This window comes from Ursus maritimus, unplaced genomic scaffold (assembly GCF_017311325.1).
Source record: "Ursus maritimus isolate PB19 unplaced genomic scaffold, ASM1731132v1 scaffold_2, whole genome shotgun sequence".
NCBI lineage: Eukaryota > Metazoa > Chordata > Mammalia > Carnivora > Ursidae > Ursus > Ursus maritimus.
In genome coordinates this window covers 64178917-64251005 of record NW_024424452.1, presented here as the reverse complement: position 1 = coordinate 64251005, position 72089 = coordinate 64178917, and the positions used below count along the sequence as shown (strand labels likewise).

Sequence of the window (72089 nt, the reverse complement as noted above, 5' to 3'; positions counted from 1 at the left end):
TCTGGAGATCAATATAATATACCAAGCAACCTACCCCCCCCCCAACATCTACCCATCCAAAGGATAGTCTTGCAAATATAAGTAAAGAAGTAGAATTAAGAAGAATACTAAGCCCTATTTCTGAAGTCCCTGGTGAATCAGCAGGAGTGAGCTTCGCCGATGACTCCTGCCAGTTCAATCCAATCCAACAGACACACCGCAAACTCTTGCTGGGTAGGGGGCTGTGCAGACACACAGATAAACCATGTAGAAACTCTGCTCTCCAAAACTCAGAGGCTGCGGAATTGCACAGAGGAACTGATTTGAAAAATAGCAGAATTATTCAAGTGTCATGCTCTGTGGAGGATGGACCTGATTAGTGCAAATGCTGACGAGGTGAAAAAACTTACGATCAAGGGCTACCTGGCAGGTGATTGAACTGATTATCCAAGCTGCAAATTTGCAATCCAGGGGCTTTTCCATGAACGGGTGGGTCTGAAACACATTGAAGTCTTCGGGGCATATTTCACAACGTCCTTTTTCAACCTCCTACACCCTCTATCTACTTGTTCTCCTACAAATATCACGAGCCTTCGCCCCCCCTCTGCCCCCTGTGCTCTAGCTTTAGTCTGGGGCTTGGCTGATGCGCCCAGGGATTACCGCAATACTCTGAAGACCACAGCCCTCTTCAGCCTCCAACTGCTGCCTTTCATCTCTCTGTAGTGCGGAGCTAATTGTGCCACTTTGCCTGTCCTTCGAGGGTATCTGCTGTTCCTCTAGTCCCCGAGTTCTTCAGGGAGTGAGCACTCATTCAATCCAGTGCTCAGAAGGCAACAGGAATTTAATGCGGGACGAACAAATGATTTTTATTTAGATCAGTGACAAGATGAGAGAGAAAGACACTGGACGGTGTACCACTACTAGTTTTCAAGGACTTTGTACTGTACGTAGCCTGGCACTAATAACGCGCGAACAACCCATGAAAAGGAATCATAAGCAAATCCCAGTAAGTCATGTGACAAGGTTAGTTAGGCTCATGGACTTTACTGAAATGACAATTGCTGAATAAAGCATTGGACTTACCAGTCAATAGGTCCTTGTTTAGATTTTCTCTGCTTATAGAAAGAATATACTGCAAGAAAAATACAGTAGATACTGTTTGCTTCTGGAGAATGGACCAATACCTCTCACATTATTCACTAAGCAATAGGAAATATCTAGCAGAACGTTGCAAGCTTAGTTTTATAGCCATTTAACTAAGTAGCCTTTTTAAAAAAGATAAACACTTTAACCAAATACATACAATACAATGTTCAAGTTTAAACTTAGGCTTTTTAAGGTTTGATACCACAAAAATCAAATCCTCGTCTTATAGCAAAAAATGTTATTTTCACTAAGATAGTTTTGCTTTAACAACATCTCAGAAATCTCATATTTTCATCTTAGGTCTCCAAATCAAGCTGTTAGAAAAACTTCAGTAATGACAGCATCACTAGAATAAACGTGCTATTCCCTAGAGAGACTACTTTGAAGGCACTCATTTCAATGTGAAAGGAGTGTGGTGGGGGAAGGGTTCGTGGGGGGGGGGTAGTAGAATCAGCCCTCCCTGGGACACATGTTCTTTTCTCCTGACTTTATAGGACAATTCAACAGGGCTGACTGTTCCCTGAGGCACAGTGGGCACAGCGCCTAGGGCCCACATACTTTTAGGGGGCCATGAAAATGTTGTAATTTCAGTTGATACTAAAATCAGAAGAAAAAAAATATAATGAATATATGAGAATGAATCCAGTCTGGATTAATCTTTATACCAATGCACTCATAAAATCTAATTTTTAATATTTATTTTTTCAGAGAGAGAGGGACCCACAAAAACAAAAGTGCCTACTCAGAGTCCACAAAGTCTTAACGCAGACTTGCAATTCAGGGTGAGTCTAGTCTTCAAAAATTTAAAGCATATGTTTCCCAAATTTAGAAATACCACATCATTTAATTCAAATATGCTAATTTATAAATCTTCACCTCATCCAAAAGTAGACATTTAATATTAACAGATAAACCTATAGTTGGTATAAAAATAACTCGGTCAGCTATAAAGACAATGACTGAGGACACAACTTCCTGTGTCTTTGCTATAAATTAAAATTAACGGGACTTGTTCATTCTTTGCCTCTTTGTTTTGTTTTTCAGTCTTCCGTGTCATTAATCACCTCGTTTCGATGGAAACCACACTTGTTATTCATAGTATGTGAGGAGACATTTAAATTAGGAAGTCTCATTTACGTGGGGAAAATATTCTTTCTTTATCAGTTGCGAGGCTCGATTGACTCTGTACGTTAACTACACTGGAATTAAAGAAAATTTTCAAAATATATTTTTCTGCATCGTTAATAAAATTGGGGAGCTCTGACCTGCTCTGTATATCAGGGAATATTTTGATAGTTCCCAGGGCAATTTGGGAGGGAGACTGCAGGAACCAGGAAGACTGGAAGAGTCTGGCCCGGGCAAGGAGAAGGGCAGAGAAAACAGGTGGAGGAGGGAGGCTCAGAGAAGGGGGGAAGCCAATAGAAGGTTTGCAGAAATCCTGGGGTCACAGGGAGGGCTTTGCACTTCCACAGGCTGTGGAACTGAGCGATTCAAAACAATTTCATGTAGGCCCCGTGTTTGACCCTGTTATAAAAGTAACAATGCAAACCAAAGAGAGGTGCCTGCAAATTTAGAGTGACTGAATTCTTAAGAACCTAGAATGGCAGGATCCGTGGGCAAGCGCTCATTTCCTGCCTCTTCTAATATACTGAAGGCCCCAAATGGGAACTCCCACCAACACCTCCACCTTCTCAGGCATCAGTGGAGTTGAAGCTGCCCCCTCCTGTCTCCCTTGGCTCTGGGGGCAAGAAAGCCAGCTTCAGGCTCAAGGCCAGGTCACCCTGCTCATCTAACTTTCCTGATATTCTGAACCATGTCTTCCTCCTTGGTCTACACAGACTCTATTGGCTCAATTTCCGGGGGTGCGGGGGATAATGATGTTGGAATTGGCCTACGTGGCTAATTTGTTGTGAATCCAAGACAAAAGTGGGACGATTACTACGGTCACTGTCAATTTAGCAAAAGTAAAGAGTGCAACTAATCAAGCCTGCCCAGCGCTCCTGGGAGCACCTTCTACGCCGTGCTTTGCTGGCCACTGTGCGTGACCCAGCCGCCCTGTGGCTCCCTTGATGCTGACCTCGTGTACCCATGCAGTCTACCTCTTCATCTGTAAAGCAAGGTGGTTGGATTCAAAGAGCCCAAGGTTGCTGATCGCTGTAAGATTCTGTTATGCAAAAGTGCATTATACGTTTTCTTATCCAATACACATTTGGCACTAAAAAATTTACATTTTTTTAGAATTCTGGTCTCACCCAACTCCCCTCCATAGATAGACCTTCACTGAATTGGGAAAATGCCATTTTGGCTCCAATTTAATATTTAAACAAAATGTCTGTTTCACACCTCACTTTCTCTGTGAGGTCTTTGAAAACCAAAGCTACCTCCTCTCTGAACCACACAGCTGAGCATCACTCAGAAGAGTCCTTTCTTCAAGAACCTGAATACCATCTGTCCTCACGAGGTTGCAGGCTCTTCTCCCGGTCCTCGGGTCCTTGGTACATAGCACAAGCACGGGGTGTGGCACACAGAAGGACAGTTGTTTACGGAAAGGCTACAGTTGTTACTACATCTTACAGGGCCCGGTGTGAGTGAACCTTATGTTTCTTTCCTACAGCACCAAGCCCAGGTTGGGGCTGATGAAACAGGACATATTAATTATCCAAAAATGTTGATCTGACTATGGATGGTCAGTAGACTTCCTTCTGCTTCCTTCTCCTGCCAGGCTCATGCATTAAGACTCTGTACCTATGTTTTTATAACCCCCAACTCAGTGGGTTCTTATTTTAGAAAGTCACTAAATGGAAAATTTTGATCCTTCCCCGCCACCCTCCCATCCCCATAGGCACTTAGTTATTGGACTGTTTTACTTTTCAGCCACTTTTTAAGCAAATTTTAATTGTAGTAGAACACACATGGTATAACATTTACTGTCTTAACTCTTTTTAAGTGTACGTTCCGTGGCATTTGGTCCATTCACATGGCTGTGCGACCATCCGTACCATGCATCGACTGAGCGCTTCATCTTGCACGTCTGAAACTCTCTGCCCATTAAACAATGGCTCCCCATTTCTCCCTCCCCCCGAGGCCCTGGCAACCACCATCGCACCTTCTGTTTCCATGCATTCATCTTCTCTAGATACTCGCATAGGTGTAATAGTGTACCTGCCCTTCTGTGACTGGCTTAGTTCACTTAGTATAAAGTTCTCCAGTTTCAACCATGTTGTAGCAGGTGTCAGGATTTCTTTTCTTTTCTTTTTTTTTTAAAGGCTGAATAGTATTCCAATGTATATTGTATAGAAAACCTCCCCTTCTCCTCTAGGGAGTGTCTTCATTACTTGCACTTACTACCAATCTCACAACACTCTGACACTAGATTGGGGGGGGGGTGTCCTCCACCAGAAGTTCCCATGACCCCCTCTTTGCTAGAGCAGCTCACAGAACTCAGGAAAACAGCTGATTTACTCTTTATCAGTGTATTATGAAAGGATATGATCAAGGGTGCAGATGAACATCCAGATGGAAAGATGTGTAGGGCGAGATACGTGCCTGCCCTCTCTGGGTGTGCTACTCTCCCACCAGCACCTTTGTGTGCTCACGAACCTGGAAGCTCTCTGAACCCCATACTTTTGGGACTTTTGTGGAGACTCCCTCACATGGACATGATGGATTATTAACTCTACTTCCAGCCCCTCTCCCTTCTCTGGGAAAATTCCAAGCTTCTAATTATGTCTCGGTCTTTCTGTTGACCAGCCCCCATCCACGAGCCCACCAGGGCTTTGTTCATTAGAACAAAAGATACTCTTATCACCTAGGAAATTCCAAGGGATTTAGAAGCTATGTGTTAGGAACCACAAAGACCAAATATTAGAACAAAAGATCTCCTAGTGCTTTTATCATTTAGGAAATTACAAGAGTTTTAGAAGTTCTGAGCCAGGAACCAGGGGCAGAAACCAATGTATATTTTCTATTATCTTACATTTCGTTTATCCGTCCATCCATTGATGGACATTTGGGTCACTTCTGCTTTTTGACTCTTGTGAATAATGCCGCTATGATCATGAGTGTGCAAATATTTCTTCAAGTCCCTGTCTTCAGTTCTGTTGGATAGATACCCAGAAGGGGAACTACACATCACACGGAAATTCTATTTTTAATTTTGGGAGGAACCACTGGACTGTTTTCCATAGCGGCTGCGCCATTTTATATTCCTACCAACAATGCTCAGCTGTTCCAATTCCTCCACATCTTCCCCAACACTAATTATCTTCTGTTTCTCTGTTTTCTGATAGCAGCATCCTCACAGGGGGGAGGTGCTTCAAGCACCACACAGACCTTGTTCCCGTGAGCGCCTGTTCTTTCTCTTGCTGCCCAACGTGCGGTCCACACGCCAGCAGCACGGACACCACCTGGGTGTGTTTGGGATGCGTAATCTCAGCCTCCATCCTGGCTCCAAATGGTCAGACCGTGCATTTCAACAAGATCCCAGCAGAATCAGAGAATTGCTGATCCCCCTGCAATGGGAGCTCTGTGGGAGCTCAGAGACTCAAAGAATACAAACCTCACTTGGGTTCTGCACTTAATAACACGAGGCCTTGTTGGATGAAGCAAGTTAGGCTTTTCTCTGGTTGATAGATGTTTGGTACATTCATTCTCAAAGGAACAAACTTAGAAAGTATAAATATTTGATAAAAATACATACTTTCCCCAACTCTTGTGTGTTACCGTGTAAAGATAAGAAAAACACAAAGCAGGATAATGGATTTTCTTTTGTGAACTACATCACCATCTGGCCTCTGTTGTTTTAGGAATTATACGGCACTGAAAACATTTTTGGTTCATTCTATAAATTCCATTATAATTAAATTTGGGGCAACAGAGTCAGTTTGGGGAAAACCCTCTAGAGTCGTTCTTGCATTTTATGCTTGGCAATAAATACATGGTAATCTTCTCTATGTAACTGAAAGCAGATGGGAGAGAAAGGGTGTCCTAGGCCACCACGAGCGATGCATACGGGCAAAAAAGAGCCTAATAGTGATGACAACGTAACTAACTCCTATTGAATGGTTATTAGAAACTGGGCCCTATTTAAGGGTCTCCTATCAATTAACTTGTTAACTAGTATATGTTTCTGAATGGTAGACTGACACAGGCAATGTCAAAGATAGGTCTAGAGAGGAAAGGAAGGACCAATAAGCAAGTATCAAGTTCCAGACATTAGACTCAACTGTAAGCAAACACTGTCTTCAGGGTAAACAGACCTGTGACTTGGTCCCGTAGGGAATTGCAGACTTTTTCCCTGAAAGAGAGTGAATCATTCTTGCTCTCATGGGAATGCCTTGGGATACAATCTGAAATAAAACCAGAAGTATCTATTTCAATTACCATAACACGGCATCATGCAAATAAGATACATACTGGTTTTAAAATGATTTTTCAAATATTTTCAAAAAATTAAAAATTAATGCAAAGGATGATGGAAGCATAGTATGATGGAAACTTAATGAAAAGTATGTTCCTGCAAATTTTTTTTTTTTAACCTTTAGATTTTGGAATTGACTTAAATTGTATCTGGTCTAAATCACATATTACAACTCAGGAAAATGGTTCAGTGTCAAAGAGGTTATTAGTGATATTCTGGTGATCACAAAACAGAGTAATGCATGAGGAGTAAAACCCAGGGCTCCCGAAGCCCCATGCAGAGTGTTTTCCTAGACACACATCTGTGGAAAGCTGTGGAGTTAGGAACTGGGACCTGTACTGACTTATATTATCATCTCAAAGACATGTTGTCAGCAAATGTACTATCAGCAAAATATATTACTTCTGTTCATGTCTCCAAGCGACACGCTAGACAGTGAGAAGTTGGGCAACCTTGAGACCGTATCAGGAAAATCTACAGACCCACAATCTTTATCCAAACCCTTGGGGCCCATTGGTTTCAGGGTTCACAGGTTTCAAATTTTAGATCGGTTAGGTAGTGCATATGCGGATAGCAGAGAACGCCCCGTGGACTCTGGGGCACGACCCCATCACTGAGCACAATGTAGCTGTAGCAAAACATTCACACTACGTGAGACTGTTTACAAAGCCGTAAAAAGCCTCACATCAGGTCAGGTTTGCTGCTGAATGGGTGATGAAAAGCTTTCTGTTTCCAGAGCTTTGTAGAGCTCAGGATAGGAGGTGATGGACCTGTATGGTCGAAAGAATGGGATTCGCAGGCCTCTTCTCATCAGGATGCTACGTCAGGTCACACTTTCTGTGGGTCGAGACCCACCAGCCCATTGCGAACCCAGTGTCAGAAGCGATGATGGGGGGGGGGGTGTTGCAGGATCCCGCTGCTCCCCATCATGCTCCAGTCCCCCCGGCTGCCTCAAATGTCCAATGTTCACCCTCTGGCCCAAATTAGAAGTTTGAAAACCTCTGCAGAATGCATTTGCATCCAAGGCTCTTGGCATTAGGCGGTGCTTTGAGCCGGGCTGAAGTCAAGAGCATGCAGTTGTTGGAAAATGGCAAGTATTAGCTTTCACAAGGTACCTGATCCTCCAGGCCAATCGCCTTCAAGGCTTGTCGTCCTCTATAAGAAAGGGCCAAGTTAATGCTTCTTCCACGGGAAAGTTGAGCCACTCGGATATCTAAGACATTGAAAGTAGACTCCGTATTATATCTTAGGACAGGAGAAGAATACAGGATCTCAACAACTGGGATTTTTAGAACCAAATGAAAAGACCTTGTTAGCTCCTTTAAAGAAAACACTAATACTTGTGATTTTGTATTAAATTAAATTTAGATAGTTGAGGTGGTTAAAAAAAATCTAAGTTCCTCTTTCTAAAGAACTATCTTTTTAAAATCTGAAGAGAAAGATGTCAGAGAATCAGAATTTTCACATCTCACGATTTTCGGTATTGTCTTACCTTCCCTAGCTTCATATACATCAACTTGGAAATTTCTCTTTGCAAGGAAGCATGCATTTAATGATCCAACCTAGGAATCAAAGCAATTTTTTTCATATTTTTATCTGATTCCACAAATATAGGGAAATTTCACTGGCAAAATGCAACATTGTGTGTAACCGTACTTGTATTAGCCTTGGCTGTCCAATCGATTTACTCAATCACCAGGAGAAAGCAAAATTAATGGGATGAACTCAAGATCAAATAGTATGATTTCAGAGGCAGCTTCGGCCTTTTTTTTTTTTTAAAGATTTTATTTATTTATTTGACAGAGATAGAGACAGCCAGCGAAAGAGGGAACACAAGCAGGGGGAGTGGGAGAGGAAGAAGCAGGCTCACAGCGGAGGAGCCTAATGTGGGGCTCGATCCCAGAACGCTAGGATCACGCCCTGAGCCGAAGGCAGACGCTTAACCGCTGTGCCACCCAGGCGCCCCTTTGGCCTTTTTTTTTAACCTTTTTATAGTGAGATAATTTTCATACAGAAAGATCATAAAATGTGTACAGTTTACAGAATACTTAGAAAGCAAACATCCATGTAACTACCACTCTGGTAGAAAACAGAATATTGCTGCCAACCCTCCATAGCTCTCCCCACCTGCTCTCCAGTTATGATCCCCAACCTTTCACTCAGGAGTAAATGTTATTCTGACTTTTGTAATAACCCATCCTTGTTTATGAATCACATAATTAGAATCCCACTTATGTATCTTCTCTTCTTTAACTCAACAAAATGCTTCTGAGATTCATTTATATAATTGTACATAAACTCCAGGCCATCCACTTTCATTACTGTATGATTCTTCACTGCATACAATCTCACAGGTTATTTACCTGTTCCACTGTTGAAGGACATTTGAGTTGTTTCTGGTCTGAGAATATTTTTCCCACTTTTATAATTGACATATAACATTGTATAAAGTTAATGTATACCATACAATGATTTGATAAATGTATATATTATGAAATGATGGCCTGGGAATATTATTCACAAGGCTGCAGGGATGAGATACCACCTCACACCAGTCAGAATGGATAAAATGAACAAGTCAGGAAACAACAGATGTTGGTGAGAATGGGGAGAAAGGAGACCCTCCTATGCTGTTGGTGGGAATGCAAGCTGGTGCAGCCACTCTGGAGAACAGTATGGAGTTCCCTCAAGACGTTAAAAATAGATCTACCCTATGACCCAGCAATTGCACTACTACAAATTTACCCAAAGTATACAAACATAATGATCTGAAGGGGTACTTGCCCCCCAATGTTTATAGCAGCAATGCCCACAATAGCCAAACTATGGAAAGAGCCCAGATATCCCTTGACAGATGAAGGGACAAAGAAGATGTGGTCTATATAGACAATGGAATAGTACTCAGTCAACAGAAAGAATGAAATCTTGCCATTTGCAACGACATGGATGGAACTAGAAGGTATTATGCTGAGTGAAATAAGTCAGAGAAAGACAAATACATGATTTCACTCATATGTGGAATTTAAGAAACAAAACAGATGAATGGAGGGGAAGGGAGGGAAGAATAAAATAAGATGAAATCGGAGAGGGAAACAATCCCTAAGAGAATCTTAACTATAGGAAACAAACTGAGGGTTGTTGGAGGGGAGATGGTTGGGGGCACGGGGTAACTGGGGGATGGGCATTAAGGAGGGCACTTGATGTATCGAGCACTGGGTGTTATATGCAACTGATGAATCACGGACTTCTACCTCTGAAACTAATAATATGCTATATATTAATTAATTGATTTTAAATTATAAAACAAAAAGCTGCAGGATGGTTTAGTCAAACATCTGACTCTTGATTTCAGCTCAGGTCATGATCTCAGGGCCAGGAGAATGATCCTCGAGTCGGGCTCTGTGCTGAGCATGGAGCCTGCTTAAGATTCTCCCTCTCCTTCTGCCCCGTCCCCTGCTCACTCGCTGCCTTTCTCTCTCTCTCTCTCTCTCTCAAAAATAAATAAATAAATAAATAAATAAATAAATAAATAGCAATGCTGCAAAGAATATTTTTGTACCTGTATCCTGGTATACACATGCATAATTTTTCTCTAGGATTTTATACATGGAAGCTTAATCCCTGGTCAAAGGTTTATGTATCTTTACCTTTATTATGTCAAACTGTTTCGAAATTTTATATCAATGTGTTTTCTTACCAGCAGCTTCCAAGAATCTATCTTTGCCAGCACTTGGTGTTCTCAAACTTTTAAATCTTGCGGTAGATGGGTAAAATAGGAGGGAGTGTGGTTTTAATTTGCATATGACTGATTGTTAAAAAGGTTAAACTCTTTTTCATATACTGACTGGCTATTTGGATCTCTTCCCTGAGGAAGCCTTCCTTGACGGTGCTACAGGCTTTTCCTTTGAAAAATGTTAAGGGTTGAATTGTGCACCCCAAGCTCATATGGTGCAGTCCTATCCCTGGTACCATAGGGTATGATTTATTTGAAGAGAGGGTCTTTACAGAGATAATTAAGTTAAAATGAGGTCATCGGGATGGGCCTTAACCCGACTGGTGTCCTTCTAAAAAGGGGAACTTGGACACTGACATGTACAGAGAGGGAAGATGATATTAAGAGACACGGGGAGAAGTTGGCCATCTGCAAGCCCAGGAGAGAGCCTGGAATGCATCCCTCCCTCACAGCCCTTAGGAGGAACCCATAAGCCAACACTTAGATCTTGGACTTCTAGTCTCCAGGACTATAAGATACTAAGACTCTCTTCTTTAGGCTACTTGGTTTGTGGTACTGTGTTATGGTAGCCTGCAGAAACTAATACAAAGAGCTGGTCACAACTGAAAGTTCACATCTTCAGGGTGATTGTGTGGTCAATATCTGTCTACCCCACTGGGCTGCAAACTGGTTTGCTTACCATTTGATCCCTGGCCTCTACACTGTGTTTGCAACATAATAAGGACCTGATTAGTATTTGTCAAATGTATAAATGGATGGTAGAGGTTACATTTTTAAACAAAATTTATAATGAAATCAAGTCAAAATTTATTGAGCATTTATTACGTATGATTTAATCTACTAAACATTAGGGATCCAAAGGTTATCCAGTCAAGTCCTTGAGCTCAGTAACACCTAATTCAGTTAAGAAGAGACAAATAGATAAACCAATCAATGCTTAGCAAACCGCTTTTGAGTATAAAGGCCCACTTTTTACATAAAAATTTTGCAGATCCCCAACATTATATAATTTCCAATATAGGTTGGTTAAAAATACATGTAATGAATTTAATCATAAAATATTTACATATACTGGGGCACTTAGGTGGCTCAGTTGGTTAAGCATCTGACTTTGGCTCAGGTCATGATCTCTGGGTCCTGGGCTCCGTGCTCAGCAGGGAGTCTGCTTGTCCTTTGGCCCCTCCCCCCACCCACACGCGCTCGCTCTCTCTCTCGCTCGCTCTCTCTCTCAAATAAATAAAAATCTTTCAAAAAACATTTACATATACTTTAATAATAATTATAGTTGACTCTTGAAGAACATGGGGGTTAGGGCTGTTGACAGCTGTACAGTCGAAAACCTACCTATAACTTTTGACTCTCTGAAAACTGCTAGTAGCCTAGTGTTGACCAGAAGCCTTACCGGTAACATAGTAACACATATTTTGTTTGTTATGTATTATACACTGTATTCTTACATATAAAGTAAGCTAGAGAAAAGAAAATCATAAAGAAGAGAAAATACATTCATAAGACTGTACTATATTCATTGAAAAAAATCAGCACGTAAGTGGACCTGCACAGTTCAAACCCTGTTGTTCAAGGGTCAACTGTGTATGTTTGAGTCATATAGTTTTACTCCATTTACCCAACATTTTGCATGCCTGTAGATTGAGAGACCTTTCCCAGCAAAATAATTCTGGACCCAGAGGTGGAAATCAATGTTTAAAAAAAACAAAAGTAATATGTACTTTGAGAACACATCAGAAAAGGATAAATTTTGCCCTGAGGTATGTGGCCAACTCTATTTTTCAGAGATGGCCGTAACAATATCTCCCATCCTACATGCTCTTCTGCAGTTATGACCTTGACACTCTTTCATCGGAAGATAGAGTTCATTTCTCCACTTCCTTGAATCCAGGAGGGCCTGTGCTATGATAGCCTTGATCACTAAAATCCAATAGAAGTGACACTTGAGCTTTTTCTAGGCATGGTCCTTAACTGGCCTGGAAGCTTCTGCTTCCTGCCTTTTGGAAGCCAGTGATCACATGGGAAGAGGAAATATCTGGAGGCTGCCATGTAATGAAAAACCCAAACCACAGAAGCCAGTGATCACATGGGAGGAGGAAATATTTGGAGGCTCCTATGTAATGAAAAACCCAAACCACAGGGACAGGCCACTTGCAGTTGTTCTAATCAAGAGCCTCACCTGAGCTCTTTATTCACCAACAGCCCATACCAACTGCCTGCCATTGGAGTGCGCCATCTTGGACATCCAACCTGGTCAAGCTCTCGGATGACTGCAGCCATATGACAGACCATCCTCAGAACTGTGAGGCATAGTGATAGAGTGTTGTTTTCTGCCACTAGGTTTTGGGATGGTTTGTTACATAGCAATAGACAACCAGAACAAAGGGATTGGTAAAACAAACTTCCTGGAAAGCATTACTTTTGAGTTCAGCTTTGAAGAGTTAGACTTTTTTGACATGTAGAGAAGAACCAAGTTGATAAGGAGTAGGAATCCTTTTGGAAATTTAAAAACAACTCTCAAGAGATATAGAAAAATTATTATTTGGAAAATATTTATAGATTTCCAAGTATTACAAGGTTCCTTGCCAGGCATTAAAAGTGATCCAGAGAAAATAGCGGCCCTCAGGGAGTTAATGGTCCTGTCCAGGTCTTCATTTTTTCTATATTATTTGATATATTAATTTTTTCCTATGTGCCAGCCTTGTGCTAGGTGCTAGGGATACAACAGAGAGCAAGATATACCCAGGCTTCTCGAGAGAATTACAGTCAATTATAACACAAGGTAATCAACAATATGGGAGTACAGAGAAAGGACCCTCAAGCCAAGTTAGGGATGTGGAGTGGGATAGGGTATGACTTCCTGGAAAAAAATGAAATCTAAACTGAGACTGAAAGAATGTGCCCACTAAGGGTGGATGAGTCAAGAGGAGGGTTCTAAGTAGAAGGAGCACATGATAAATGTTAAAAGTAACTACTAGAAAGAAGGAAACAAAGAAATCTGTTTAGAAAATAATACTGATTTAGTATCTAAAAATCTGATTTAGAAAATAATACTGCTCATGTACAATACCCATGAAGTGGTTGTTACATACACCACCCTACTCTACTTCATCTTTACAGCCATATGAAGGGAGGTACTGTTGTGTTGTTATCTTACGGGTACTGACATTGAGGCACAGAGAAGTGAAGTGGCTTACCTAAGGTAACGCAACTAGTGAGGCTGGAGTTGGTGTGAAGATTCAAGTGGATCCAGTCTGGTTCCAGAACAGCTCTTTATCAATAAAGAGCTCAGCTCTTTACCAATAAATACCATTGAAGGGGCGCCTGGGTGGCACAGCGGTTAAGCGTCTGCCTTCGGCTCAGGGCGTGATCCCGGCATTCTGGGATCAAGCCCCACATCAGGTTTCTCTGCTAGGAGCCTGCTTTTTCCTCTCCCATTCCCCCTGCTTGTGTTCCCTCTCTCGCTGGCTGTCTTTCTCTGTCAAATAAATAAATAAAATCTTAAAAAAAAAAAAAAAGATGTGAGGCTATATTTTTTCTTACAGCACTGGACAGCCTGGATTTCTATGCAGAGGAAGGAACCCACTGGAACAAACAGGGTGGGTTTCAGCCATGTGGATGGGATGAAAAGCAAGGACTTGAAGATTTTAGTTAGATTGATAGACAGTAACACCAAGTTGGATGAAATGGAAGGAACACAGAGGAGGGCTCCTGAACAAGGGGAAGTAGGAGGTCCCTGTGAAGAACTGAGGGAGGGAGTTATGGGGTTTTTAATCCGAGTCCGAGGTCTTCCTCTATTATCTTAGATGGGGCAGTTCTGTGGGATAAGGAGGTCCAAGTCCAACATGGGTCATGGGACTTGGAGGCTGAAGTATGGTGGAGATGGACGATACTGGAAGCTTGCAGTTCAAGGATGAAGGGGCTCGAGAATCACATGGGTCAACAATGTGAACTTGGATAGTCACTAAGGGTGATGGCAGTGCTGGGATATAGATAAAAGATGATGTGAATGTGCTGAAGTCTTCAGGACTGACTGGGGGGAAGTGGGTCAGAGGTTGACCGATGACAACAGACGGGAGGATGGCTTTGGAAGGGAACGTAGCAGTGAGAAGTGGGAAAGAGGAATCACAGAGCTAAATGGAAGCACACCTGGGAGGTGGGAGGCCTCAGAGGTTCTCAGCAGCTCCCTGGTGGATATGGGGGCTGAGGAGAGGGCCGTGCACCTGGTCAGAGTTTAGGGCCTATTTGTCAGTCCATGGGCAGTCACAGGCAGACCGAATTTCTCTTCTATTTCCTCCAGTTTTTACTCCTCTGCTCCAAGGCACCTTGACGTCTAAGCACTTATGTTGGGGCTTTTTGTCTGGTTTGGTGGTTTTTGTTTGTTTGTTTGTTTGTTTGTTTGTTTTAATAATCCAGTGGTTCAAGCTTGAGCTCCTCTCACCATGCATTGACACCATGACCACGAAACTTTCTTCATATCACTCAATTTCTGTAGACTGATGATAGTTATTTTAAGAACTTAGTCCCTGCTTAAACCATTAAGTGTATGGAAAGGCTTCAAATTTAATTTTTGCAAAGCAATTCACATATCTAATATTCTGTAAGGCCAACCAAGAAATCCATGTTCAATTATTTTGTTAAAATAAATACGCTGGGGTTGGTGTGGGGGATGAACAAATGGATCAGAAAGGATTTTTAGGACGTTGGAAATACTCTGTATGATACCCTAATGATACATACATGTCATTATACATTTGTCCAAACTCACAGAATGAAGCTCAATGTACACTACGGACTTTGAGTGATGATGTGTCCATGAAGGTTCCTCACTTGTACCGAATACCCCACTCTGGTGGAGGATGCTGATAAAGGGGGCGCTATGCTTGTGTGGGAGCTGGAGATACCGGGAAGTCTCTGTACCATCCCCTTAATTTCGCTGTGACCCTAAAACTGTCATAATAAATAAACCAGTTTTCCCTGTGCAGCCGCTACCGAAATTGTGAACACGTTCATTGTTAGCATTCGATGTGTCTGAAGACATCGTGACAAACTGCATTCCTTTTAATCCCTCCATCTGATTGCTTTCCTTTCAATTCCTCAATCTGAAGTGACTTCCTCTCTGATTGCCGGCATCACTTTCCCAACAGCGGTCAACAGCGGTCAGGCTGTCTCAACTAACAGTGTGACTTGGTGCCTGGCAGAGAACACTGTGTGTCTCAACAACTTTTCCGTCACTTTTCACTCCTTTCCAGCACAGCCCTAGACCCTTCTATGTTTCGCTCGTCACAGATCCTTTGGTGTCACTGCAGATGATTTCCTCCTGTTAAAAAAAATCTTAAATACTTTTCTTCCTTCTCTACTTTCTTCCAATTTCTGAAAAATCGCCCGTCTATCTACATTCCTTCCATTTGTGTGTTAAAGAATATCTAGACAGGGCAATAGCAGTAATAAGTTTTTCATTGGGGAGAAGAAAACTGGAAATTACAGTGAAGTTGATACAATAAAATTAATTTCTTCTGAAGGCTAAATTGTTCTGTGGCATTTAGAAAACAATTAAGGAAGCAATTAAAGGCTAAATGGAGTAAGTCTCCTTGAAGGAAAAGACAGAGGCTTGAGAAACTCCTCTTTCCTTCACAGCACATATTCTCAGTGTTCCTTTTACGGTGGAAAGCAGGACGGGGAAGGGTATTGATCAGGAGATCAACAGAGTCAGGAATGTTGGAATAAAACTAGATGAAGTACTTTGGAGGTAAGATTAAATATAATCTTGGTTCATGAAAAATCAATTACTGGAGAGAATGAGGACCAGGAGGAACTCTTACTAGAGATGACCACGGTTCTGACAAATCTGCCATGTCTCCTCAAGGCATACACCCAGGAGACACACACCAGAGTGTTCACAGCAATACTTTTCATAACTAACAGACAAACAAAAATACTGGAACCAGCCCAAATGGCCATCAGGGAGGAATGAACAAATCAATTATGGTATATTCACATGAGAGGCAATAATAGGAATATTTTAGTAATACTATAAATGAAAAGAATAAGTCCCAGATGATTTCATACTGCATGAATATCTGATAAAGATGAGTAAAGCTAAATCACAGATATACAAATATACATAATTTTTAGAAGTATATACATATACAATTAATATGTACATATGAGATACATACATAAAACCTATACAGATATATACATAGATAGATAGATCTCTCTCTATATATGCAAGAGAATGATAAACGCAAGATTCAAGGCAATGCTTATATGCTTATCATGGGGGAGGGAGAAGCATAGAGGTTGACACAAGGCACCAGCAGTGTGTTAATTCTAGTGTTGAGTGTGAGTTCAGTTACTGCTGCTGCTTATTTTTATCATTAATAAACAAAAAAGGAGATAAAAGTCTTCTCTAAGACCACGACATGCTCATAGTATGTTCTGAAACAAAGAGTGTAATTCCAATTCTGTGTAACTAAAGTTCGAGTAAAACTAAAAGAAACAAATACGGGTAGGTAATATATAGGTCCAGCCAGAAGGATTAGTAATGTGGCTCATACAGTGCTTTTTCCACTCTACGTTTATTTCCCCTTCTCACTTTCTATAAAATGTGCTTAATTGGGACTGTCAGTTCCTTCTTTAGCGGTTACGCTGGCAAGAAGGCTAATTAGACATAAAGATATAAATGGAAAGGAAAATGTGTGTACGGCATTGTGAGCCCACCACAAACCCTCATGTAAGGCTCTGCTGGCTTCTGAGCATAACCAGAGATGAGGGTGGTGAGGGGAGAGAGGAAATGGGACAAGGCTGGACACCTGGGAGCAATCCACGCTTTACGCAATGTGAGTTCTGGGAGTTCTGCCTTGACAGAGATAGGACAGTTCTACCAAGTTCACAGACAACTATGAAACGTCTCTATATTTGTTCTGAGGCATCCAAAGTCCACAAGAGTAGATTGTTTTGCTCATAGAACAATCTGCAAATTAAAAGCTTTAATAACAACTCGTCTAGCCTGTTTGTGCATTAGCAGAGCTCTGAGGAGATTCCTTGGTTATGTAATTAGGGACTGACCCACTTGCTCTGTTTTTCTGCCTTCTTTTCCTGTCTCCTCTTACTTCCTTCTTCACAAGTCACGAGCTTTCTTTGACCCCACCCTGGCCCACTCTACTGACACCTAACATACCATTTAGAAACATTTGAAAACTTCTCCTATGTAAATGCTGAAGTAGGCTTCTCCGGGGTTTCGCTGGTCTGCTTTTTTTTTTTTTTTAATTAATTATTTATTTATTTGAAAGAGAGACCAAGAGAGAGAGAACAGGAGGGGGGAAGGGGGGAGGGGGAGGAGGGAGGGGGATGGGTTGAGGGAGACAGAGAAGCAGATTCCCCGCTGAGCAGGGAGCCTGCTCTCAGGGCTAGATCCCAGGACCCAATCCCAGGACTGGATCCCAGGACTCGATCCCAAGACCCGGATTACCACCTGAGCCAAAGGCAGATGGTTAACAAACTGAACCATCCGGGTGCCCCGCTGCTGGCTTGCTTTTATCAAAAGGATTCGCCAAATTTCTGTGGGTTCCCATGTGACCTCTCCAGCAATGATCGTTCAAGTGTCCAATGACAATGAGAAAACTATACCTTTTAATTTATAAATGCTGACCCTAGAAGGAAGGGGCATCGTGACTATAAAAATGTCATGCATTTTATGTCTCTTTATTATAATGTGTTTGAAATTAACCTCATAGTTTAATGTTAAACATGTGTCAACTCCTTTTGACTTAATGAAACATATAAAACTCTCCCTAAGACTTCTAGGCCTTTCTGAGTTTGTCACCAAACAGAAAAGCCTGTTTATACCTCCCACTCATCCTACTTTGATTTCTCCAGAATTTGATCTTTGAACATATGAATGTAATGAAAAGATCCAGACTGTTAATTGCACTTACCGTGAAATAAGCACATAAAAATGCCTTCACACTGTCAGTAATGAGCCCATCTGCTAGAACTGCACATGCTATGATTGTATATGTTATGTGTTTTCATATTTAAACCTTACCCTGAACTCACCAGCCTGTAGCCTCTGGATTTGGCCTCGGAGGCCAAGCAGTAGTCTCGACCTTCCTCCTTTGGTGGTGATGACTTTCTGTGGGGTCCTTAGGACTTTTTCTCCAGCTTTGATCCTTCTCCTGCACTTGTCTCTGACTAGCAAACCTCTTTCTACCTGGCCGGGGGACGGTGGGGGGGGGGGGTCTTACAGGCATCTCCATCTCAACATGCCTCAAATCCAACTTATTCCCCTCCCTCAAACTTCAAACCTTCTTCTGGATCCCACGACTTAGAGACAGCACCCCTGCCCAGTAGTTCACCCAACCAGGATACTTCAGGGAGTGCTTACCATCCCTTTCTACTCACCAATACATATTTAATTAGGCAACAAGTCTTGTTGGTCCCCTTGAGCCTTTCTCAAAATACACCTCCTACCCTCCATTCTCTTTTCAGGGCTCTCACGACCTTTCACCTGAACTACGGTGACAGTTTCCAAACAGCCTTCCTTCCCAGTCTCCACCTATTCAAGCCATGCTCCACACTAGACTAGGTGTCTCCTAAAACAAAAATTAGAGGACAGATTTTCTGTCCTATAGTCCTTTATTTGCTCGTCTTAAGTCTGCGGGAAAAAGTCCCAAATTTTCAATATGACCTAGAAGATTCTTACATGTGACCCCAACCTCTCTTTTCAGTTCATTTTTTGCCATTCCCTACCTGTAATAGGCATACCAAAGTTACTGCATTTTTCCTAAATATGCCATGCTTTTTTTTTTTTTTTACACTAACACACCTTTGAATACAATGTTCCCTTTGCCTGAACAATCGTTTCCTGTTTTCTCCATCTGGAAAATGTTTAGTCTTCTTTCAAGACTCATATTCTCAGTGCAATTCTTCTTGATATCTCTCCTCCTCCAAAAGACTTATTTGCCTTTTCTTCTGTAATTCCACAGATGTCTATATGAATATATGTTTCAATATCTTCCACAATGAGTTGAATTATTTATTTACATTCTCATCTGACTTCCCCACAGGCTGTAAGTGCCCAGAACACAATGATATTTGTAAAGCTTGTATTTTATCGCTCTTTCTACTTCTAGTCCAAACCACAATACCTGATACTTAGTAAACACTCAGCATTTTTTAATTTAAAAAATAGAAAATTAGATAAACATGAAGGAAAAAAGTATTGTTCCACAATCCTATCACCAGGGAGAACCAGTGTTAAAATTTTCTACAGATATAAAACACACAGTATTTCTTTTTAAAAATGGTACCATGTTGTAATATTTTATTTTACGATTTTGTTTTAAAAAATGAATAGGATACTCTGAATATATTTCCATGTCAGGAAATATTTTAAATCAAAATATTAAACAATTGCATTACATTTCATTGTAGGCAATGCTCTTATATTTGGACATTGAAGTTATTTTAATTTTTTGGATGGTGAACAATCATAGGGACCCACGCATTTCCTTTGATAAAACTGCAGTCATGAAATGGCGCCCCGGGGGCTCCGGGCCTTAGCACCAGGGGGAAATAAAGTTAACAGCAGAATGAAAGACGACAGAGAGGAGAGGAAGAAGGCCAGCTGAAATGAGCTGGGGAGAGGACGCTGACAGCCTTGAGTATCAGAAGAGTTGGTCTGATCTGGGTTAGTTTTTGGAATAGCTACAAAGCCTGCAAAAGAAATTGGGAGTGAGTGGGGCAAGTTATTTTTAAGGTTTTGTTGTGAGTTTTGAATATCCTCCATACTGGGTGCTTTTGAGAGACCACGTTAAAGATTCTTCATTGCGTTTTATTTCTCCTAGGTTGAAGGAGAATTGTTTCTCTCAAGGCAATGCCTCGCTGAGGCCAGCTTCAAGAGAGGGATAGCTGGCCTGTTTGAATGGACAGATTCATGGGAGGATGTACGCGTGAAACATGGACGAGCTGTCTGAGAACATCTGGGGACAAATGACAAGGAAAGAAAAACAGGCAGTTAAGCTTTGAGCTGCCTAACATTACTGGTTCCATCTCAGAGGCTGCTCACAAGGCAGTAAAATAAGCAGACTCTGAAGGGTGAGCTCTCTGTATTACTAGGTAACGGCAGAATTTATGAGATGCCTTAACAGTCTATCTGGGCCGCAAAAATATCTCAAAGCATTCGTCAAACCTCCTGGAGAAATTGAGACAGGGCTAAGTAATAAGGGAGACAGCTAGAATAAATGTGTTTGATGAGAGGGATCAGAGCACAAGGAAAGCTATAAAAACAGACTGAGGAGAGCTACAGGGTGGGATCAAGACTTGCCCTTGGCTTGGAGCAAATTCAGGATGACTTCTACAGCCACAGAGAAATCCTCTCCACTCCTGTTGGCAGAAGGTGCTAGATATTAGTGTAGAAATGAAATGAGCGTTTTTCACAGATAGGGCTCAGTGCCTGGGGAGTAGAAATCAAGAGTGGAGTGAAAAGAGTTTTATTTACTTTCATATCAATAAAATACGAATAAAGGCTCATAATAATTACGTTCTTTACATGGTTTGTCTCATTAATATTTGCAGAAAATAAAATAGAGACCTTGACTGAAGACTATAAGGTATTCAATGGTTTCTATGTGTCTAGGATATTGACTTTGGCAAAAGTGAAAATTCTGTGTGACATTTGATTTTTGCTTTTGGACCCACTAGATTGAGAACAAAGCTAGAGATGTGTGAAAGGAAGTGTGAAAAGGAAGCAGTCGAATTTTAGAGTTAGAAGACAAAGCGGTCTGGTGTTCTGAGTGAGTTTCTGATTGCCATCCCCTCACTATCGCTTTGTCCCATGCAGGTGGTAAAGAGCGAGCAGTGAGGTGGAGACATCCTAGGAACACAGGACAGAAACACAATCTAGGGCCAATACAGCATCACTCTGACCCTATAAATCCACGAGGGAATCTAACGTCTTCGGCTGTGGCACAGATCCTCTCCTAGAGTCCAAGTTAAGTTGCTTCAAAAGCAATTTCATGAACAGAGATCACTAGCCTGACTCAAACACCAGGAGACAGGGCATGATTATGGACAGCAAGTTGTAAAGTTCACGAGACTCCTCATGCTGATGTTTTGAAAGACTTTACCCTCTAAACACCTTTCCAAGGAGAGTTTTGCTGGTCAAACACAGGGATTATGGATCTCAAAACACTGTGTAGTAGGGTTGCTTGTCGGCAGGGGAGACAGAAGAAAGGCTTCAATGCTACACTATGCTCCATCTTTGAACGTGGGCTCGGGCAGTGGGCCACAGCTAAGCCCGGAATCCTCAGTAGTTCTTTCAGATAAAGTTCTTGGCTTTCCCCCAAAAATGAGGGCTCAAGGAGCTGTGGCTGTCACTGAAAGAGTGCCCTTTGGCCCCGCTTGTTTCTACCCTGCCAGTAAACACGGCAAGCACGCATCAGAAGCAGCATTTCCGAATCCCAAGGACCTGAGTATGAACAGAGCTTGAGGGTACTGGATAGGCTAGACAGACTTTCTTATGACACGAAATATGTTAAGTGTCTTTGACAGTATAAGGCACTGAGACAACCTTTACAAAAGGGAAGGGAGCAGGACCCAAAGATAAGACAATCTCAAGATTTAGAAAATTAAATACCGTTACAGGGGAAATAAACCATCCATATCAATAACTTTTATAGGATGCGTCATGTGATAAAGGTGAAAGGAACCCTGGGAGCATTTCCGGGAGAGAAGAGGTCTTCACAGGCTGATCCTTCAGCTTCCAGGAGGTAATGTCATTGGCAGGGGGGTTTGGGGAGCAGTGTTTCACACAAGGAGGAAAATGTCTAAGTCGACACGGTGATCTTTCTAAATATTCAGATTAAAGTTTTTTTACTTTCACCAGTTTAAGATCAAGGTTTAGTTTCTTTCGCCTTTAGTTTCTCAATAAGAGTTCCTTCCTTGATCCGTTGATTCATTCTGACCTCTTTGACCTGACATGTCTTCAGAGAAAAGAAATTAATCAGTCTATCACAGGGTCAGGTGATTGCTGACAGTCGGGCAGGGAAAAATTCTCAGGGTGGCTTGTCACCGGGCAAGGCTACTACTGAAAAAAATGAGGTGAATTCACGGCGTCCTTTGGACTTCTTTTTTTTTAAAGATCTTCTTATTTATTTGAGAGAGAGAATGAGAATGAGCAGGAGGAGCAGAGGGAGAGGGAGAAGGAATCTCAAGCAGACTCCCCACTGAGAGGGAAGACTGACATTGGGCTTGATCTCTCACCTGAGCTAAAACCAACAGTTAAACACTTAACCGACCGCACCACCCAGGTGCCCCTCCTTCAGACTTCTAACGAAAAGTTCTTAACTCTGTTGCAGTTTTCCCCTCTAGGAGCTTGGGAGAGCCTTTAACGTGTTAGACAGTGTAAGGTACTAGGATATGGCCTGATGGCAGGAAGAGATTGGGAAAGATGAACAGAAAGACACAAGAAAGAAGTTGAGCGAGAAAATTAATTTGTCCTCTACATTTTAATTTAACCTTCTTGAATTGTTTTAATACTTTTTTCATGATATGTTCAATTATCAAGGTTTTGTCTACTGTGACATTTCCTTCATCTTCCTATCCTTAAGAGAGTTTTTCATCCCTCTCATTCATTCATCTATCAAATACTAGCGAAATAATAACAGTAAGTCATGTTGGACATGGTTCCAGCCACTGGAATACACTGGTAAATATAAGCTTGTATTCTAGTTGGAGTAGATATTTAATAGATAGGTTAAAATTCAAAAATAAATAAAGTGTATAATTTCAGGTGCTGATGGATAATATTTAAAAAAACATGAAACAGGGGAAATGGTGAAGCCAGGCAGGTAGACAGGCTCAGTTCGAGTGGGGCCCTTGGTAAAGAGTTGGATTTATTTTCTTTGCAATGGGAAACCATTGGAAGGCATTAGCAAAGAGTTCTAGTTACAGACTTAGTTTTCAGAGGATGGTTGTAGCTGCTCTGTAGAGAATGGACTGTCCGTGGATAAGAGCAGAAGCTGGGAGGCCGCACAGAAGGTGGATGAGGGATGATGATGGTCTGGACTGGGATGGTAGCAATGGCCAGAGTTGCCACTGATTTTGGATGAAGAGCCCCCAAGGCTTACTGGTGGAGTAAAAGAGGAATGGAGGTTTGCACATAAAATGAAAAAAGGAATCAGACATGATTCCTAGGCATGAGCCTGAGCAATAAGGTGGATAGAATTCCTTTGCAGAGGGATTTTAGTTTTTGGGGTTTTGTTTTTGTTTTTGTTTTGGAGGGAGAGAGAGAGAGCGTGAGCAGGGGTGGGAAGAGGGAGAGAGAGAATGTTAAGCAGGCTTCATGTTCAGCACAGAGCCTGGCTTGGGGCTGGATCCCATGACCCTGAGATCATGACCTGAGCCAAAATCAACAGTCAGGTTCTTAGCCATTTGAGCCACCCAGGCTCCCCTTCTAATACATATCTTCTATTTTCCATCACAGGTATGCGTCCAGATAACGAAGTGGTTACATGACAAAGAGTTTAAGTGTTATTCAGCAAGAAATCCATGGATGACACCCACATTTTTTGCCTCCCCAAATCAAATATGCAATCACATATTTGTTACCTCCCCTTCGCTAAGAGACATTCTAAGAGGTGTCACTATTGCTCCTGTAGTCCAAGTCTTGGACAAACACAAGTGTCTTAATTGGTCTATCTTGTTTTAAAATTTTCCATTCCTTCACACACTAGCTTGAGGAATCTTTTAAAACCACAACTCACTTTCCTGCCTAACGTCCTCCAGTGGTTTCCCATTATGCTCAGAGCGAAATCTGGTCTTCTTGCCCTGCCCTCTAAGACCTACGGGATCTGGCTCTCTCAGTTCTCCTGCCTCGGGAGCTACTCTTCTCTAGCCTCCCTCTTTCTGCCTTTCTGTCTGCTCCTTGAACACCTCAGCGTTTCTCTTCTGGCTCTTTCCTCTGCCTGGAATGCTTTCTGTAGCCCCTCACATGGTTGCTTCCTTCTATTATTCGGGTCTCTGTTCGTATATCCCCGTCAGATAGAGGCCGTCCCTGACCACACTCTAAACAGATACCCGCGAAGACTTTCTACAGCCCTGCCCTATTTGCATTTCTTTACAATGTCTCTCTCTCACTGAAATGATTTATTTGTTTTCTTCTCGTCACTCTTTCACTTCCCAGGAATGTACACCACTGTATTCCTCCTAACTAAAACAATGTTGGCAGATAGCGGGCATGCAGTGACATTGTGGCAAATACATGCATCTCACTTCATGCAAAATTTTGATAGGAAAAACCTGGACTGAGGCCCAGTATAAAGAAATGACAACATATGTCACATGCATTGACCAACTAGCACATGACAGCATTCGTTAGCATATTGAACTCTAGAACCAGAAATGTTAGAGGAACTGTCATAGTACATAGGCAGAACAAAAGACAAAATTAGCATATACTCTATAAATAAATGGTGGTATAAACTACTCTAATCTCTATACAGCCTTGAACAGTGTCTGGTACATAGTAGGCTCTTAAAAATTTTTTGTTGAAAAAAAGAAAAGAAATTTTTGTTGAGTAAGTGAATGAATGAATACCTATGAGCTAAAAGCCTACAAATGAGTACAGCAAAGGTGAAAACAAAATGATTAAACTTTTACCAATGGTGATCCTTTTATTCCAAAATAGGAGTTCTGTGGAGGGGGAAAATACAGCGCACTTGAGGCAGCCCCACATTAAATGGACCAGGTCCGGTAAGACAACAACAGCAGTGGAGAAGAGACCCCTCCCACATCTTCTAGGTGGGGGGCCAGGCTTGGCAGGCTCATCGCCTATGCCCAGCGACAGGGGAGCCCCTCACTCCACCACCCTACGTGCTCCATGGGACCAGCCAAATAAGTGAGGCGACCAAACAGGCGCTATTCCCAATCACCCAAAACTAGCAAACGTCCAACATAACAATTTTGCATTAGTTGTTATTATTAGAATAAACTGAGTTATTCACCAAATGAGGCAAACGTTTGGATTAAAATGACTACGATAATACCTGTTTTAAAAACACAGCCAACATGGGGATAAATAAAATTCAATTTGCTCTGTTTTGCATTTTCAATAAATGCTAAACCAAAATGACCAGGGAAAACAGACACCTTTGTATTTAATGGAAATAAAAATACCTGTTGTAGAAAAGAGCAAATTACCACTCATGCCGTATTTAAAATAGGTGTGTTTAAATATCAGAGAAGTTCACAAGAAGATGAACAATCTACGCGGGCGATTTGTGATAATCACTCAGACTAATGATAATATAATACCGCCAACAGGAATAATCTGCCCAGACAGAGTCTTACCAAGCCACCACCAATGACAGCGATTTTCTTCCTTTGAATGTCAGGTACATCCATGACTGCCACAGTGTCGTATAAGGGCTACAGCTCCTGTCACAGAGGAAACTGTGTGTCCTGGCGGCGGGTCTCCCTGCCTTTATACCGCCCAGCGCCCAGAGCTTTGAGCCAGCCAGCCACAGTGTTTGAAGAGGGCTAATTTCCCCTTGAACTTAGAGGACAGCATTTAACTCCTTCGTAGCCTGTTGGCGCACAACCAGCTCAACTTGAAGGGAAAAAGAGAATGCACTGCAATAGCCAAATTTTGAAAAATCCAGCCGAGAGAAGCCCACTCTCCTCTGGCTGGCGTGTAAGGCGGGGAATGTTTTACAAGCAGGGTGTGGCGGCTCTTCTTTTTTTTCTGCAGCGGGTATTCGTATTCGCACTTTCTTTTTCATTCATGATTAACCATGAATGCAACTCTGCTCATCTCAAGTCCCAAAGCAGCTCACACTTCTCTTGGGGAGTGAGGAGGCTTGGTGTCCCAACCGTCCTGCCAGGAACACACCTCCAGGGTCCTCTCGGGTGGTCTTCAACAGACCGCCAGGGAAAAGTTTTTTCCCTGGTATTAATACTCTCCCGAGCAAGACTTTGAATTTGTCTCTAACCATGCTTCCCTTTTTGGCATCGGATGCTAGAAACCACAGACTCTAACGTGTGCAGTGAGTCCGGGGAGGTGCTTAATGCTGTCCTTTTAAACTCATCCCTGAATTCCTGTTCTCTCTCCACTTCTTCGTCTTCTTTCATCCCATTTGACACGCATATTATGAATTTTGGGCGCATATTTGTGAATTGAGGTTTGTTCCCCACCCCCCCACCCCGCCCCAAACACCATGTGTAAAATAAAGTAAGAATGTGAATGATGACCTGTCTTAGCTTCCTAGCGAGGGCGGGGAGCGTACAGGCGTCTCCCGGGTAGGAACTAGTTAAACATCATTGAACAGTGGCCCCTTGTGGATAAGTATGGTTAGAGTCGCTAGAAAGCTTTTCGGGTGTTAGGCGTTTTTATTTACTTATCTGTTTTGAATAGGTAACACATTCACATGGTATGAAATTCAAAAGACACAACAAAAGGGTCTCAGAGTGAATAAGTCTTCTGACCCTGTCCCTTGGGCACCTATTTCTCCTGCCAGAGACAACCACTGTTTTGGTGTCTGGGTCACCCTGTTCCTCTGAAGCCCCTGCCCCCTCCATTCCCGTCCATAAATAGTAGTAAATTTTATACACTTTTACACTTTCCCACACCCATTTTTTCACAACATATAGCTTGAGCATTCTTCCATGCCAATATATAGAGCGCGCTCTCGTTCTTTTTTTTTAAATCATGGGCCGTAACACAAAAAAGTCACGTACACAAAACAGTATACAGCAGTACAATAACTTATTGTGAAGGAGCCATCATTCAGGTCCAGAAAAAGAACATTGCCAGAAGCCCAGAAATCTATATGTGGCCCTCGCTTACCAGTCCTCCTTCCTAGAGGCAACTGCCATCCGGACTTTATCACTCTCCGGCTTTTATCTATAATTTTACTGACATATATGCACCCCTAAAATAGCTTAGTTTTACCTCTCTTTGAACGTTACTACAAATAAATTCATGCTTTTTTTTCTTGGCAACTTGCTTCTTTTCCTCAATATTATGCTTAAGCTCCATCCAAGCTTTTGCATGTGATTCTAGTTTATCTTTGTTGTCGTGTATCATTTATCCATTCTATTGTTGATGGATACTTAGGTGTTTCCAATATTTTAATAGCATGAATAATGCTGCTGCCCTGATTAATTCTGTATATACAATGCAGTGCACCACTGTATGAGTATCTCTAGAAATACAGGCTTGTTATGCATATTTTTAACCTCTCTAAATAAATCAGAGTTATATTCTGAAGTAGTGTACTTTTACTTGACACGTGGGAATTCTAGCTTTTGCATGTCCGGTGAGTTGGTGCTCTCTACCTCATGGTCATTTTAATTTGTACTCATTGTTGATGAAGTTGAGCACCTTTTCGTATGTTATTCACAATTTGCTTCTCTTCTTTTGAATAGTCCTTTTTTAATTTGAGTTTTATTCTTTATATATGTTGCAAATAATTTCTTTCCTTATTACACTCTGATACATTTTTCCTTTTTGCTTTCTTAATGGACTCTTTTGATGAAAACATAATCTTAATTTTGGCATATGCAAATTTATCAGTCTTTGTGGCTTTTGCTTTGTCATGTTTTATATTTTCATAGACCAAATTTCATTTTCTTTTCCAAATGAATATGCACTTTTCCCCAGTACTATTAAGTGAAACACTTTCCTTCTCCCACTATTGGCTTTTGTCCAGTGTTCACGTATGTGTGGACCTGATTCTAGGTTTCTATTCTATTTCATTCTACACGTGCCTATGCCGAGCCAGTGCTACAGCCAAATTACTATAGCTTCAAAATAAGCCTTTTTTTTTTTTTTTAAGATTTTATTTATTTATTTGAGCGAGAGAGACAGAGCCCAGAGTGAGAGAAAGAGCAGGAGCATGGGGAGGGGGAGAGGGAGAAGCAGACTCCCTGTTAATTAGGGAGCCCAACCTGGGGCTGGATCCCAGGACCCTGGGATCATGACCCGAGCCAAAGGCAAAGCTTAACTGACTGAGCCACCCAGGTGCCCCAAAATAAGCCTTGGCATCTTAAAGAATTTCGCCTGCTTTGTCCTTCTTCAATAATTTCCCTGACTATTCTTTGTGTTTTGCATTTCCATCTAAGTTTTATTTATTTATTTATTTATTTTAAAAGATTATTTATTTATTTATTTGACAGAGAGAGAGACAGCCAGCGAGAGAGGGAACACAAGCAGGGGGAGTGGGAGAGGAAGAAGCAGGCTCCCAGCGGAGCAGCCTGATGTGGGGCTCGATCCCAGAACTCTGGGATCACACCCTGAGCTGAAGGCAGACACTTAACGACTGAGCCACCCAGGCGCCCCCCATCTAAGTTTTAGCATGAGTCAGTGAATTCCACCAAAAAACCAAAAACAATAGCAAAGAATCCTGTTGGGATTTTTTTTTACCGAGAGGCTTTTTATCTGGAAAGCATACCATATTTAGCACATTGAGTTTCTCAATCCAGAAACATGGCTTATCTCTCCATTTGTTTGGGTCTTCTCCAAAGTCTCTCCAATTTTATACGACATACAAAAGAAGTTTTGCCCCTCTTCTGTTAGATTTATTTCTAGGTAATTATTGTTTTGTTTCTCATTTTATCGTAAATGATATCTTTAAATTCATTTTCTGCTGTTGATGGTATATAGAAATACAATTAAGTTTTGTTTGTTGAGTTTGTATCTAGCAACACTGCAAAACTCTTCTTTTTTTTTTTTTTTTAAGATTTTATTTATTTATTTGACAGAGATAGAGACAGCCAGCGAGAGAGGGAACACAAGCAGGGGGAGTGGGAGAAGAAGAAGCAGGCTCATAGCAGAAGAGCCTGATGTGGGGCTCGATCCCATAACGCCGGGATCACGCCCTGAGCCGAAGGCAGACGCTTAACTGCTGTGCCACCCAGGCGCCCCCTGCAAAACTCTTCTTAATACAACCTGTAGCTTCTTTTGTTTTTTTTCCCACCATAATCATGATAGTGTTTTATTCTTTTATTTTCATTTCTGTCGATTGAATGATTGCCTTACTGTTTTAGCTAGTCTCATGGTTCAGTGGAATAGAAATGTATTTCTTCCATTCTAAATAGATAGGATTTCCTAGTTATCCTACTCGTATTGATTTTTAGCAAAATTTCACTGTGGTCAGAGAATATGCTCTATACATCTTCAAACATTTGAAATTGGTTGAGACTTATTTTATGGTCAGCAAAAGGTAAATCTGTATAAATGTTTCCTTTGCCTGTGCCTGAAAAAATGCATGCTTTTAATTTTTGTGTGCATTTTCCTACATATACTTGTTAGGTCAAATCTAATAGTCATGTGTTCAAAATTTGTTTTGCTCATTTGGTCAATTACTGAAAGACGTGTGTTAAAAAAATCTCATGTTTGATTAGTATTTTTCTATTTCCTCAAGTTTTTCTCTATATGAAATAATCTACATTTAAAAATTGCTATATTCTGGGGCGCCTGGGTGGCTCAGTCAGTTAAGCATATCTAACTCTTGATTTCAGCTCAGGTCATGATATCAGGGTCATGAGATTGAGCCCCGAGTTCGGCTCTCTGCTGAGTATGGAGCCTGCTTGATTTTCTCTCTCTCTCTCTCTCCCTCCCCCTCTGCCTCTCCCCCTCCTCCTTCTCTAAAAAATAAAAAATAAAATAAAATAAAATTGCTATATGCTACCAGCAAAGCAAAACTTTCATCATTATGAAGGCAACTTTTTTTTTTTTTTTAAAGATTTTATTTATTTATTCAACAGGATAGAGACAGCCAGCGAGAGAGGGAACACAAGCAGGGGGAGTGGGAGAGGAAGAAGCAGGCTCCCAGCGGAGGAGCCTGATGTGGGGCTCGATCCCATAACGCCGGGATCACGCCCTGAGCCGAAGGCAGACGCTTAACCGCTGTGCCACCCAGGCGCCCCTGAAGGCAACTTTTTATCTCAGGGTATGATTTTTGCCTAAAGGTTTAATTGCCTGATATCAATGTTACTTTTCTGTATTTGTTTAGTATTTATGTATTATATCTTTTCTAACATTTCTATCTCAGCTATCTTGTATCTGTGTGTTTTTAATGTGGACTTTGGGAACCGCATTTATTTGAATATTTTAAAAATCCAATCTACAATTGTTCTCTTTTGAGTCTTTGGTGTTCTGTAGTCTCACTAAGATGTATCTAAGTAAAGATTACATATCCTAATAGGGAATCACTGCGTTTCTTAAATATGTGGATTAGTTTCTTTCATCAGTTCTAGAATATCCTCAGCCACTACCTCTCCAAATATTGCTTAGTCTTCCATGCTGCTTACCCTTTCATTTTTACTTTTATTTTTTGCCTTTTTGTGCTTCCTTATGCATAGCTTCTTTTAATATAACCCAATTTACCAATTCTCCTTTCTTCTGTGTCTAATAGCTCATAAACCCATCCAGGGAGATCTCAATTTTGACTACTGTAATTTTTAGTTCTGGAATTTTTATTTGGTTCTTTTTCATATTGCACTATTTTTAGTTTGTAGTATTTATTTCTAGTATCCTTGCCAAAATTCTCAAGCTTGTCTTTTGTAACATAGCAAACATGATTGCCTTAGGATCCGTGTCTATAATTCTTACTGTCGGTTTGTTTTGATGGTTATTTACTTATTTTGGGGGGTAGGTAGGTACCCTTGATCTCTAATTTCCATGTGCACATTTTATTTATTTATTTATTTATTTATTTATTTATTTATTTATTTATCTTAGAGAGAGAGTGCATGCACGCAAGCTCAAGCACAGCAGGGAGGGGCAGAGGGAGAGGGAGAAGGAGAGAAAGAACCCCAAGCAGACTCCACACCCAGCATGGAGCCCAACGTGGGGCTCAATCTCATGACTCCGAGATCATGGCCGACGCTGAAATCAAGAGTTGGATGCTTAACCGACTGAGCCACCCAGGTGTCCCTCTATGTGCACATTTTAAGCTGAGTGCTCAAAACTATTTGAAAGAAAAGAAACAGGAGGAGTTGGAAGCCTCAGGTATCAGTATAATGCTTTACAGAGGATTTATTTTTGCTTCTGCCATTTTCCTGTGGGTGATCCAGCACTTATTTGCTGTGTAAAGTTAGCAGGATCTGTCTTTAGAAAAGTTATTCCTTTGGTATCTATACTGGCCCACATGAGACTCAACTTGTGACTTCATTCTGCTTGCTCTCTTTCAGCCCAGGGATTCTAACCTTTTTTTCCACAACACGTAATATGCCCATTTGGAATGTTATTCACCTGGAAGACAAGCGCATGGCAGTACTCATCCTGGTGGTTGGGCACAGACAAGACATCCTGATGTTTACATGCAATTCTCTGTTTAATAGCGGAAAACATACCCTTTCTCTTCTATTCAAGGAAGCACATCTGATAATATATTACTATCTGAGGAATATTTAATTATTAACTAATTTAATTATTTAAAAAATAACTTTTAAATTTTGATACTTTAAGTGTTATGAATGACATTGTTGACCCACCTCACAAATGATAGAGTTAAAATGATTTATGACATCACAGCTGTCGTTCAAAGACATTTCTAGATTATTTATGAGGTGGGTCAAATTACCTTCCAGGTATGGGCCAAAGAAACACGTGTCAGCAAGGTGATGAGATTAAGCGTGAATCGTACATTTCCTTGCAGCCTGTAAACAACATGCTGATAGACTGATAGGTAACTATTATTATTATTTTGCTATAAATCCTAGCTCTTTTCTCATTTCACTCTTAGTGGCACAGATAAAATTACTTTGTACTACAACTTCCAGGAGTTTCCCCAGTCTCTGTAATAGGGAGAGGAAATATTACATGACTATTCCCCCTGGTAGGTAACAATTTTCAAGTCTCATCTTGCCTTTTTTTTTTTTTTTGATGATCCAAATCTAAATGAAATTTGAACTTATAAAGTAGCTACATTTTATAACAATATCTGAATACTGTGGATTTCATGTTCTGTGGGTTGTAAGAAGGAAGAGATAATTAACATTTTGTGTAAGGCTGGGCGGGAGAACACAGATTTGGGTAGAATGACATATTGTTGACTTTTAGAAATTGCAGGATATTATAAAGGCCCTGGGTGCCCACTAAGAGAAGAGGGTATCAAAAGCTTGAACAAAGTTTAATGATTATAAAGCTACAATTTTGAGCCTGGCTACTTATCTATTCTTCCTAAAAGTCAGGTAGAAAGAGTTGCCTTAGAGAGGCCTCAGGAAAATTAAAGATTATCACACCTTCTTTTCTGGAGGGCTTTCTTGAGGGTGAAGGGAAATGAAGAAGCTGGTTTTCCCCCATCCTCTGAGCTTGAAGAACTCGAGGCTCTGGGATGAGCTAGAGACTATGGGGTAACTGCTGTGTCAGGAGAAGCAGCAATTCATTCTCATGGGGATTCAGTTACTTATTAAGCCCTAAATCAGTCCTTTCCAAGAGAATGACTCCAAGAGGAACATACTTTATAGTAGGCTTTACAAGGGACACTGAATATTTCCATTTCTCTCTGCATATCTTTACAAACCTAACAAATCAATATTATTGGGGAAAAGAAAAGTTTGTAAAAAATTAAAATTTAGCAGAGATTAATTAATACAATATTTGCTTTGCTGTTTTCATCATTCTCATACATTTGAAGTTGACAGAATATTTGTTTGACAAACTTGTCTTGCTCAGTAATTGTTTATTCATTTCATCACAGCCCCTACGCTTGCAGCAGTCTGCCTGGAACGCTCCTCTGTCTTTGCATGCCTCCCTCTCAGGGTTCAGGTCTCAGCTCAAACATGATATCCTCGGGTTGATCTCTCTGCATAAAAGACGCACCCCTCCATCTTTCTCTAAACATCTTCCATCTTACTTCATTACATTTACTAGTACATGAAATTTCCTATTACACAAAACCTGGTGTATTCGTTTACTTATTTCATTTGCAAATAAATAATAATGGAAGTGAAGAAGGGGGGAAGTAGATGGATTCAGATATAATTTTGAGGTAGAACGGCCAGTATTTGTTGGGAAATTGGGCACAGTGTCTGCATTGGTTGGGGAATGGGAGCAGAGTTTAGGAATCAAAGAAGACTCCCAGGTTTCTAGCTTGAATAATGGTGGAACCATTTAATGAGTCTGAAAAAATGGGGTGGGGATGGCAACCAAGACATCCTTTAGGGTATTATCAAGTTTGAGATATGAGTATTGAGTTAGGTAAATAAATAGGGATATTAAGTATAGAGTTGGATACACAAATCTGAAACACAGAGGAGGAGTCTAGGCTGGAAAAATTCAGTCTGGAGGCATCAAGTACATCAGCATGAAGATGGTATTGAAAATCATGCGAATGGAAAACTCACCTCATGATTGAGGAATGGCTGGGAAGATACTTGAGAAAGAGAAAAATGTGTATTTCATTACTTACATAAAATTTTTAAAATGCACAAAACAACTGTACATATTTTACAAGCATACATATGAATAAAATGATAGAAATAAACACATTACAGTGTTTCCTGAGGACCAAAAGGAGAAAAGGTGTTGGGGATGAATAGAAAAGGAAAAAAATAGTGAAAAGAGTATGAATGAACCTTATACTCTCTAACGTGCTATAAAGTTAAAAGTATGGTTAACTCAACCCTCTCTACGGTAGATCTACTAAAAGATTTTGAAGAAAATGGAAAGCTCTTCTAGAACTGAGCCCTGAGTCACTTCCTCTTTATAAGTGATGATCTGGCAAAGAATAGTACGAAGAAGTGGCCAACGAAGTCAGGGGAGAGAGTTCAAAGATCAAGAAAGATATTTCCAAGGGGAAGGTGTGTCAACTGCATCAGTGCTGCTGAAAATACAGAAAACTGTCCATTGGACTTGCACTGGGGTTAGTTAGTGCAAGGCACTAGTGACCCTGAGCAGTATGGGTGCAGTGATGCTTACTGAAGGCAGCCGGGGACTGAGGCAGACCCTCCTACTGAGAGAATGTGAGGCGAAGTAATGGACATGGTGCGTGAACACCTTGTGTCCTAGAAACGGGGAGGGGGCTGAAGCAGGATGCAAGTTCAAGGCAGGTTTTTCTTTTTAACATGAGGGCTAATACAGCTGGTTTACATATTAGTTCTGGCAGTGGTCCAATAAAGAGAAATAAGCTGATGATAGAAGGAAAGGGGTGGAAAATTTAAGGAACGATGTCTTTGTGAGGGTATGGAATCCAGCACATTCGTACAAGAACTGATTTTTTTCCCTTTATTTTTCTTAGGGAACACAGAGAGAGAAGTTTAGCTGGTATTGTTGTTATCGCTAATTTTAGTGTTTTTCAAGGTTATTGGACATGCACATAGTTTTAAGAATCAAAAAGTTCTCAAGACATTCTACATAAGCAGTGATCGCTCTCTACCCCTCTGCCCTTTGTTCCCACACAGATCCACCATTTCCAGCTCTTGGTACATGTCAATGACTCTCAGTAGCATGCCAGCACTATTTTATCATTTCTTGTTCTTTTAGTTTGTGGTTTTAGGTCATGACTTCCCACTATCAGAAATGAGGATTAATGTATTCATCTCTCTTTTCTCTTCATATTACATCACAATTTTGGTTAGGTCAATATTCTATATTTGATTTATTATAGCTATGACCATTCAAATTTAATAATGATTATTTTTCCTTTCCTGAAAAAAAACCCATTTTTATTTCTTGGTTTGATAGTTGTTTTTTTTTTTTTCCTTGCTGTATTTTCTAAGACTTTTCAGAAATTCAATTTTCAAATTCTCCCTCAATTTTCTAAATCTTTCATGAGTATATATTCAAGGCTTTAAACATTTTGTATTCTGGAAGAAATATCTCCTGGAGGCTCTGATTTGCTTCAGTCTGCCACGGTTGCTCTTTATGCGAAGTGCAAGCTGTCATACATTCACTTAGAGAATTTTCCACGTCTATGCTGCCTATGTTGGAGACTGTCTTTTCTGAAGCTCAGGCCTGCCTCTCCCTTGGTTTACTACCTAGTTTTGGTGGAACACTTTCTCTGGGAATTTTCTGAAAAAGGATAGATGGGAAGTAAATTTTTTGAGGCCTTGGCATGTGAAAATATTTTTATTCTATCCTCACACTTGATTTGACTGGGTATGGTATATTAAGTTGGAAATAATTTTCTTTCAACAATTTGAAGACATCAATCAACTGTCCTCTAGCTTCCAATGTTGTTGTTGAGAAGTCGTAAAGATTCCTAATCCTCTGTAGGTGGCTTGCTTAATTTTCTTTCTGGAAACTCTTGCCTTTGCTCCCAGTGTTCTAGCATTTCTCAATGATATAACTTATTTTGCCCTGTGTTCCCAACTGCTCTGGGTAATTGGTAGGCTCTTATTCTGAAAACTCAAGTCTGCTAGTTTTAAGATGTTTTCTTAAATTTAAATCTTAAATTTCTTAAATTTTCTTAAATTTAGTTGTTTAATGGTTTCTTGTATATTGTTTACCAAAATTATTGAGATGTTGGACATCCTGAACTGTTTCTCTAATTTTATTAATATATGTCTCGTATTTTCCTTCTCTTTTGAATATTTGCTCTACTTTCTGGAAGACTTTTACAGTTAAATCTTCCAACCTTTCTACCAAGCTTCTTCTAAGAAATTCCTTAATAATCTCCCAGGCTTGGAAGTATCCTAAATTAGGATTTTCAAAGTCTTTATTTAGGATAATGAAGATATTTAGACTGATAAGAATTAAAAGTTACTATCAATTTTGTCAACAAGGTGTTAGATTTAGAGCAGAGGAAAGAGAAAACGATTGCATTGTTCACTTGGCTTTCACGGCAGGACACAGAGTCCCTTAACTTGAGCACAAATAAAACAGAAACACAAACTACACAAATGTCAACAAGAAGAAAGCAGGTCAATATTATTATAGACAAAGTTCAAGGTAAAAAAATAAACAAACAAAAAAAAAACCCCTACCTAAAATAAAAAACTTATTTCACATGGATAAAAGGTTGTATCCTAAAATGAAAATACATGGTGTCAATGATTAACTTAAAAGTATTTACATTACGTTTTCATTACTAAGTAATGTAATAAATGAACTGGCCATTGTTTCTCAAATTTCAATTATTGTACAACACTTTCATAATATACTTAATATTTTGTTTCAAATTGAGGTACATTTTATTTAAATAAAAATGTAACTTTATATTATGGCTGCAAATGGAAAATCAGTTTCATTGGTGATTAGAAGGGAAACAGAAATTGTAGCTGAGGGGCATCTGGGTGGCTGAGTTGGTTAAGTGTCCAGCCCTTGGTTTCCATTCAGGTCATGATCTCAGGGTTGCGGATCGAGCCCCACACTGGGTTCTATGCTGAGGGTGGAGTTTGCTTGAGTTTCTCTCCCTCTCCCTCTGCCCTTCCCCCTGCTCGCACGCTCATGCACTCTCTCTAAAATAAATAAATAGGATCTTTAAAAAAATAGAAAAATAAATGGTAGCTGAATTCTATACCTATAGATGAAGTTTCACCAAAGACTTTCCCTCTATTTTTACAAAAGGATATTAGCAAGTATTAGAGAGTTATAAAATATACACCTGCACCAAAAAAAAAAAAAAAGACTCTTTCTTACTAAATGGGTAGGGCTGGAAGAAAATTGAAAATGGGATAATGATCAATATTAATTAACGTTACATTCCTGGCTCACCTACAATCACCAGGGTACCAAGAATGATATACATCCCACTGTTGCAGGAACTCTGAACTAGACTTCAAGTCAGAAAATTGGGAAACACACACACACACATACACACACAATGAACAAAATGAAAATAAGAAGAAATGAACCAAAAAGCACATTTTAAAAAACAGAAAAAAAGAGTTGATATATGAAGCCATAATTCCATTTCTAGAAAATTCAAATTATCATGGTAAGATGAGCTGGGCTCCTCCCCCAACAAACTCCCAGTGAGGACTGTCTTTTCTCCACTCTGAGGAATAGGCTTACCAGAAGTCATGGGAAATTTGAAAAGTGTCTAGAACAACCAGTTACAACTTTTTAAAAATTACTTTTATGAGTTCTGTAAAACCAATATGCAATATTCCCAGGGATTAAGAGGAACAGCAAACAAGGCAGAGATAACTCATTGGGCTTGGAGACCTAGAAAGAGGTGGGCTAGATGTGTAGCAGAGCAGAGAGCCAACTTAGGAGAAAGCAATCCAATATTCCTGGACTACAATGCAGGGTTGCCAGCAAACAGGGATTTACACACATAATTCCTTATATAAAGAGTCTTGATCTTCCCGTAGTAGGCAAAGATGTTGACTAGAGATGAGGATGAAGAATAAAATTGAAAGTGTTCCTCTCTTAATAACAAGTACAACTATAGACCACATTCAGTCCAGACTGGAACTAAACCTATGAAACTCACTTGGGAATGACAGTCAAAGTCAGCTGAGATTCTGAAAATGGGGCATAAAGTTGTGAATGCTAAGCAAAAGGTTTAATTTATAGGGGCGCCAGGGAGGCGCAGTCGTTAAGCGTCTGCCTTTGGCTCAGGGTGTGATCCCGGAGTTCTGGGATCTCCTCCGCTGAGAGCCTGCTTCTTCCTCTCCCACTCCCCCTGCTTGTGTTCCCTCTCTCACTGGCTGTCTCTGTCAAATAAATAAATACAATCTTTTAAAAAAAAAAAAGGTTTAATTTATAATCTAAGTTTTACACCATCTAATATTTCTGTTGCAGAGGGGTGACAAAGTATAATAAAGAAAGGAAAAAGATATAAAAAAAGTGGAAAAGTGAAAAACTTTCAAACATATGCTCAGTAAATATTTGTAACTGTGTTCATATGAGATGTCTCTACTCTTTAAAAGTTTCAGTGAACAACACTGTCTGTTAGAATTAAATGAAAATTTTGGGGGGCACCTGGGTGGCTCAGTCGGTTAAGCATATCCAACTCTTGGTTTTGGCTCAGATCATGATCTCAGTCATAAGACTGAGCCCCAAGTGGGCCTCTGTACTCAGAGTGGAGTCTGCTTGTCTCTCTCCCTCCCCTGCTGCCTCTGCCCCTGTCCCTGCTCATGCATGCAATCACTCTTTCCTGTCTCTAAAATAAAGAAATAAAATCTTTAAAAAAATAATTAAAGGAAAACTTTTTATGTGAAAGACAATTCTGGAAAAGTTGTGTTACCCTGTTATGCTGAGTACAGCAGAAGGAGCTTACATGGGACGTTTGTCTTGAGCGGCAGCAAGGCTACTGGACCCCCACACCCACCCTCCAGATCTTAAAAGGGTATAAAGACGTCCTACCTGGGCCCAGTCATGTGTACCATGCAGGTGTTTTCAGCACATCACCATCTCAAGGCTGTGTCCTCGGAGCAGCCTCTGGGAGCAGGAAAGACACTCCAAGGACAGGGGAGGGGAGGAGCCTCCAAGTGCACTGGTCTAGCTCATGGGTCAAGCAGCAGTCACGTCTTTTTGATAAAGTTCCACAACTAAAGGGCAGAACCAAGAGAAGAGAAATAAAATTACAACAATGAGATTGTCTAGCTTGGAATCTGTTCTATTTGTGGGTTTCCAGTATGTAAGCCCGTCTGGGCCAGGTATCTGAGACAGCCACTCACAAGGCTGAGAATTGATGCTGGCTGTCAGGTGGGAGCACAGTCAGGGCTGCTGGCCGCAGTGCCTATGCGTGGCCTCTCTGGCATGACTGTCTTAGGGTAGTCAAACCTTTTTAGATGGTGGTTGGCTCATCACAGAACAAGTATGTCAAGAAACCACAGGGAAGAATCACGACCTTTTCTAACCTAGCTTCAGCAGTCAATTTTCTCAGATTCTATTGGTTATTAGCGAGGCATAAGGCCTGCCAATATTAAAGGGGAGGATATTTAGACTCTCCTGTGGCAAATTCACACTGTAGAAGGCCATATGGAATGGAAGATATTGTTACGACCCTATTTGGAAAATAAATTTCACCACAACCCTTTATTTTTTAATCAATTATTTTTAATCATTGTGCAGTGCCAGGTAGTTTCCTGAGAAATATTAATAATAATACAGAATATAAGTCCCACAATATGCCTGCAAAATAGTCATGATCATGGCCTAGTTGGATGCTCTTACGCATGAATTTTCTCTTCTGTGAACAGGAATAATCTAGGACCTACTTTTCAGGGTTGCTTTGACTTTTAAAAGAATTAATACATCAAGTGCCTAGAAAATTTTCTGGATTGTAACATGTATCACCAGGTGGTTGTTGAAAGGGATTAAAATAGTCTACCAATTTGGATTTAAAAACCATGTGGTGGAAACAGGAGATACCCTCAAAGTAAAAAGGAAACAAAATTATCCAAAATAAAATGAGAAACATACATCAGGCAAATAATAACCATCTGGCATAGAAATACCAATATCGAAAAACTAGTTTAAAATAAGAAGCAACAATAGAATACAGAGTGATGTCACTCAATGAAGGGACGGTTACTCCATTATCCATGAAGAAACCATAAATATGCTTGCTGAGCTTGTGTATAACAGCAAAAACACCCCTCTTTAAGAAATTGTATAAAGAAAATGTTTTGTATTTACATGATGGAATACTAAGTAAAAAAGATTGTTAAGAAAAATGTGCTAAATCCATGTCATAGGAATACTATTAAGTTAAAAAAATCATGGCTAGATCTCAAAAAATAGTGTGGTTATAGAACAGTAAAATTTAAAATTTTTAAAACCATTTATTTTGCATATTAATATACAAAGCAAAAAATACACCAGTGACTGAATGGATACATAGCAAAATAATGATAGTTTCTGGGAAGATGGGAAGAAAATGCGTCTGTAATATCAGTAATTTGTTATCTCTTTCGTTTTACAAAGGATATGAAGCAAAGGCGGCAGAAGATGAGCATTTTCCAGGAAGTGATAGTGCTTGTTAGTAAATATTGCTGTAGTTTTCTGTCAAACTGATCACGACACTAACATCACTCTCTTCACACTACACTTTGTGTTGCCTTTTAATGGGGGGAAGCCTAAGCACGTGGGACAGGTGGTTCCTTGTTTCCTAAAACCGTTGCGTTATGTTTTGATTCTGAGTTTCTGTTATTCTGACCTTCTAAGCAACTGTTGGTTCACTTTTCCGTCGAGTGTTGTAGTACTTTCTGAATCCTCGGTGGACGGGGAAGAGACACTGAGGTGCAGAGCTCGGGCGAGGTCTAGAGCTCTGACTGCCGAGCAGGGATCACGCTCAGGCGGCTACATTTCCCTGCTTTCAACGTCCGCGAGTCCAACCCATAATCCACAGAATGACACGCGCAGGTCACCAGAGGTTCGGCAGAGAGCCGTGCGGGTGCTGCACTTCGAGCTCCGGGCATCACCCGGCGGTTCTGTCACCGTCGAGTGTCCGCCGGCTCCGGCCCCAGACAGAGAAGAGACAAGGGACGCACCGGCCCGGGGCGCTGGGCGCTCTGCGGTCGTCGCGACTGCACCGCGGCCGGGGTGCGCGCTCGTGCGTGTCACCGGGGCCAAACCCCGCAGAGCGCCGACGTGACCTCCAGAGACCAGACCGCCCGCAGTCACGCATGCTCCCACGGCGCTGCGGAAGGCAGGTCTGGAGCGCCCCCAGTCTAGCCGGGAGGAGCCCGCGGAGACCTCGAAACGACTACGCGTCGGCATCGCGGATAACCGTCATCTCACGGTTGATGCTCTGCTTCCCTTTCCACGATTTCTATGTGGAAGACGGACTCCGGAAGGAATGTTGAAAGACGTCAGACAGACAACCAGCAGGGAGCGAGCACAAGACAAGGAAATATTCCTTCCCGAACGTCGCTGACCACCCCGGGCTCCTTCATCGGCCCACGGTCCGGTCCTCCCGCCTCACACCGCGATCCGCTGTCTCCGGGTAACCGGAGCCTCCTTCCCCAGAATTCCCTTCGCACAATTTCCCATGAACCCGAGGGCTCCAAAGGTCCGCTCCACAGCAAGGAAGTTAGCCCCACCCCTCACTCTTTACTGGCCGCTCACGATTGGTCCCGCCCCACTCCCTGGGCTTGAGGCTGTTGATTGGATAAGAGCGAGGCGCCGTGGGCGGGACGGGTTCCGACAGCCCGCGCGGAGGCGTGGCCTCAACCCCCGCAAACTCTACCCAGGCACCGCTGCACCATGTATCGCGCCGTCCGACTTCTCGCGCGCTCGCGTCGCCTCGTGCGGCCTCCGGGCTCAGCCTCCGCTCCCGGGCTCGGAGAGGCGGCCGTCCTCCCACTGCGGCCCCCGAGCTTCGCCCGAATGGTGAGCGCGCGCCGTCCGAGCCCCGGCCTCCTAGCGATGACCTTCAGCTGTGCGCTCGCCGGCCAGGCAGGCGGGAGAGATTCCCGGGGCGTCCGGGCTCAGCCCAGCGTGGGCTGCGTGCCCGTGTGGCTGGCCTCCGGGCCTCGCGGGGCCGCGGCCTCCGCTAGCGAGCGCTTGGGCGGGGGCGGCATGCGGCGGCGAGGGTCCCGCGGGGCTCCCGGGGGCGTTCCGGGGCGCCCCAGCAGCACTCACTGCTGCGTTCCTGGGGTGCGGACGCCCCTCCCTGGCCGCTGCCCTGCGGACCGTGCCGGGCTGGGAGGCTGGGGCGACCGAGCTGCCTCCCTGCTCCTTAGCAGCCTGGCCGGTGTGATGGTCGCCTCCGACCTGGGGCTGCGTGGTGATCTGCTTTCGGGCCTCCAGCTGGGTTTGAAGGTTCTTAGGAACTTACACGATTTTGCTTTTTATGTAATTGCCTGTTTGGTTTGTTAGGCTGACTGTGGTTCCCTCACTTTTGTAAAACTTGAACCTTGCAGCGAGGGACAGAGTGCGCTGAAGTATGTTAGGGGACACTGGGTAGGATCTGACTGTAGCTAAGTCAGGGCTTTTTATTCAGAAACACCTAAGGAGCTTAACGGTCCAAGTTCAACTCTTTTGCTCTTGAGAGTGGCACCTTCAGTAATTTGGGCTTTAACGAGCATTTTAAAGACTTATGCACACGTGTATTTTTAGGAAAAGTTTGGAAAATAAATGGTAGTTGAGGAAGAGTTACTGTTGTGCACAGTTCACGGTGCTGTAGTATGAGCTTTGCAGTCAGATGTGATTTCAGGTCCTGCACTGCTGCTCAGAGTTGGGGTTTGGGGCAACTTGTCTTTGTGCCTGGGTTTCTGCATGTAAAGTGGAAATAAGAACAGGTACGCAGCAAGACTGCTCGTGTAAAAGTACTTTGTGTTTGGCAGATAGGGAGTGCTTATCAAATCAGTGCCCCCATCTAGTGTGTTTCAAAGGCCCAAGATACTTTCTGAACTATAAACTTGAAGGTGATTTCGTGGCATTACTGTGCTTGAAACTACAAAATCAGGGGTGCTTTATGTTCCTGCAACTCCCTGCTCTAATCATTTTAATGCATTTTAGAGTCTTTTAAAAATTTATGTAGTTTCTACTGATTTTGTGTTTTGCAAAAGGGAATCGGAGACTGGAGAACTGCATCTGTCCTGCTCTAAACGTTCAAAAAATAGCACTGTCTTGCTTTTAGTGTTGGAATGATAGGAATGATAGCTAAGATGAAATGAAGATAGATTTTCCACCCTAATTCTGACTATACCTTCTGCCCTCTAAGCTCCCTCCAAAATCTTTGTGTTGATTTTATGAGAAGTTTTTCTTTTTGCTACTGTTGAGAATTTACATAACCCTAAATGCCCTAAGTTACCTTTTATCTAAAACAACACAAATGTTTATCCGGTGGGAACATAACGTATTTATTGAATGCCTGCTATGTACTGGGCCGTGTGAAAAAGACAGTATAGGCATAGAGTTTAGAGACTAGCAGGGGAGAATAAATAAGCAAAGAAATGATGTACGGTGATAAAAACTACGCAGGTGAGAGTGAGAATGTCTCATGGAGAATAGCTATAATAGTGCAGCTTTGATACTGCCTTGCTAGCATGCCGGATAGGGAAGCCCTACATCTTTTAAAGTCACTTTTATTTCCTTAATGATCTGCATAATGGCTGTAAAGTCTGGAAACATAGACAATATCTTCTATATTGCAATGTAATATCAATAAAACGTTTATTACATATTTGCCAGTATTGCAAGACTTGGTGGTCACCCTACATTTTAAGACCAGATAGACTTTTTCAGAAAGAAACCGAAAACCCGAACACAAAGAAGTCAAATATTGAATTTTCTATCTTTGGGTAGTGCTTTTACAGGAGAAATGATTTGGATTTTCTTGAACACCGAAATATTCTTTTAACCCACCCTAAACTGAGAATCTGAAAGGCATTTTATTTTTTAGGAGACGTCATGGTTCAGTTAATGGTTATCTTACACATGAATGTACATGGGGACATCTTAGAGGCTCAAGGCCTATATTTTTTACCTTTCTGATTTAGACTGGCATTCAGATTTTGAGAACACCTCATTAATTTCATACATTCCTGGGGTTAGTGACTGGTAAGAATAGTACTTGATATTTCTAGGGCCTAATGGCAATAAGACTGTAGTGAACACGACCATTACCCTTCATGCTTCTCCAGAAGTCGAGGTGATTTTAAATGAGCACGAATCTCACAGGAACCCATGGCAAGTTGCACTTTGTTCTGCCCCATGCCTGGCTGGTTGAACTCTTTAAACCACGGTGTTAACCTGAAGTGATAAACTGCCTTCTGCTAGAAACTCTTTCTGAATTATGGCATATGAAGGCACGGTTTTCAGAAACACTAGTTTTTTGTAACAGTGGATTATATTGTATGGATTAAAAACGTTTATTCATTTTTCATCAAAAGCACTGATCATTTTCTCATTAATTCAGGGTAAGCATCACTCCTCTTCTTCCCCAAGCCACTGGGAAGAGAGATATACGATAATGTGGAAAATCTTGAAAACCACACTAGTGCTTTTCAGACCTCAGGTGGACTCATTAGTGGATGGTGAAATCAATGTAGTGGGTAGTTACCAGCATTATTATTTTGACAGAATAGAAGGCATAGTAGAGAAAATATTCCTAGTGTTTCATGAAGTTTTCGTTTCAGCCTTGTGTACGTATATGCACGTGTTTATGTATGTACCAGATCGCTGTATAAAGGTCTTTTCTGGGGGTGACTGTTAAGAACACTTAAAGAAATTTGGCTTCTGTAGGTTTTTGAAAAGAATGTTTGAAGAGATTTGGTAAAGTTACCTGGTTTATTCTTCTGTCCATATATATATGAGCTTCTCTAATAGATGCTGACCACACATAAACATAGCCTCCTCTGACAGTTTTCTCTAATTCCTGGTGCCTTACAAGGTGTTTTACAGCATTGCTTCAGTTTCTATTTTACAAATTTATGCAACCTCTATATTTCCTGGGGTTCAAATAAAGAGATAACTGTTTGGCTTTTTGCAACAGTTTGTTACTTGCTACCTAAGCTGCTGCAAACAATACTTATTGTTGCAAATTTGGGATGTTGATTTTTATTATAGGGACAGTAAGCATATTTTTTGAAGTTTTTGCTGAGGTTGTGATTTCAGCCACAATTGACTTCTGCACATTTTAATGATCACTGTCAAGATCCTAGAATTTGATTTGGAATTAGAAAATTGTTAAGGTTTAAGCTGAAGAACATAGTAAGATGTATACATCTAGATCTTTCCAAGTAACTTTGAATGGATCTGAGTTTTAACATAAAAACCAGTTACTTAGGGGACAAGTTATTGCTGCTTTATGATGAAAATTTAATAATTTCGAACACAGAAAGCAATGATGTAAATCTAAGGAGTTGAACCTGATTCCTCAAGTGACTGATGGAAACTGACCTCCCTTTGGAGCTGGCATCTTGTTGCTGTCACATACTGAAGGGACGAGAGGAAGAAAAGCTAGCTCATGTGTCCAGTGTCACTGCTGTCATTGCTGGTGTTATTGGGCCAAAGTGTACTTTAACATACGTGGGAATTTCCTTAGGCTATCTAAAACAAAGATCATAATGCAAAGTATTTTTACTTGTGCATTTGAGATAGCATTGGTCTCAGGGTAGGAAGCAAGTGGGTGTATAGTGGTAGTGATGTCAGTGTAACCAAGCCCTACTAGAGAAAAATCTAACTACACATCTTCAGCTCCTTTTATTCTTCAGGGTTAGGGGTACAACTCAAGGGCTGGTTGTGGCCAATCTGAAGTTACTCCCTCCGCTTCTTGGGTTTTGGAAGTAGTAACAAAAAGTAGTAATTCAAACAGATTTCGGGTTTTGACGGTCCAAGGTTTGAGGGTTTCAGGCCCTTCCTCTTGCTAACTGGGTGATCTCCTGAAATTATTTAATCTCTCCAAGTCCCAGTGTTTCCTCTAAGGTGGAGGTGGTAATAGTAAAATCTCCTAGAGGGAAAGTCAAATAAGGTGATACTTGGAAAGAAGTTGCTGCGTTAGCACAGTAGATGCTGAGGTGTGATTATTTTTATTAGCTGCTGCTGCTTACTGGCTTAGGCCGGTCCTCTGCAGACTTCTAGACGTGGAAAAAAAATGTACCTCATTGGTAGTATCACTGTGTTTCTACCTCGATACAATGATACTTTTCTATTTGTGCAATCGGAAGGCTTTATATCATATAAAGGGTTTTGTAAATCTCTCTAGTCCCAGGGGATAACTACAAATTAGATTTTTCTTTTTCAGAGGACTATTTACTAAAACAGAATTATTCGGCTAGGGATTTTTAAATCTTTTGAATCATCTGACCATATTTATTTCATAATTAATGCACATTAATTAAAGCTCTGAGTATCTTTCTGAAGTCTCCTTGATATAAATTGTCACATGTGAATTCCAACTTTTTAGTGTTTTACAATAAATATTTTTTTATAGTATTCTGAAATATTTGTTGAGCAGTTGTTAACTTTTTTATTAGCAGAAGTTGAGGTACTTGGTAGAATCCTAGGGTCTCCATAAAAGGGACTTTGGATCATGGGTTCTTATTCTGGGTGGTGGATTGGCTTCAAGATGTAAACTCCCTGAAATCATACATAAGATTTTTCATATATGTATGTTCATTTTTCTAGAGAAAGGATCCATAGCTTTCCTCATATCCTCAAAGGGTTCCATTGCCTTGAAAAGGTTAAGAACTGACCTAGCCCATCCTCCCTTATCTCTACATTTAATTTATAGATGAGAAGAGCTGACTTGCTGAAGGTGACACAGCTATTCATGGGGGCTGTTTGACTGCAAAGCCTGGACTGTTTATATCACACTATGGTGGGGCTCTTACTTAGTGTTTGTAGACTGTGGAGATGCTCTGCTTCAATGTCTAATATTTACAAATTTTAAAGTATCATTCTTAGGTCATTTTCTAAAGTTCCCAGTGAAATAGAGATTAAGCCAAGTACAATGAACTGGTTAAAGCTTTGCCAATAAGAGGTATACTCTTGAATTGGAAAAGATTACTATTTTTACTTCAGAGGTTTTCCTTTATCTTCTGTATGGTGTGTGAATTCTGTTGTTTGTCTTTAACATCTGCATTATTTGCAAATGATATCTGATGAGGGGTTAAATCCAAAATAGATAAAGAACTTACACAACTCAACACCAAAAAAAACAAATAATCTGATTGAAAAATGGGCAGAGGACTTGAATAGACATTTTTCCAAAGAGGATGTACAGGTGGCCAACAGAGGCATGAATTGTCAAGGAACTCCAAATCAAAACCACAATTACATATCACCTTCCACCTATCAGAATGACTAGAATCGGAAAGATTAGAAATAAGCGTTGGTGAGGGTGTAGAGAAGGAGGAACCCTTGTGTGCTGTCGGTGGGAATGCAAACTGGTGCAGCCCCTGTGGAGAGCAGGATGGAGCTTCCTCAAAAACTTAGGGATACCATGTGATTCAGTAATTCTACCCAAAGAAAGCAAAAACACTAATTCAAAAAAATAGATGCATCCTCGTGTTTATTGCAGCATTATTTACAGTAGCCAAATTATGGAAGCAGCCCGTGTCCACTGATAGACAAATAGATAAGGTGTGGTGTATATATGCAACGGAATATTACTCAGCCACAAGAAGATGAGATTTTTGTCATTTACAACAACATGAATGGACCTAGAGGGGTAGTATGCTAGACGAAATAAGTCAGAGAGAGACGAATACCATATAATTTCATTTATACATGGAATTTAAAAATCGAAACAAACGAATAAACAAACACAAAGCGAAGCAGACCCATAAACATAGAGAACAAACTGATGGTTGCCCGAGGGAAAGGGGATGAGGAGATGGGCAAATGGGTGAAGGGGAGTGGGAGGTCCAGGCTTCCAAACATGGAATGAAAGAAGTCGTGGGGTAGAAGGTACAGCATAGGGAGTATAGTGGGTGGTGTGGTAATAATGTGTGGTGACAGCTGGTAGCTACACTGTGGCGAGCGTAGCCGGACCTAGAGTTGTTGAGTCACCATGTTATACACCTGAAACTAGTGTAACATTGTTGTGTGTCAACTATACTCAAATAAAAAAAAAAAAATGTGTGACAGAAATTTGTCAAGAAAAGAACTGGAGAGTGGAATGAGAGTCGAGTGGGATTTTTTGTCCTTGTAGTACTTCCTAAGATTTCTTTCCCCTTACAGCTGAGAGATATTATTGCTTTGATACTCAGTTTCTTTTCAAGCTGTGACAGTGTCTTCATGTTTCTCTTTAGGCAAGCCAAAATTCCTTTAGGGTAGAGTGTGACACCTTTGGTGAACTCAAGGTCCCGAATGATAAATATTACGGCGCCCAGACTGTGAGATCTACAATGAATTTTAAGATTGGAGGTGCGACAGAACGCATGCCAGTAAGTGGTTTTACGGAAGTGTTGGCTTTATTCCAATGAGTCACTTTATTTTATAAATAAATATTTTACAGAGTTAAAATAAGTTATTGTGGAATTGGCTTTGTGAGTAATAGCATGTTTCTCTTTAAAATATCAAAGAACTTTTTGAAGTTTAGTACTATTTGAGCTGTGAGTTTGAATGTTTTAGAGTTTTATTTGCTAGAACTAAGTGATTTGTCTTTTTTTTATTTTTTATTTTTATTTTTTATTTTTTTAAAGATTTTTTTTATTTATTTATTCGACAGAGATAGAGACAGCCAGCGAGAGAGGGAACACAAGCAGGGGGAGTGGGAGAGGAAGAAGCAGGCTCATAGCAGAAGAGCCTGATGTGGGGCTCGATCCCACAACGCCAGCATCACGCCCTGAGCCGAAGGCAGACGCTTAACTGCTGTGCCACCCAGGCGCCCCGAGTCTTTTTTTTTTTTTTTTTAATTAGGCTCCACGCCCAGCGTGGGGCCCAACATGCGGCTTGAACTCTAGACCCTGAGATCAAGACCTGAGCTGAAATCGAGAGTTGGACACTTAACCGTCTGAGCCACCCAGGCGCCCTGTGATTTGTCTTTTTATTTTTGCTGGGTTTTTTCAGATTTTTAGTAGAATTTTAGTTTAAACATTTTTAGTTTCAGTACTTAGTTTTTTAAACTGATTTAAGGCTGATTTTTAAAAACTGATTTAAAAGAAAACAGATTTTTCTTTAATATTACACTTTCTATCTTTCTTGGTTTTAGTTTCCAGAAAAGTATACACAAATACATAAACATATTATTCCTCACCACATCTGCCTTATAACAGGTAATACGTAAGTATACGTGCAGTGCCACACGAATGACTGAGGGACCACATTCGTTAAACCTCAGTTAGAAGATGCAGCAGTATGGAGCACCAAGAAAGAAAAAGGCTGTCCGAGTTGTGCGCTGTCACGGGTTATGTGATGGTGCATCTTGGTTTCAGAGCTGTTGGAGAGGGAAGAGGATGGAGGGACTGGCTTCCCTGTGCTGCTGGCGCCCAGCTCGGTATGAGCACTGGTCACTGCCAGGGTGCAGGACAGGCGAGGAGCCTCGAGGCATCCAGGCACCGTCCAGTGAGATACTGTTTAATAGCTGTCTTCTGAATATACTTTTTATCTTACAGTTGTTTTAACTTCCCTCTTTTAGCCCATTCCTAAGCCTTTATGACTGAATTCTGACAGGTGTATACAGTTTTACCACAGGCAGCTGACGCTTGGAAGAAAATCTTTTTGTCATTGCCACTGACAGGCAGCTTGGTGGTGGACGTAAACTAGGGTCAGATGACATGGTTAGGTGACGGGGTAGCCGCTGATCCTAAAATGTCCTCATCTAGTTCAACTCCTGGGACCGAGGAGGTCAGTGCCGAGCACTCTCGGTAGCAGTAAACATGGCTCAGTTTTAAGGGTCCTGCTTCAGGCAGCAGGGGTGGGGTTCAAGGGTGTGCGATTGCTGCTGCTGCCCCAGAAACAGGGCAGCTGTTTGCGTTACGCGTCTGTAAAAGATGGACACATGGGGTATCTGTTTTGTCACATTTTGCTTCATCTCGATTAATATCCTGAACTTTTAAAATACAAAGCAGACTGTGATGTGCCCTGGCCTGAGCAGTATGAGTAAACCCAGCCCTTTGTACCTGAGGTCCAAAGGAAAATAAAACCAAAAAAGATTATGAACTTCTAATGTGAGTAAATTAAGAATAACGAAACCCTTCTTTTTTCCCCAGTGACATTTTACCGTTTTATTGGAATCGTAGTCAGTGAAACGGTGCTGTGACTGTCTTTTCATTTTCTGAGTCCGCAGACACTGGGGTCAGTCGCTGCATTCGGATGGTCAGAGCGAAGGGGCCGTTGGTTCCGACTTTGGCAGGAGTTTAAGCCACCACTGCAGTGTGCTCCTGTCGAAATTCAAATTCCCATCCATGTCATGTTTAAAGTTTTTAAGTTTCTAATGCTGTGTGCCATTTGTTTCTATCTCACTGGGGTAAAACACTTAAAAATGTTTTAATTCTCGTTTCGTAGAATTCAAAATACAAATGTTCTCTTTATTTCCTTTTCTATTTGACCCTTGGCATGTCCTCTCTTCGGCCCAGGTTTAACATGTCCTATTCCTTCCTTTTCTTCATTTTTCACCCTGATTCCCCTTGAGGACTGTAGCTTCTCCTGTACTCTTTTCCCCACCCTTCCTTCCTCCCTTGCACACTTTCCCCCTTCAAACCTCTTGTGAGATCTAGACTATAATCTGCATTATTAATTTTGGTAAGAATACGTAATTCTCTGGTCTTAACAAAAACCAGATACCACTTCTTGAAGTGTCTTCAAAAGTTGCTGAATTTCATCTCTTTAAATTTGGTGAGCTGATTCAGAGCAGGAAGTGAAAAGACCTGCAAACTGGAAGGGTTTGAAATAGGGTTAGAGGCATCAGAAGCTGTCAGTCCCAAGTCTGTATGTAGTACCCTGGGTTTAAAGAAATATTCTGACGGACATTCCAGTGACTTAAGGAGTGTCAAAGCCTTGTTGACTAACTAGAATAACTGCTTTTTGGCTTTGGGATGAAATGATACCCATTTAGAATGGTTGTTTCAAACTTATTGGCGTTAAATATTCTTTTTATTTTTATTGTTTTTAAAAAGAAGAAGGAAAAATTATAATGTGGCATGAGATCCAGTGAGGGAAAATAACGGTGCTTGCTGGTGAAATGATTGAGTACTATTTGTGTTTATATACATGAAATAAACACATATCCGTTATAATATATTATAAGAAAGGGGTACAGGTTGGGGGGGGCAGACACACGTATTAAAGAGTCAACCTGTTTGCTCTTGTTTTGTTCCCTAAACAGATACATGATGAATCTTGGTTCGTTACATACCTGTGTGTAATCTTAGTGTTACTGTGGCATTACTTACTTCAGTGTTTTATGTACAGTTTTTGCACTTGCATAACATCATAATCTTAAATTTTTATGCTTAACAAAACTTGCAATTTTGAGATATTTTTCTGATTAATTTTAGATCCCAGTTATTAAAGCTTTTGGCATCTTGAAGCGAGCGGCTGCTGAAGTAAACCAGGATTATGGTCTTGACTCAAAGATTGCTGAGGCCATAATGAAGGCAGCAGACGAGGTAGGAGGTGCTACGTGTGCTCTTTACTCAGCGGCAGCCCACCCGCGTCTCCACTAGATGATGCTGGGCTCTGGCCGGGCAAAGGGGCACTGAGTTCCTGAGTTAGTGAATGTCATGGCAGCCTGGCCGTGTTCTTGTCTGGTGAGGATGTTAATGTGGTGATTTGATATTGTGGCAACAGTTTCTGGAGGATGCTGTACCTTTTATTGTGTTATTTTTTATTTATTTTTTGAAGACATTTATTTTAGGGAGAGAGAGAGAGAGGGGAGGGGGCAGAAGGAGATCTCTCAAGTGGGTTCCACACGGAGTCTGATGTGGGGCTCGATCTCACAACCCTGAGATCATGATCTGAGCTGAAACCAAGAGTCAGACACTTAACTGGCTGTGCCACCCAGACACCCTGACTTTTATTTTTAATTTTTTTGATTTTTCCTTTTAATTTATACAGTTTAAAGAAAACTTGAAGAGACACTGTTAAACTTGTATTTGATTTTTTATTTTATGTATAAATGATTCCTTTTAAAACTAGTCGATTATTTGATGTTATGTATGGAGAATGTAATTTCACTAATGCACTTAACGTGATCGTAAGGAAGTAGTCAGAGATAAAGGTTAAAAACCTGTATTTACAGTGTTGTTCATTGCAGTACTATTTACGGTAATAACAGATTAGACCGTACCGACCGTAACAGATGCTTATATACATTTCATAGTAGAGCCATAGAAAATTAGTTTCTTAAGAATGTCCTACGATAGAGTCTACCATATAGGAAGTATGGGGTCAGGGAGGTAGCAAAATGTATGTATTTTATGATCCTAATTGTGTTTGGAAAATATGAACAGAAAACATGTTTTTTTGTTGCTTGGGGCAGGCTTAAAGGGAGAAGCCAAAATGCCAAGAGTCACTGTTTCTGAGGGGTAGGGCTTTCGTAACTTACACACTTTGCTCACTTCTCAAAATGTTCCATACTGAACATCTATTATATAACCAGGAAAAAAGTTTTACTTTAAAATGGACTAATTGTTTAAGGTAATAATTTTCTAAGTGTGTAATGATTTTTTTAAGCTAAAATCATTCTAGAAGATGAAGTGAAGCACTCCTGTCTCAGAAAGCTTATAATTCAAAAACTAACGCATAAAATTATATGACAGAAATGGGGACAGATCTGGGCTGTATTTGTCTCTTCTCTTGGCAGTTTCTGCTCATCGGACATCTGTGCAGCGAAGTAGCTATTAGCAGACTCACTTTCAAGTAACTCGTTCATTATCGTGCTGACTCCAGCTGTAACGTCTGTTGGATAGTCCGCTGAGCACCACAGTAAATGTCTCTAAAACCACGTGTGCCAGCCTTCACAGGTGGCCCTATCTGGATAGCATTCGAGGAGGTAGTTGGAGATAGATGGAGAAGAAAGACGGCTTTGATTCGGTTTTCTCGTGCAATCCATGAAATTGTTCTTTCAGAGTAGGTAACCTTCCACTGTGTAAAGTAACGGTGGTTGGAACATGTGATGCTGCGGAAGCTTGGAGTCGGAGGACAAGCACGAGCTGTGTGGCACTGTCAGGAAATCAGTTAGCCTATGAGAGAAGGGAGCGTCTTTACAATAGCGCTTGATACGTGACTGCTTAATCATAGCTGATCACAGGAGCTAAATGGAGAGCGAATGTTTCTTATCTTTAATAATTCATTTTTTAAACTCTTTTTCCTGCAGGTAGCCGAAGGTAAATTAAATGATCACTTTCCTCTTGTGGTATGGCAGACTGGCTCAGGAACCCAGACAAATATGAATGTAAATGAAGTCATTAGCAATAGAGCAATTGAAATGCTAGGAGGTGAGCTTGGTAGCAAGAAACCCGTGCATCCCAATGATCACGTTAATAAAAGCCAGGTCAGTATATAATCTTTTCTTTGTTATAAATTGAAAAGGATACCCGAGATTGTGCTCAGGTATTAGCTTAAAACAGGCATTAGCTTTTTGACAAGGAAGGTTCATTTGGCTTGTATTCTTTAGTAGAAAGGACTTCTTACATGTTCTTATTTCTTTTAGGAATCTTGGGTCTATGTCTTGAACTTCATAAAAATCCCTATTAGGGCACCTGAATTTAGTATATATGTGTATTTTATTGTTTGGTTTGTTTTTTAAAAATGCTGTATTTTTAAATAATTTTAGAATTACAAAAGAATTACAAAGGTACTTCACACAGAGTTCCTGTATACCCTTCTCCCAGCTTTCTTAATGTTAAACATTATTCATAACCCTGGTACATTTATCACACTGTGAAATTAACATTGGTATACAGCACCCTTAACTAGACAGGCTTTATTAGGATGGCCCTAGTTTTCTACCAATATCTTTTTTCTCCCAAGATAATCCACGCTACACGTTGCATTTGGTCACTGTGTTCCCTTAGTCTCCTCCAGTCTCTGACAGCTTGTCTTTTGTTACCTTGACACTTTTGAAAGTAGCGGTCAGGTATTTTGTGGAACATTCCTCGGTTTGGGTTTGTTTGATGCTTTCTCATGATCAGATGGAGACGCTGGATTTTGGGAAGACTGTTGAGAAGTGAAGGGCTCCTCTTACTGCATCACGGCCGGGGTACATGATAGCACCAGGACTTGGGACTGGTGATGTGAACCAACCCTTTGGTTAGGCCGGGGGGCTCCTCCACCTTTCATCTCTGTTCGAAGTGAGCCGCGGAGGCCTGCCTGCACTCACGCCCTGCACTTAAGCTTCACTTTCTAAAGGGAGGAGTATCAAGGAATTTTTGGTCATATGTTAAAATCAACACAGAATTAATAGGTAATTTTGAGGCTGTGCAAACATCCTTAAACTTTTGTCCACAAATGTTATCATTCTTCAGTGGATCTTGCCTATAGCAGTTATGACTGTGATGTCTTAGTGGTGATTTTGCAGTCCCCTCGTTCCTTCTACTTGTATTAATTGGAACTTTTCTGTAAAGATTTGTCCTCGTCTCTCCACCCCAACACTTATTTGTTTATGTATATCAACATGGATTTGTGAATATTTATTTTTTAGAGTTCTAATCTGATACTGTTAGTATTTATGTTGTTGCTCAGATTGTTCCAGCTTTGGCAGCCTTCTCCGTTGGCTCCTCTGTCCTTTGGATGTACCCCCATCCTTTTTTACCCCTCCTTTTTTCTTTTTTAAAGTAGTTCTTTACTTTCTTCTGCCACCAGGTGCTCCAGGCTCATCATGTTGTATTTTCCCTGCCCCAGCCCCCATCAGCTCTCATTTTTCCAGGGAACTCTGGGAGGATCTTACTGGAAAATATTTAGAAATCAAGACCCAGTGCTAGGTGTAATTTAACATATTTTTAAGTATTAATGGGGAAGCTTTTTCACATAAGTTTACTGTTTGAAGGATTTTTCAAACTTATTAAATATATAACCTCCTCTTGTGTGTATACTGCAGGCTGAGATCTATGTGAGGGTAATGCAGTGTGTGCGTTCGGTGGAGGAGTGGGGAGGAGCTATGTGGGAAGTGAGATTGGGTGCACTGTGATTTAGGTTCCTTATACCGTTCATTCTACTTTTGTAAATGGTTTGACATTTTCCATAGTAAAAAGTTACAAAAATAATGCATCTTTTTTAAATAGCATAATAATGTAAAAGTATGGGGTTTCCAGTTGAAAACAGAGCACGGAGTGTGGACTTCCTGGTTAGGTCCCAGTTCTGCCAGTTCCTCAATGTTTTGGCAAGCCACATCATTTCTTTGAGAGCTTGGCTTTCCTATTTTTGAAGTAATGAACTACCTCACAAGAGTTTTACTCAAGTTTGATGAAAGACTGTACTGCGTAACTATAAGATATTTTATCGCTACCCTTACGTGCACTTGCTAACCGTACTTCTTCATGTTTCGCTGTCACTTACTAGCAGATATCATAATAGTATATGATACAGTCCTGAGTTCACTAAACCTGGTTGCTGTTCTTTGACCTTAAGTGACCTCTGACTTGCCACACATCATTGTAATTGAGCACTAAAGACATGCGTGCTGAGTAATCATTTAGTTAGATTTTTAATGGAGACATCCAAGTTTGTTTTTTGTTGCTTCTGATGTAAGCGTTTACATTTTCTGTAAATTTTCCGACAGAGCTCCAATGACACGTTTCCCACGGCGATGCACATTGCGGCCGCCATGGAAGTCCATGCGGTGCTCCTGCCGGGGCTGCAGAAGCTGCACGACGCGCTCGACGTGAAGTCGAAGGAGTTTACCCAGATCATCAAAATTGGGCGAACGCACACCCAGGACGCCGTCCCTCTCACTCTCGGGCAGGTAGAGGAGCGTGGCTGGGTGTGCTTCCGTTCGGGGTTGGTGCAGGTGGCCCGCATCCTGCCCTCTAAGTCACCGTGGTGTAAAGGGCCAGGTCACAGCACTTCAGTTCAGTGGCAGAGACGGTTCTGCCTGGACCGGTCAGTAGTTTCACTGACGCCTTCTGAGGGGAAGAGCGCAGCGTGCAGACGGTGAGCTGGTCTCGGGGCAGTCGGCTCGGGTTGAGAGCTTCGCTCTGCTGTCTACAAGCAGTGGGACCTGGGGAAAATCAGTGAGCTTTTTCTGTGCCGCAGTTTTCTGAGCTTTAAAATGAGGAAAAGAACCTCTGCATCCTGGCCTGGTTGTGAGGTTCGAATCGGTTCATGTCGAGGGCTTAGAACCCTGCCGACGCGTAGTAATGAGCGCATCCTGGGGTTCGCTGTCACCATCGTCGTCATCGTCACCGACCGTCATCCTGTCTCCCTTTGTCTCTTCCTCTGGATTAATAGGCTCTACAAAAATTACTTTTAAATGGACTAAACAAGGCATATCTACCTCTAGGATCGTATTGGGCCACATGGGAAAGAGATACTACTCTCTTCTCCAAAATACCGGGAAGTGTTTTTATGTTTCTTGATCAGTGCCTCAAACAGTGTCTAATAGCATGCACCACGGAGGAGATGAAAGGAATTAGGCAGTAGTGCTGCTAGTAAAACTCTCCTGTGGTTTGGGAGGTAGGACTTGCACAGTCAGGTGTCTCAGGTGATGGCGAGGTGAGTGAGTGCTGCTTACTTGAAGAGAGTCCCATTTGTAGATTTGTTCAGACGGACACTGCGAGAAGTTTGATAGCTTAGCTTAATTTCAGTACGGAAGGAACGAGGAGAACAGAATGGTTCATTGGGATGCCGGCGGTGTGAGGGAAGCGAGCTCCCTAACTTCAGTCGTGTCTGAAGGCTCTTCTCTTTGCCTCACGGGTTCTTAGTGCATGGCGTGCTTTCTGCAGAAGAGCAGCGAATGTCTGAAACCTTTGAGGATCCCTCTGGTCGCGAATGTTTTCCTTGTTGGGTGTCACATGGTGGAAAACCACGGTGCTAACGTCTGGGCCATGACCTCCTCCTGTGTAATCTTCATTCTGCCTGTTACATCAGAAACAGTTTTCTGTCCGACTTCACCTTACCAGAGCACCTCCACTTGCTTTTGTTGAAATTGTCTTTTGCGTTTATGCAGGTTTTCCCCAATAAAAATAAACTTCTTCAGTGCCTGCAGCTGGTGTATCTGTTAGTGACATTAGATTGGATGGGTCAGGTCTACCTGAAAGGAGTCATAGCTTCTAAAATGTTGTCTTTAAAACAGTAAGATATTCTAATACGAGTCAAAAGCATTCATGGTTTTTCAGTGTTTTTAGGCAGGAAAAAGATAGCTTTAGTGTAACTGTATATTCTGGCTTGCTCAGTTGAGTTCTGGTTTATGCCTTTTGTCCCTGCATAATTCTTCAAAGGGGCCCTGCTGTGTTCAGACAGTAAATTCTGTGGCTTTCTTTTTTTAAAGTGTGCCAAATTCTGGGAACCAGTGGGACGTTAATAGCAGAATTGACTTGCATCTTGAAGCGATAGTCGTGCGATAGTCTTGCTCTAGCCTGTTACCGTCTTGTGCTATTCAATGAGCTGGTCAGCCTCTTGAATATTTTCAAAGCATAATCCTGTTCTCTGTTAGATTTTTAAACTGAAACTGTGTGGAGAAAATGTCTATGCTTGCATTTGTCTTGGGAGAGGATTCAGGGTTTTTCTTCTTTCTTGAAGTTGTCTGGGAGACACCAAAAAAAAAAAAAAAATCACCTGTGAACAAACCAATAATTTAATGTACTAAAGTCTTTCTTTTTAAAATTTATTTCCTGTGTTGTTTCTCTTTGCTTTCTATTAAGAGAGGCTGCGTGTTATCCTCTGTGGCGTCGTCCCACCTTATAGGTTTATAAATCCTCATTTTTCCTTGTACTCTGTTCGTCGTAGGAATTAAAATGGTATACATACCACTTGGTAGCTCATAATTTAGTACCTGAAACATATTTAAAAGAACTTCTGTTTAACATTAGACTAACTTGTAAGCTGTTGGGAAATCACGAGTTCTCACCTTAATTTCCTTCTCTTTCCAGGAATTTAGTGGTTATGTTCAACAAGTGAAATATGCAATGACGAGAATAAAAGCCGCCTTGCCAAGGATCTACGAGCTCGCAGCTGGAGGCACCGCGGTCGGCACTGGCTTAAATACTAGAGTAGGCTTTGCAGAGAAGGTTGCTGCCAAAGTGGCTGCACTGACAGGTCAGTGATAATATGAATTACGACTCATTTTCGTTATACCTGCCCATATTTTCTAGGTGTTTCTGCTGTGAATTCTTGTGTATTTAAAGTTAAAAATAATACTTTCCCATCAAACATGTGTTTTATGTCTGTTTCAGAAGTTGCAGTGTTAATCCTTTTGCCTTTTAAGTTTCCCGTGTATGATTCGTACAGTATGTAATTAAATCCCGTCAGTGCTGGCTTGTTTACTCTCATGGTGCTCCTCGGTTATTTTCCCTTGAAAGCTGTTTCGAATACCCATTTTCAAAGCAGGCGAAATCAAAGGATGGTTGAGACACATTCCTTTCAGTGGTAAATATGTTGAGATATTGACAGGCTTAATTTCTTTTTTCCCTATATCATACTGGGGTATTTCTCTGAGTTAATGACCTTTCTGAATCTTGTTTTTCCTTTAGTAGAGAGAGTGCTGTGTTCTCGGTAATAACTGTTATTACAACTGAGTTGTCATCTCTAGAAAACTCTTCCAAAGATACAGATTCCAAAGATTACTAGCGGAAAGGACAGACATAATTAGACGATGTGCATTACTGCTCTCCAGCAGAGATTTGTTTTTCAGTCAGGTTTTAATCGAAAAGTACTGTATTATAGGGATTAGAATATGTGCTCTTCAAAATTTTGAACACAGGCGACATTGAGTGAAATGTCTAACTCCTTTTGGCCCCCTGCCCTCTTGGGATCTGTGGGGTTCTGGCTAAAGGAGGCACTAGAATGGCCCGAGATGGGGAAAAACTGTACTAGTAAAGGGGTGTGGAATAAAGTGAACCTGAGCTACTTTTCCTCCTTACTCGAAAGTAGTCAGGCATCATACATGTGTTCGCAGAAGAATAGCGTTTTTTCTTGCAGTGCACTTCCTGTTCTTGTTTCTTTATCCTTTAAACACGCTAGTATCACCAGATTCTTCTACTGGTTCAGGACTTCAACATAGACAAAGCTTGAATCATAAAATAAGCATTTTTTCTTGAAGTTAAGTGTTTCTTCTGTTTTTGCTTTTCATATCCTGGAACTTTCTGTTTAACTTGCTGATGTTAGAAAACACATTTCACTCTACCTGTTCAGTCGGAGTAATTTCTCTTTCTTCAGGCTTACCTTTTGTCACAGCCCCTAACAAGTTTGAAGCTCTGGCCGCGCACGATGCTTTGGTTGAGCTCAGTGGGGCCATGAACACGACCGCCTGCAGCCTGATGAAGATTGCAAACGATATTCGCTTTCTGGGTTCTGGTCCCCGCTCGGGTCTGGGAGAGCTGATCCTGCCTGAAAACGAGCCAGGAAGCAGTATCATGCCAGGTAATGACAGAGCTGCTGAACATCAGCGCCTGCGCTTGACAAGAGCCCGGGCATTCTCAGAGCAGAGTGTGTCTCCTTGTGGTCAGCATGATCCCAGGCATGGATCGGGACGTGTGGGGCACGCTCATTTCACCATGTCTGCTGGCCACCTGTAGTCAGGATTGGGAGCAGCACCCAGCAGTACAGGAGCAGAGAGTTAGGACGTGTACTTTGATTCCTACACGAGAGAATGTGTAAGTTCCATCTTTCATAATCCAGAGCCCGAAGAATTCTGAAACCAGCTGTTAAAGTGATCAGCATGGGTTGCATAAAAATGAATTCTTCCAACTGCCTGTTATTTCATTTCTTCCTGTGGGTTTTGGCCTGTCAGATAAGGGAAGTGACACAGACACTGGCTGTCTGGATTCTAGCGAGTCATTTGACAGACTCCTGTGACATTCACGGAGTCTGTGGGGACGTGTGGGCAGCCCTGTAAGATGAATGTGGTGGGTGAACAGTGACACTTCAGTGACACTAATGAGTGGACCTCACACTGGGGGCATGTCTCGGTAGCAGGCTGAAGGGCTCGGCCCCTCCAGCACTTGACTGGTGACGGAGAGCAAAGGCAGGGAATGCGTATGTGTCACATCAGCGGACAAGGGAACAGCCGTACGCCAGGTGACACGATCAAGGTTCATAAAGAAAGGCCTCTGTGGGCTTGAGTGAAACTGACAAAGTGACTTTTAATAGTGAAAAAGAAAGCTGACTGTAGATTCTTCTAAATCTGTGCGTGTGTATAGAATGAGAAGAGATCTGATTTTAAAATAGTTCAAGTTGAGAAACGATGTGAGTTTCGTTGACTGCAAATTCAAGGTGATGATTGCCTAGGAAAGAGAAACCCAGATTCACAGATAAAGAAATAACCTTTCCAGTGTGTTGCCGTGTACTGGTCAGAGGACTCTGGGGTGTCTGGTTCACACTTGAGCTCGTCAGAGGGGTGCTCCCGGGGCGGTGGGGCTCTGGAGACTTACGATAAGTAGAATTCCAGCTTAATGTCGGCTTCCTCCAAGAAGTCTCCCCAGTGTCAGCGAGGTGCCTCTTTTATGACTGTTCCCATAGCAGCCGGCTTCTCGGTATTTACCCCTCACGTGCTATAACTGCCAGCCCTCTCCCTCTCACCGCGGTGTGTTCAGTGCCTGGCTCCATAAATATGTGTACAATGGACAAACGCCGTGGAGATGGGGAGGACTGATTTAATGTGTGGGTGCGAGTACTCATGACTCATTAGCCATTGAATGAATGATTCATGGTTTGTGGCAACCCATCCCTCTCTCTTTGCTTGGTTTGTTTCATTGTATCAGCACTGATGGTTGGGGACTCGCTTTATTTAATGAAGTTAGATTTCCTTCTTTTCTTGCTTATTTGACATAATCCCTAATCTTAACGGACACTCGAGGCCTCGAGCATGTTTGATGTGGCGTCTTTCCTTGGTGGCTCTTTTGAAGGCAAGGTGAACCCGACCCAGTGTGAAGCGCTGACCATGGTTGCCGCCCAAGTCATGGGGAATCACGTTGCCGTCACCGTCGGGGGCAGCAATGGACATTTTGAGTTGAACGTTTTCAAGCCAATGATGGTAAGCTTTAGGTTCGATTTTTAATGCTTTTTGACTGAAGGCTAATTGTCTTGTGTTTTCTTTCATAAAGGTTTCTAAAGATTTCACGTTAGGCACGGGGATGATGAAAGTAGCAATTGGAAGTCAAGCATATGTTCATGTTAGAAGATTAAGCCTGGATATTTAATTAGGTGATTTTTAGCTCAAGGAATTTGATGGTTTGCTTTATTTAATAGGAAGAAAAACTCTGAAATAGGATGTGGGTTTCTTCCTCGTCACTCACCCAGTGGGGGGGACGCCGTTGGCTAGAAATAAGTCTCCTCAAGCTGTCCCTCAACCCTGTCTCCTCCTCACGTGGCTTCTTTCTTCTTCCCTCAAATTCTGTCTTAGAAGGATGACTCACGTTCGCCTTCAGGCAGATTCCTGCTCCAGGCTTCCACCCCAGCTTGTCCTTGGATTGTTCTCCTGGTCGTTTGGAATCCCCACGGACTTGATAACATCTGACCTTGGCCTTGAAACGCTTCCTCAGCGCCCTCCTCCCATGCTCTTCCCTGTCCCTCTCTGGCTCTCCTGCATCTGTTTTCTCTCTTCCACACGCCTGGAAAACATTCGTGTGTCTAAAATCTCTTCTTTACCTTCATCTTCACAAAGATGGAGCAGGGTGGCCCCATCCTTAATCTTTCCTCCAGTTCCCTCAGCTTCAGATAACAGCTGTCGTCGTTTGGAGTCCATTATTTGGGTAGAGTGTTTTATCTAAAAGATATTAGAGGCTTATTACCAGTTTGCATCTGGTATAAAGTCCAGTTTTAATTTGATAAGGACATGCAGTGACGAATATGAAGACTGTTTATTCGGTGTATTTGTCCAATCTGTATCAGGCACTATACTGGGTACCAGTGATAAAACAATAAGCAAGACGTATTTTTTTGCCCTCACGGAATGTACAGTCTCATGAAAAATAAAAGTCGGGCCAAAGCAGAACGCGGACATCTAAGCTTTTGCTTGCATGTCGGATTCCAGTTAATGCCAGCTGCCTGGCAAATGTAGGTGTGCACCATATGTCTTGCTGATCTTTTTATTTTAAAAAACAAAGATCTATTTTTTGTCTTTTATAGAAAATACATCAAGGTAATCAACATTTGCCTTATATATATTTTTAAGATTTTATTTATTTGAGATAGAGAGCAAGAGCGAGAGAGAGCACGAGCAGGGGGAGAGGCAGGGCAGGCAGAGGGAGAAGCAGACTCCCTGCTGAGCAAGGAGCCTGATGCGGGACTCCATCCCAAAACCCGGGGATCATGACCTGAGCCGAAGGCAGACGCTTCACCAACTGAGCCCCCCAGGCGCCCCAACATTTGCCTTATATTAAAGTCATTAGTATCACATCAAACCCTGAAGTTCTGAGCCTTCTACTGGAGACCATTGTTGGGACTGTAGTTTTCAGACCCTGAGGTTTTAGACCAAAAGAGAGTGGAATGTGGATATATCTTTATACATATTGGAAATGTCATCAAAAAGGAAAAAAACGCTAAAGTAAACTAATTAATTTTATGTTTGTTTTAAATGTTGTGTGAAAGGTTATTTTAAAGGGTCTGAGGAATATTTGTGGTTAAGCATTAAAAACGTCTTGACCATTAAGACCTGGGAAGCCCTCACTGCACTGATTGCCTCAAATAGGCTGAACTTTCTAACGTCTGCATCTTTACTTCTCTTCAGGAGATTCTTTTTCCATCTCTGGTTATCTGAGTCCCCTCCATCAAATAGGACTTCACCGATTCCTGTAACTGAATTAATTTCTTTCTCTGTGCTAACATCTCATACCTGTGTTCTTTCACACTACAGGGTCTCTTGGGTTCCAGTTATTTGTATTTTTTTACCTCTTTTAGATTTCAGTGTCCTCAAATGTTCACAATTTCTTTCTGTGTTTCTGTGGGTATAGTGCTTTACAAGTCGTAGGAGTGCTGCATGTTTATCCAATTACGTATTTATTCATTTACAAACAGTACATAATATATATTATTGGACAGAAAAGTTAGGCTCAAAAAGCCGCTCTCTTTCTCTCCCTCTCCCCTTAACCCCTCCCATCACAGATCAAAAATGTGTTACACTCAGCCCGGCTGCTAGGGGACGCGGCCGTTTCCTTCACAGAAAACTGCGTCGTGGGAATCCAGGCCAACACAGAGAGGATCAACAAGCTGATGAATGAATCTCTGATGTTGGTGACTGCTCTCAACCCTCATATAGGTAAGGTTTAAGGAATAAGAATGTCATCTTGACTACAAATGGAAAAGCTAAAGTATTTTTAAGAGATAGTTGGGTCAAGGTGGACAGCAAATTCCTTTCAGGCATTGTTTAGTAAAATGTCATAAAATATTTAAAACTGTGTTATATTAATATGCTGTCGGTTATGCTTCATTTTATTTGAAATGTGGCAAACTCTGAAGTTCAGACTCACATCGATCTTAGTGGTACTGAGACGTTGAGATTCTGTGCAGACGAGCTGGGACAGGTCCCCTCTGTTGGTGGCGTCACTCGGTGGCACTGGCCGGTTGGCAGTGGGATGGATTGATTTTTCTGCCTTGTCTCGATGCTCTGCTACACTTTGATTTTGTTGTTTTATTCAATTCACAAGTGGGAAGTTACCAGTAAGAACAAAAGAAAAAGAGTGGTATTCATTGCTTACAGGGAAAGGCGGGAAAATATACGTATTTTATCTAAAACCATGACTCATATTGCAAGCCTTTTCCAGAATTATCAGTATTTTATTGCGTAAATTCAAACATACCGACTTGTGTTGTGGCCTGACTATAGCGGTTCTCACTAAAGACACGGTTTCAGCCTGTAGGTTTTGAGGCATTCGCTGCATTATGTTTCTACACCTTCTTACTGCTGAGCTGAGTCGTTAACATATTCTTTGATTTTCTATTTTATGATAAGCTATGGAACGGTCATTGGCACGATATGGTTGCTGTTTAAAATATTCCTCTATAGTCCTGAACTTTGAAGGCAGATTTTCTATTACTGGCTTCACATCGAGCTGCAGTTTCAGTGTTACGAAGCGAGAGCTCACGTGGCTGCTTCGTGTGCTCTGAGCTACTGTGTGCACATGTCTCCCGTTCTGTGCTGCAGTGTTGAGGTTGGGGATGGTACTTCGATCCTTCACAAACTGTTGCCCTTCAGCATTCAGCCAGAGCGCAGAGCGCCTCACAGGGGAACCCACAGGCTTATGTGAGAAATGTTCCCTCGCATGTGGACTTCAGAACACTTAAGTTAGAAGAGCTCCTAACTCTGAATAATTGATCAGACTTTCTTGGAATCAGTTTTCTGTGAGGTAAGGCCATACGAGGATAAATGGGCAAACCACACCTTGCTGGAAAGCGTGAGCCTTGTAGCAGCTGTCGCGGGTCCTCTGCCCCTCGCTATGGAGCAGGCTGGCTGGTGACAGGGTTCTGCGGGACCCGAAGAGTAGAGCTGAATGGTTAGCGTAAGACTCAGACTCTAACGTCCTCAATATAAGAGCACACGGTACCTCATGTTGACCCTGATCGATGAAAATTCTTTCTCAAAGTTACTCTGCTCGGTAAATGCACTTTTCAGCATGCTTAGCATTCACGAGTTCAGGTGAGTACTAAAACTGCCTGTAATCTGTTTCATAGATGGTTAATGGTTACATGCCAACAGGTAACATCTTGCCTGGTTGGCGATCGTGTTGCCTCGAGGCCTTTGTCCTCTGATCTGGAGGTGTCTGGGGTTTTTTCCTCCTTTGTTGGTTTCATTTTGGGGTTTTTTGTTTTTTGTTTTTTTTAAGATTTTATGTATTTGGGAGAGAGAGAACAAGCAGTGGGGAGGGGCAGAGGGAGAGGGAGAAGTGGGGGATCATGATCTGAGCCAAAGGCAGATGCTTCACCGACCGGGCCGCACAGGCGCCCTTCTGTGATCTTTCGTGCTTTTGCCTTCTGACCCTTTGTTTATTTGTGTTAAGACAACTTGCAAAGCCGTCCATGCCCTTAACCTTTGTTAATTCCAGAGGAAGGTAACTGAGGCCAGCAACACACCTGTGGTCTCTGGTACAGGATCTGTGCTAAAACTCCCCTGCATCCTCGTGATGTCTGGGAAGACGTCAGGGTACTGAGAAGTGCTGTTGGAGGCGGCTGGCAGGTGCCTCTCTCCGCACGGCCCCCGCCCGCCCCCCCAGCGCCAGTCCCCGCGGCTCCGCACAGGGTGGTTTGCTGCCGCACGACAGCACTCAGCCGGTTAGAATGGTTGTTTTTGGTTAAACGTGTTGCTGGAACCAACACGTATTTCTGCTACTCAGAAGTATGTTTTCATGTCTCGGTGCCATATCGTGTTCCTGTTCTTCCCCCTGGGAAAATGGGAGTTATTCTGTGGTGTAGTATTGACATTGGGAATAATGTTTTTGATCCTTTAAAAATTACTGTACATTAGCATTCAGCCCGAGAGCTAGACAGGGGAACCCAAAGGCGATCGAAGCAGCCAACTGCCCGCAGGAACAAATCTGTTATAGAAAGTGAGGTATGTTTACGTCTGTATCATTTAAGAAAAGGGAAGGTTTTATTCTGTGTCAGATATGACAGCTCTGAAGATAATCACTGTTAATTTTTTTTTTAAGATTTTATTTATTTAGCGCAAACGGGGGTGGGGCAGAGGGAGCAAGAGAGAGAATCTTAAGCAGACTCTGCGCTGAATGTGGAGCCGACACGGGGCTTGATCTCACGACCCTGAGATCATGACCTGAGCTGAAACCAAGATTTGGAGGCTTAACCTACTGAGCCACCCACGTGCCCCTATTAAGTATTTTTAAGATTAAAAATGTTACTGAAGAGATCAGTAGCCTCAGTCGACTAAATGATTGATTGCCTTTTACTTTAGAAAACCCGATTTCACTACAAAGGCCTACACTGGCTTTTTATTTTTTCTTCAGGGTATGACAAGGCGGCAAAGATTGCCAAGACAGCACACAAAAATGGATCCACGTTGAAGGCGACTGCTGTGGAACTTGGCTATCTCACCGCAGAGCAGTTCGACGAGTGGGTGAGACCTAAGGACATGCTGGGTCCAAAGTGATTGAAATAAATTTATAGTAAAAATAATTATGTTCTATAAAAGAAATGAAGAAACTCCTTATTAATGTTCTGAAACAGAAATGGATGAATGTGCAAGGAAGCTGCTCCTGAACTTGACTGTCTCTAGCAGAGCAACTTGGTTGATATATGAAACCCCAGGATGTGCTGGGTCCAAAGTGAATTTGAAAAGTGTAAGTGAAGTGATTAAATTGTATAAAGTCAAAGAAAACAGACTCATTTTTCTTTTATGTTAATTGACTGTATTATAGTCTAATCTCATTTCTGCGTGTGTGTGTGTATTGCTTCATATGTTTTATGGAAGAGCAATATCGATTTTTAAAGAGTTTTAATTTTGTTGGCTGATACTGTTTTCAGTTCCCCTGTAAGGAAAAAGGACTTGTTATCTTGTTCCTAGGTCATATACTTAGACATCTTTTCTTTTCCTGTGATTTGGGGGCATAAGCTAACGGAACACTTGCCCTGCAGCTTGTGCGGGGGGGTGTACATGTGCACGTGTGTGCGTGTGCATACGTCTGTCCATTAGGGAGTAGGGCAGGTTTAAAAATTGGGCAGACAGACTCCATGTGCTGATGACCCCCACACACACCTCCGACCTTAGATCAGTCATCACAGAAGGGCTGCGGACTGCGGGTCAGGAACTCTAGGACGTGGATTAGAAAGGGTCAAGGCGTAGGCCTGAACTTGGGAAGGGAGGAGGGTGTCGTGCAAGGGAGTCCTGTCCGTTATCTCTGCGTACCAGAGCCGGGATTTTTTAGCAGGGATTCACCTGAAACAACCACGGGATTTTGAACAAGCAGTTCTAGGGAGACCCAGGCCAGATTGATCTAAACCTGAAGCTAACGGCACGATTTAACATAGAATCAGCCTCCATTATGGAGGGACTAGGTCAGTTTGGATTTTTTGCCATTTCTCCTCATTTGGTAAATAACAGGATCGTGGAGAGACAGAGTCCCGCTAGTTAAAGCATCTCATCTATAAGCAGTGCTGTATCAAGTATGTTTTTAAAAAATGGGAAACTTACCCCTCGTACTTATTCTTGGAAAATCGGCCATCAACACCCATTCCCTGTGGTCTTCAGAAGGCAGGGTATGTAGCGTGTACGATTGTAATTAAAAGTTCTAGAACCTTTGTGGTGAAAGATGAAATTATGTTGTAACTAATCTCTTAAGCCTGAGTGAGCACTCTTTTTTTTTTTTCCGTAAAAAGGGTTTCCAAGCTTTTTTATGGAGCTGTGTAACTTATAAGTTCTGCTTTCCAACCCATCAGTAATTGTATTTGCCAGTGTTCTTCTCATGGTGATGGTGCAATGCTTGCACATTCTGCTTTAAAACAAAGCATGCTCCTGGTCTATTTTGTTTCAAAAAGATTTTTATTGGAAAAAAACATAAAGTTAGTTAAATTGCTTAGCAGTGCCTGGTCGTCGCCATCCCAACTGGCAAGTGTTGTGTCTTTGTGGAACTTCGTGACGTGGGTGTCCTGCCCAAGCAGGCGTCCTCTGTCCCAACAGGCCGCGTGTGACGGCTCAGCTGGAGACGGAAGCAGTTGCGTAACAGAGACAACAGCAGGTTGCGGTCCTAGCTCAGTCTCGCGCGGCTGTCCGCTGTGTCCTAGCGCGTTACGAGCCGCGGTGAGTCTTGTGAGCTGACAGTCATCTCTGTGTGATGTTGGTGAAGGAGACCCGTGCTTTATGACGGAACCCTGTAGGAGGGTTTTAGAGTTCCCTGGTGAAGGGTCGTACTGCCCGTCAACCTCAGCGTTTTTACACAGGGGCGGTTTTGTCTCCATGGGATGCTTGGCAGTATCTTGAGACCTTTTTGGTTAAAATGTCAGGTAAATATGTTTAAAATGGACACAAAAACAGTCCATTGATTGTGAACAGTGTCGTGACTATGAACAAACACGTAGAATGACAAGGGATTTTCTGGAGCAAGCGAATTTCAGAGGAGGAGGGTCACGGGCTTTGTGAAGTGATCAGTCTGGAACTACCACCAGCTTGACATGCAGAAGTGTCAGGCAAATTCATACTAAGTCACGGGTGAAATTTGCTCATTTAACTGTTTAACTTGGTTGACAGAAAAAAAAATGTATGCACAAAAACTTAGGAGGCTATGTCACACTCAGACATTTGAAAGACCGTATTCTTGAATATATCTGTGTTATGCCTCTTTCGTTTCCTCTTCAGTGGTCCTTGCGATTTATAACTGGCAGCGAGAAACCTGGGAGAGACAAATTTAATATATTTTTTAAAAGGCAGATAAGCTAAAAACTGGTAAACTAGAAGGAAATTGTTGGTGGGGGTTAAGAGGTACAAACTCCCAGTCATCATCAGTAAGTCATGGGAATGCAGTAGACAGCATAGGGAATATTTTAATACAGCAATAAAATATAGCAATATTTTAATAACTTTGTATGGAGACAGCCGGTGACTGGGCTTGTGTGGAGCGTTTTGTAATGTATAAAAATACCTAATCATTCCGTACACTTGAAACTAACCAGACATTGCATGTCAGTTATCTGTGCCTCCCTCTCCCCTTCACCCGTCGTGCTCATCCCCCACCCGCCTCCCCACTGGCCACCACCAGTTTGTTCTCTGTATTTATAAGACCAATTCTGCTTTTTTTGTTTGTTTATTCCTTTGTTTTGTGGATTCCACGTATGAGTGAAATCGTATGGTCTTTGTCTTTCTCAGTCTGACTTATTACACTTAGCAGCTAACCTATTACGCTGAGAAAGACGAGTTTTTATTTATGATTTGTTTGCCGTATTTAGATGCTGTGAAATCGTAGCGTCTATTAATCCTATCCCAAAACGAAATATTAATCTGCACAATTATAGGTGGGAATTTCATATGAAGAGTTTTCTCAGAAGTTGAGACACTCCAAGTGAAACCATGCGTGGTTGGAGCTCTCATCATGGAATTTGTTTAGTTCTTTTATTTTCGTTGGAACAAGTTTCAAGGTCTTACCGTTTGGGGGCTTTGTTTTCAATCATTGCAATTCAGATTAAAAAGCTGTAATACCTACAGCTGCTGGTGCTCCATTCATCAAATATCTTGATCAAAAATTCTCCCACTTTATTAGTTTCCTGTGGTTACCGTGATGAATAAATGTGCACTTGGTAGCCTATGCCACAGAAATGTAGTTCTGGTCGCCCAAAGTCTGAAATCTCTCTCACTGGCCCAAGTCCGTGTCTCTCTGGCCGCATCCCTCCTGGGACTCCGGGAGAATCTCTTCTTGCCTCTCAGCGTCTGGTGGTTGCCCATACCCCTTGACCTGCGGCTGCATCACGCCATTTTCCCATCCCACGCTCACATGGCTTCCTCATCTGCCTGCATCAGATTTCCCTGTTTCTCTAAGAATCGAGGTACATGTATTTGTAACCCCCAAGTCAGTACTGCCTTTAGGGTCCACCGGGATAATCCAGGACAAACTGACCATCGGAAGATCTTTTACTCAATCACATCTGCAAAGTCCTTTTTTTCTTTTTTACCATACGAAGTAACATTCACAAGATCTGGAAATTAGGACCTAGACGTCCTTGGCAGCCATTATTTATCATACTACACCAAATAATGAACAAAATGCAATTACAATTTAGAAGGCACATTTACGGAAAATTCAGTTCTACTGTAGGGCACTTAGGATGATGTATGAAGTCATTCCTTAAAAGCCTGCGAAAGTGTGTGCATATTAAAATCTTTTAAAAGATTTTCAGTATCCGCGTCATTGCAAAATTTTTTGATGAAGTAAATATGTAACATATATTTTGACATCTTCTGTTTCAATTGGGAGAATATCACAGCTTGTTTGAATTGTATTTAGACCACAACCAGTTCCAAGTATACTTTTGCTCCACGGGTTTCTTAATTTAGTGAAGTCACTGTTTTTACCACCACACTGTGTTCCAAGTGTCTGTATTGCTACAAGATCAAAAAACTTTATCCTCAATGTTGAACTTTTTTTTTTTTAAAGATTTTATTTATTTATTTGAGTGAGCGAGTGAGTGAGGGCAGAGACGGGGGAGAGGGAGAGAATTTCAAGCAGACTGCATGCTGAGCGAGGAGCCTCACGCAGGGCTTGATCCTAAGACCCGGAGATCATGACCTGAGCGAAAACCAAGAGTCGGAAGCTCAATGGACTGAGCCTCCCTGGGACCCCTCAATGTTGAACTTTTTAATAACATTTACAATAATATTCATGATACTGTTTCACTGGTGACACCCCAACAAAAATAGCTTTCAATCATTATTGGAGATAACAGACTTCCTGTTTGGAACACTCGGTGACTGATAGAAAGCTGGCACCATGTAACTCTGGTTAACGAACCCAACTCTGTCGCTTCACTCTAAAGACTTTATTTTTCTTTGAGTAGTTTTAGGTTCACAGCAACATTGAGAGGAAAGTACAGAAATTTTCTGTTTACCCCCACTCCTGCCCATGCACGGCTTCCCCGAGGATGGCTGTCCCACGCCAGACGGTATATCTGTGCCCGTGATGAGCCTACGTTGGCACAACGTTGTCACCCCAAGTCCGTGACTTACATTAGGGTTCCTTCCTGGTGTTGCACACACATGGCTTTGGACCAGTGCACAGCGTTATGGCTTCACTTCTGCTACGCCTGCAAGGAAACCTGCAAACCGAAACAAATGAAATTCACTTTGTAGGATAGTCGTTGTTTTAAATGGAAAAGCCTTGCTTCACAAAGTGAGATATAAATGCCCCTGCTGCAGCTGCGTGTTTTAGATTGTCATCTTCGAGCACTGTCTTAAAGTAGCTATCAGCTTCGGAAGCAGGTGCTCGAGCGCCTCGGCACGCTTGTGCCTTCTGGTTTTCACATGGTCAGTGATATCCCGAAGGCGGATGTCAGTGTGGACAAATACTTTTATCAAGTGGCATATTTATCCATAACTTCCTTGATAAATGAAAGGCAGTACATAATTTTTGGGGGGCACCTGGGGGGCTCAATCAGTGGAGCGTCCAACTCTTGATTTCAGCCCAGGTCTTGATTTCAGGGTTGTGAGTTCAAGCCTCACGTTGGGCTGCACACTGGGCGTGGAGCCTACTTAAAAAAAACAAAAGAGGGGCGCCTGGGTGGCACAGCGGTTAAGCGTCTGCCTTCGGCTCAGGGCGTGATCCCGGCGTTCTGGGATCGAGCCTCACATCAGGCTCCTCCGCTATGAGCCTGCTTCTTCCTCTCCCACTCCCCCTGCTTGTGTTCCCTCTCTCGCTGACTGTCTCTATCTCTGTCAAATGAATAAATAAAATCTTTAAAAAAAAAAAAAAGAAAGAAAGAAGCCTCTTTTGAGTTTATTACTGCTGACGAGGCTTATTAAAATCTTTTTAAAAACATTTACCTAGTAATACAATAAATAAATTTTTGTAGATTCATGGTACACAATAAATATAGAAACCGTCGTGGCAGGAGTGCTCCAACCATTCACCAGACGTGCTCTGTGGCCGGACTGCTCAGTCTTTATTTCCTATCGCTACAGGAACAAACTGCCACAGAACGGGTGATTTAAAACCACACCAAGTTATTCTGCTATAGTTTTGGGGGTCAGAAGTTCAAAATCAGCCTCACTCGTTGGCAGGACTGCTTCTTTCTGGAGCTTCCGGGGAAGAATCCATCTGTTGCCCTGCCTTTTCCAGCTTCTAGAGACTGCTTCCATTTGCTTTCATCTCACATTCCCTACTGCTCATTCTGGCAGGGACGGCTGCATCAAACACACCTTCCCACTACCACTGAGTATTTTTAATTTTTATTATTTTCACACTGCCATGAACTCCTGGCCACTCTACTAATTATTTTTCTAGATAACAGCAGTGAGGGGAGGTTTTGGGGGGTCAAGAGCATGGCTTGCAAGAGTCCTCTTGATATATTCAGTCGATTCTCATTTTTCCTGGCACTTACATTTTATAAAGTCATGGAGAAGACTGAGTTAGCAAATACTCGAACCATTGCCCCTGCAAGAAAGACAAGGTCAGGATCCTGCAGGACTCTGCTCAACGCATTCCATTAACTGATCAATGCCTTTTTTCATGTGTTTAGACTTAAAAACGTTTTATTTAATATATGTTGTGGATTCATTAGCATGGAACTCCTGGCCCGCAGTACTGTTTAACTCATGCCTGAACTAAGCTTGCCTAACAGGTACTTTCTCCGTGAAGCACATCACAGCCTCTTGTGCTTAGGGGGCGCCAGACAACACCGCATTCGGGGGCCATTTTAAACAGCAGAGTCACCAACAAAAGGCACAAAAGCGAGAAAATCATAGTGCTAAGTAGATCATG

At 41.7% G+C, this 72089-nt stretch overlaps 2 protein-coding genes across 2 annotated transcripts in view; one reads left to right on the top strand and one right to left on the bottom strand.

Annotated features, from left to right (window-relative positions):
• The window catches only part of KMO (kynurenine 3-monooxygenase), a 47261-nt gene extending 20867 nt beyond the window's left edge, over positions 1-26394 (bottom strand). The window contains 5 exon segments of the mRNA XM_008694662.2: positions 1063-1111; positions 6384-6473; positions 7660-7757; positions 8037-8106; positions 25641-26394. Of these exon segments, the coding sequence (XP_008692884.2) occupies positions 1063-1111; positions 6384-6473; positions 7660-7757; positions 8037-8106; positions 25641-25694 (361 nt within the window). The 5' untranslated portion in view covers positions 25695-26394.
• Positions 26395-41366: 14972 nt separating this feature from the next.
• FH (fumarate hydratase) lies at positions 41367-65997 on the top strand. Its single transcript, XM_040636052.1, has 10 exons — positions 41367-41523; positions 47895-48029; positions 51084-51194; positions 52904-53080; positions 55307-55489; positions 57615-57780; positions 58900-59103; positions 60588-60715; positions 62785-62938; positions 65637-65997. Exons 1-10 carry the CDS (start codon positions 41398-41400, stop codon positions 65777-65779), a joined length of 1527 nt encoding a protein of 508 aa, XP_040491986.1. The 5' UTR covers positions 41367-41397; the 3' UTR covers positions 65780-65997.
• Positions 65998-72089: the final 6092 nt, after the last annotated feature.

Coding starts and splice junctions, on each gene's coding strand:
- FH (XM_040636052.1), top strand. CDS start 41,398: ATGTATCGCGCCGTCCGACTTCTCGCGCGCTCGCGTCGCCTCGTGCGG. Junction 53,081..55,306: donor ATCACGTTAATAAAAGCCAG/GTCAGTATATAA, acceptor ATTTTCCGACAG/AGCTCCAATGACACGTTTCC. Junction 59,104..60,587: donor AGGAAGCAGTATCATGCCAG/GTAATGACAGAG, acceptor GCTCTTTTGAAG/GCAAGGTGAACCCGACCCAG.